The following is a 72,089-nucleotide window of genomic DNA, read 5'->3' on the forward strand; positions in this document are numbered from 1 at the left end:
TGTGTTACGGAACGAGTAAAGTGACTTGCCGGTAACGAGATTGAACAAGGTATTGGATACCGACGATCGAATCTCGGGCAAGTAAAATACCGCTAGACAAAGGGAATTGAATACGGGATCGATTGAGTCCTTGACATCGTGGTTCATCCGATGAGATCATCGTGGAACATGTGGGAGCCAACATGGGTATCCAGATCCCGCTGTTGGTTATTGACCGGAGAACGTCTCGGTCATGTCTGCATGTCTCCCGAACCCGTAGGGTCTACACACTTAAGGTTCGATGACGCTAGGGTTATAAAGGAAGCTTGTATGTGGTTACCGAATGTTGTTCGGAGTCCCGGATGAGATCCCGGACGTCACGAGGAGTTCCGGAATGGTCCGGAGGTAAAGATTTATATATAGGAAGTCCTGTTTCGGCCATCGGGACAAGTTTCGGGGTCATCGGTATTGTACCGGGACCACCGGAAGGGTCCCGGGGGCCCACCGGGTGGGGCCACCTGCCCCGGGGGGCCACATGGGCTGTAGGGGGTGCGCCTTGGCCTACATGGGCCAAGGGCACCAGCCCCAAGAGGCCCATGCGCCTAGGGAACCCTAGAGGGAAGAGTCCTCAAGGGGGAAGGCACCTCCGAGGTGCCTTGGGGAGGATGGACTCCTTCCCCCCCTCTTGGCCGCACCCCTTTCTTGGAGTAAGGGGCAAGGCTGCGCCTCCCCCCTCTCCCTTGCCCCTATATATAGTGGAGGGGAGGGAGGGCATCCATACCTGAGCCCTTGGCGCCTCCCTCCCTCCCGTGATACCTCCTCCTCTCCCGTAGGTGCTTGGCGAAGCCCTGCAGGATTGCCACGCTCCTCCATCACCACCACGCCATTGTGCTGCTGCTGGATGGAGTCTTCCTCAACCTCTCCCTCTCTCCTTGCTGGATCAAGGCGTGGGAGACGTCACCGGGCTGTACGTGTGTTGAACACGGAGGTGCCGTGCGTTCGGCACTTGATCATCGGTGATCTGAATCACGACGAGTACGACTCCATCAACCCCGTTCACTTGAACGCTTCCGCTTAGCGATCTACAAGGGTATGTAGATGCACTCTCCTTTCTACTCGTTGCTGGTTTCTCCATAGATAGATCTTGGTGACACGTAGGAAAATTTTGAATTTCTGCTACGTTCCCCAACAGGTAGTACTCCTTTCATTTACTTATACAAGGTCGCTATGGGATATACTTTTTGCATCTATACATGGTCATCAACAGTAATCAAGGCAAAAAATTAATGATGTTTTCTCGCACTAGCAACTTGTTTAATACTTGCATGCATGCGGCCATAATGACCCTTATTTACTTCTCCCATTCAGTTTTTTTGCATGCATGCGATGTATTAATGATCTCAGTAAATGAGAAAAGGTTAGGTTATAAAACATGTATTATATTTTACCTTGGTAACTATAATTTAAGTTTTGTTGCCTTGTAAAAATGGAGGGGTAAAAAATTAGTTTATAAAACATGTATTAAATTTTACCTTGGTAATTGTAATTTAAGTTTGTTGCCTTGTAAAAATGGAGGGGTATCAAGGTGAGTACTCCATATGTTCTGCGCAAAAAAAAAGAGTACTCCATATGTATAGATAACTAGAAGAACGCCCGTGCGTTGCAACGGGGCCACATTAATTTTAAGAGTTCAATATTAATATTCTCATACATATCAAGTGACATTGGCGACTTTTTTACCATCATATCGTCACACACACACTTTCTCCCTCCCTCTTCCTTACTCTCTCTCTCTCCCTCTCTCTCTCTCTCTCTCTAACACACACACACACACACATATCTATCTTATTGGGTACGGAACCATAATCCATCTATTTCACACACACACACGCTAGTGCATAACAATATGGACTAGAAGAACGCCCGTGCGTTGCAACGGGGCCACATTAACTTTTAAGAGTTCAATACTAATATTCTCATACATATCAAGTGACATTGACGACCTTTTTTACCATCAAATCCTCACACACACCCTCTCTGCCTCCCTTTTCCTCACTCTCTCTCCCCCCCTCTCTCTCTCTAACACACACACACATATCCATATTATTGGGTACGGGACCATAATCAATCTATTTCACACACACGCTAGTGCATAACAATATGGATTATGTGTATTATATTTGCCACCACAACTAAGGGAATTAATTTCATGTAAATCGGCTAGCCACATCTCCAAGAATACGCGGAGGATGTGGCCCGCTTCCAAGTGCGTCTGCGCGCCGGCCACCCACGTCGGGTCCTTCAAGTGCCGCTTCCACCGCACCAACTCCCAGGGCCAGGGAAGCCGCCCTTCTTCGCCCCCTTCACCGGCCGTGGCCAACGCGGTGCCGCGGCACCCGGCCTCGCCGTTCTCGTCCTCCGGCACCGTCACGACCCAGTGACGTAGCCCAAGCATGGACCTCGAGAATCAAGAATGCTCGACAACGGAGAGGGAAGGGAAGATCATATACATGTCATAAGAAAGGGAGTTTATTTACCGCTCCCTCGATGTATTGTTTCCTTTGTTTGGAGATTGATTACCATCCATGAGTTAAGGTAAGGTTAATGTGATTGAGCGATTTTGTCTGAAAATCAATTATTTGTTTTCTAATTAATGTGATTGAGCGATTTAAGGTAAGGTTAATTAATTTAGATTTGACCTTTAGAGATTGTTCGTGATTGATTCTACATTACTAAATAACTTGCGCCAGTATGGAAAGTTCTGATCTGTTCAGATTTCTTTCGTTGTGTGAGAGGGTGACGCGAAAATAAACCGATGAAGTGGGGGGAGGGGACGAAAAAAATCTATGAAAAAACCCAGTGAAGGTGGGAGGAGGTACCAAAAAAAACCATGGGAGGTGGGACGAAAAAAAACCTCCCATACTTTATGCAGGAAGAGCACACATTCATAAGCTAACGGCTTCACAATGTGTTCTTCTGATAGTAATTGAACCAAATGAAACGATGGACAAGCAGATTGATTAAGGAACTCTAGGTAATACTTCATGCGGCATTGGCTCAAAAAGTTAATTTGTAAGTAACAAAAAAAGGCCTAGAAGAATAGTTCTACCTAAATAAAGTTTACTACTGCACATGAACAGATCCACACGAAGCAGAGGGGAGGTGGAGCAGGCTGGTAACCAGGGGAAGGAGCAGACTGGGAGAAGATTTACACCGCCATCTCCACTGGATATGATGTCTCCGCCGCATCTGTGGAGGCGCCGCGGCTCCGCCTCGGATGGTGCTCGTGGCTATGGTGAAGAGGAGGGGCGACGCATGGGCAAAGAGGCAGGCGGTACTCGTGGCCAAAATAGTGGGTCGTTCGAGCTGCGGGAGGGAGGAGGGGATCGCCGGGAGGCGGCGAGATCGGTGGGCGGCGGCGGCGGCGTCCAGGTAGGGAAGTCGAGGTAGGGCGCTGTGTTTTTTAGGGGAATTGCTTGTGAAAATAACGTGCCACAACGATGTAGCGAGCGGATCCCCTTAAAAAAGACGTAGCGAGTGGATTCCCTTAAAACTGGTAGGAATGGACACGATTGATGACGTTGATAAATAGTGGTGAATGTTGGCCTAATTTACTATCATCATGCATGGAAACGAATCATCAAGAAAAAGAATACTTCCTATTACTACGCTCATAGGAAGCTTCCTAATCTCTGCTACCAAACAGTTTCTGCCCAAACAAGAAAGGAAAGTTATGGACCTGATTCGGAAGGAAACAAACGTTATGAAGATTAATTAATTTAGATTTGATCTTTAGAGATTGATTGTGATTGATTCTTTTACATAAAGACATTACTAAATAATTTGTGTTAGTATGGAAAGTTCTGATCCGTTCAGTTTTTTTCGATGTGTGAGAGGGTGAAGAAAAAATAAACCGATGAAGTGGGGGGAGGGGACGAAAAAAAATCTACGAAAAAAACCAGCGAAGGTGGGAGGAGGTATCAAAAAAAACCATGGTAGGTGGGACGAAAAAAAACCTGGAAGCGAGACTACCAACTGCTCCATTAGGAGTAGAGATTATGTGTATTATATTTGCCACCACAACTGAGGGAATTAATTTCATGTAAATCGGTCAGCCACAGCTCCAAGAATACACGGAGGAGGTGGCCCGGGTCGGCGTCGGCGCCGTCCGACGCGGGCCACAGGCCCGCTTCCAAGTGCGTCTGCGCGCGGGCCACCCACGCCGGGTCCTTCAAGTGTCGCTTTCACCGCACCAACTCCCAGGGCCAGGGAAGCCGCCCTTCTTCGCCCCCTTCACCGGCCGCGACCAACGCGGTGCCGCGGCACCCGGCCTCTCCGTCCTCATACTCCGGCACCATCGCGACGCAGTGACACAGCCCAAGCATCGGCCTCGAAAATCAAGAACGCTCGACAACGGAGAGTGAAGGGAAGATCATATACATGTCATAAGAAAGGGAGTGTATTTACTGCTCCCTCGATGTATTGTTTCATTTGTTTGGAGACTGATTACCATCCGTGAGTTAAGGTAAGGTTAATGTGATTGAGCGATTTTTCTAAAAGTCAATTATTTGTTTTCTAATTAATTTTATTGAGTGATTTAAGGTGAGGTTAATTAATTTAGATTTGATCTTTAGAGATTGTTCATGATTGATTCTACATTACTAAATAACTTGCGCCAGTATGGAAAGTTCTGATCTGTTCAGATTTCTTTCATTGTGTGAGAGGGTGACGCGAAAATAAACCGATGAAGTGGGGGGAGGGGATGAAAAAAATCTACGAAAAAACCAAGGAAGGTGGGAGGAGGTACCAAAAAAATCATGGGAGGTGGGATGAAAAAAACCCTGAAAGTAAGACTACCAACTGGTCCATTAGAAATAGAGATGCAGTGCAAATAACTTGACTGCAATTTTCATTCAAGTATTCATTTGTAATTCTCCCTTTTTATTGCTATATGTTAATCCTTTCATCATTGAAACTTCGGCAAAGCTAATAATACACGAGAACATGGCATGCGTGCCATCAGCACAAGCAGGATGTTGTCTTAGTAAGCATACATTTGTACATATAGTGTGCTGAAAATTGAAACCAGATTTTCACGCAAAATAAGTTTCCAAGGCATTCCTTTAATACTTTTAGTTCCTTATTTTGTTGCCCCTTGTTTCCATCTCTTTCAAATACAAAGATAGCAAGGAAGCCAATGCAAAACTGGGCCAGAGCATGAAAAGTGATGCCACATCTGGCATCGCAGTCTGATGAGCCTCTGTTAGCACTTGATAAAATCAATTAGCAATAGCAACAATAACAGTGCACATGTATTAGCACTTAATATATAATCCCAACAAGAGGATCTGTTGTTGTAGAAGATGCAATGCACATTTGTCCAGCTTGAAATATTTCTAAAATCAAATCACCAAAGAAGTACTTGTTTGTCTCACTTTATATTCTCAGAAGCTGAGACGGCTGGCTAGGATCAAGCAGCAGCAATGCAAGTGTCCCTCGCAGGTCATGTTTAACACTGAAGCAAAACAAATTTGCATTGGTGTAAAACTACAACTATTAGCTCTTTCAGTTTGTCAGACAGTCCCTTCAATCCAAGAATATACAACATCTAGAAGAAATAAAACCAATGACATAATTAGTAAACAATTTCAGCGACAAAGGATAAACAAATTGGATTTTTAAAACAAAACCTGCACATGCACAAGTATATGTTATATTAACAAAAGTGCAGATCCCGTCCCACTCTTCACTTTTTGACAAAAAACTTCCGAGTAGCAATCTTGGTGAGTGATCTCGACCGGGTTCGATCGGCATGGCGTGTCGTTCCTCCAGGAGTGGGTGCTGAGAGGAAGGATGGCAAACCTCCATTGTCAATCGGCCGGAGCTGCATCGTCATTTGGATCAGAGCATGGACGAAATCGAGATGGTAGAGGTTGAGGAATTTATAGGACGTGAGGGTTTAGGGTGGGCATCACGAGAACTCACCCATATCTTGGGAGACGGCAGACCCGAGGTGCAGTCGTGTTCGTGCTTCAGGGGCTGCCACGTGCTGTCCTCGCCGCCATCGCCTGTCGATGCCACTTCAGCGCCACGAGCATGGGACTGAGGGACGAAGGGAAGAGAAGGGAAGGAAGCGAGCTAATGACGTACCTATGTTTGGTATGTAATACCCTCCATTAAGAGTAGATATTTTCTTAAAATCGGTTATTTTATTTCCTAATTAATGTGATTGAGCAATTTAAGGTAAGGTTAATCAATTTACATTTGATATTTAGAGATTGATCGTGATTGATTCTTTCACATAAAGACATTACTAAAAATAACTTGCACCGGCATGGAAAGTTATGATCCGTTAAGATTTTTTTCGTTGTATGAGAGGGTGACGCAAAACTAAACCGATGGGGTGGGGGAGGGACGAAAAAAAACAGTGAAATAAAACGGTTGAAAATAGTGGGACGAAAATAAACCGTACGAGGCTACCAACTGCTCCATTAGGAGTAGAGATAACGATGGGAGTTTGGGCGTGTGCGGGACTCGATCGCGGGGTTTTTCTTGGTTTTTCACGGCTGAGGGGGAGGTGGGAGGAAGTACCAAAGAAGTACCAAAAAAGACCGGGTGAGGTGGGACGAAAATAAAACCCGAAACGCGACCTACCAACTGAGACATTAGGAGTAGAGATTAAATATCAATCCAAAATATTGGTGACAGAAGTAAAAAAGCTTGGCAATCGTACGTTAGCCTTAAATGTGGTGTACGTGCGCATACTACAATGACCTCACGGCACATGCATGCTATTCATGTGGTCCTGCTTTAAAATGAGTTGCTGGTGGAGGGTGAGCATGCATGACTTTGGGGTTTGAAGAACACTAACTTGGCACATGGAGCTTTTAAGTTGAAGCTAACTACCAACCATGCCACAACACTTGGTCCGCGTTATTACAGCGGAGAAAAGTTGAAGAGGCAAATCAGATCCGACAGTCTTGCACATACTCTTTCTGTTCAAGTATATATATTTTTATTTTTGAAACTGTTCAACTATATATTTGGATGGAGTACAACAACGACTTTTTTTGTTAGATTTGGATTTGATGATCTAAATCTGATCAACCAAATTAGGTAGTCCACAAATGCGTTGTGTCCATTAAGTTGTTGTCTCAAATTGCAGGCAGTACATTCGCACGTGCCGCTTTGATTAAATTGACCGGCTCTTCGGTACCTTTGCACCTGAAAAATGAAAGGAAAGGAAAATTTGAGGAACGAAAGATGGAAAATAGGACTGCTTTTTTTACAAGGGCGACTAATATAGTGTAATTATCCAGTTTCACGGATGTGAGAGCCTGCCATCCGATCCACTGTTCGGTATCCCTTTCCATCGGACGCAGTCACGAAGCTAATGGGGGCGAGGAGGCATGGCCCTCTTCCATGATTGAGAAAAATTTGTATATACCCTTCAAAAAACCAACAATTAGACCCCTCCCCCCTAATGCTTGGCAATTAGTGCCCCTCCCCCTCCATTCATTCCTAGCTCTGTCCTTGATCAGACGGCCTACTGCATTAGAAACTGGACTATCAAGCACGGCGATAGCTGGTGCTGCGGGATCGAGCTTTCTAGCTAAACTCTGCCTGATTGTTGAACACCCACACCCTATTCGCTCCTAACTCTAAACCTTATAGCTCTTGTATGGCCTTCATCCTCAACTCTGCCTCATCCCCAACGTGGTCCTTATAATAGCCAGATTGAGGTGACAACGAATTGGTTCGTGCACGAAACTCCTTTAGAGCACAGTAGTTTGTATCTTTTTGTGAGGAGCAAGGAACTCATCTAACACACCCCTTTTTCATTGTGACGCTACAAGTTTTCACAAGCCTCCTCATCTGTCTAGGCCACACCCGGCAGCTGTTTTGTTGCCATGTTTGCAGCACCGCAACAACTACTTGGAACGATCTAACCTTCATGGGTTAGGTCGAGTGATGTTGGATTTTCCTTATGCCGAGGCGAAGACTTCTGCCGACTTGTTTGCTGGATTTCGATAACGAAAACGCTTGCGCGGCATCTCCTTCCGGAAGAAGTTGTCCTGCGACTATTGCACCTTTTTGAAGACGTTGTTTTGATACATCCCACTGCAACATAGTAGGATTACTGAATGAGACGTAGCGCGATTGTTGCATCTTTCTGAAAGTTGTTTTGGTGTCCAACTGCAACATCGGATGATTAATGGGGGTGCTGCTGTAAGATTTGCGGTCGCCATGATGATGCGCCGGCCAATTAATGAGGAAACACGCTGGCCAGCTAACCGGTGCCATCCCATCTTACCGTCATAGACCGATTTAATACCCAAACTACAAACACACCGATCGAACAACAACTTTATGTCCAAAAAGACGGTTAGGTCATCTCTATTCTCCAACGTCGCCCCTCTAAAGGCCCTCGCGTCGCTCCCTCCCCAGGGGCGACACGGGCGGCGACCAAATCGCCAAGGCCTCCGGCCACCACACCCAATCCCACCCCTCGCCGTCGCCGGCGCCTCCTGCGGGCAAAGCTCTCATGGAGCAGGCGGCGGCGGGGCTCCTTTTCTCGCGGCGGGCGGCTCCTCTCACGAGCGGGGGATCTCTGAGCGGGGCGACGTCGGGCGGAGGGCGGCGGCCGGAGCGGCGTCGTGCCTCTTGCAGGCGGCGAGTGGGGCGCCGGGGCGGCGGCCTCGGTCCGGGCTCCTGATGTGGCCGGGGTGTGGACGGCGCGCGCTCGCGCAGCGGCGGCTCGGATCCGGCTGTGCGCGTGGGGCGCGGTGACTGGCAGGGCGCGGTGGTTGCAGGCGTGCGTCGGGCGCGGTGACCAGCTGGCGTGGCGGGTGTGCTCCTTTGGAGTGCGAGGTGTGCTGCGGAGGGAGATCCTGCTCGTCTTCTCTGCTGCTTCGCCTGTGCAGCTCTGATTGGATCTGGTGCAAGGTGCATCGATCTGGGTGCTGCGCTTCGCGATGCGGCGTGGGTTGCTGCGGTGGAGGTGGCTACGGTGGTGCTGCGGTGGTGGACGGCGGCTTCGGCCAGGGGGTGGTGCGTGTCTGGTCGCGGTGGATCGTGGGATCCCGTGGCAAGAATGAGGTCGGCCTCAGCAGGTGGTGGCTGGTGGGTGGCGGTCGGTGGTGGTAGGTGGTCGGCGCATCTTCGGGAGAAATCTTTGCTTCGGCCTTCTTCGGAGCCGGCGACGGCGGTGCCCGCGGGTGCCGTGATCTTTCTTGGAAGCGTCGCCGTGGAGGTGTGCTCCTTCTCCCCACGGCTTTGGCTCCGGAGGGAAACCTCAGATTCGCTGGGTCGAGCGATGGAGGCGTCTTCGCGTCTTTCTCCTCCTTGGGGGCATCGTCTCGGAGCCGGCTACAACTGGGAGACTGGTGGATTGCGGCATCTTCGTCGTGGATGGCGGCATATTCGCCGTGTAGTTTGCTGAGGCGGGGCGCTGGTTTCTGTTTGGCAACGATGATGTCGTCGAGAGGAGCTCGGGTCGCGGCGTGGACTTCGGTAGTCGGCTCTTCCCGGCGTGTCCGAGGTGCTTTGAGGGCACGGTCGGCGCAAGTCCTGCATATTTCCCTGGTGAGGCTCGTCGTCAAAGTCGGAGCTATCGGCTGCTTGCGCGTGTGGCCATCTGGTGGCATGTGCCGTCGTGGCTCCTATGCGGCTGTTTGCGGGTTGGCTTCGCGGTTGGAGCTCAATGGTGAAGTCGGAGTCGCTCATTCGAGGCAACCGGTGATGACGATGACGCTTGCGACTCCTCGACGAATGCTTTTCTTCTTTGCAGCTTTGTGTCCCATGTCGGTGGCCAAGTTGGCCGGTGGTGCCCATGTCACGTGGGTTGAGTTGTATCGGTTTTAGCTCGGTTTTCCGTTAATTAACCGTGCAATTCTCTTCTTCTTAATCAATGAAAATGGCAAATCTTTTGCCCCGTTTCAAAAAAAACTTTATGTCCAATGCATTATTATTATTTTAGGTTAAGATTATTGTATTGTTTTTCCCCATCAAGAGAGTAGACGTTTTTCCTCCTATATTTTCAAAACAACAGCAAAAGACCCATAAAAACTCGGACGAGGCTCCTCTGACGTACTGCAGGGTGCAGTTGGGCCACTGACAGGTGGGCCCGAAAGCAAGTTGGCCCACCTGTCAGCGACCCAACTGCACCCTGCAGAGTACGTCAGGGGTGGCGAGTCCTAAAAACTCTGGTCATCGAGAGAGTACAATGCACAGTGCATGACGAGCATCCAGGAGAGTACAAATGCACAGTGCATCAGCCATGCCGAGTGCTATTAATTCACGCCCGGCCATGTAGCTAGCCACTGCTCCATGTACCAGCTCCGATCGATTGGGCCTCCGATCCGAGCCAAGAAGCTATCAGCTATACGTCGTGCGTCATGGCTGTCTCGTCGCCGCTGCCGCGGTGGGCGCCAACGCCGAGCCCGTCACGGCCGCTCTGGCGCTGGGGCGGCGGCACGCCCGACGCGCAAACCGGCTCCGGCGGGGGCAGCGCGGGCTGGTCGCTGGGCAGGATATTCCCGTGGGCGAGCGCCTGGCAGCGCCGTGCTCCCGCGGGCGTCGACGGTCGCGGGCCGGCGGGTTTTGACGGCGTGGAAGCAGCGCCGTCCACGAGGGCGGCGGTCGCGCCTGCGCCGGCCCGGTGGGCAGGCACGGACGAGGACCCCGGGGTGTTCCTGACGTGGGAGGACGTGTGCGTCACGGTGGCCGGCGGCACCTACGGGGCCCAGCCGGTGAGCATCCTGAGCGGGATCACCGGGCACGCGGGGCCGGGGGAGGTGCTCGCCATCATGGGGCCGTCCGGCTGCGGCAAGACCACGCTTCTCGATACTCTCGCAGGTTCGTCGTCTCCAGTTCACCACCCATGCATGCAAATGCAACGAAATCCTTCTTCTTTTGCTACGTTGTTTTTGCCAAACATGTGGGTGATGTTTCGTCCTTGCATGAGATGTGAACTATTGCATGGGCCACAGAGTGTAGACCGGAGAGGAACTAGAGGCAGCACGTCCATATGGAAGTAAAGGAAGAAATAGATCCTAAAAAAAAATAACTAGTAAATCCCAATTTCAGGACTCCTCCGCGGTGCTTTATGGTGGGCATTATCTAATCAATTTTGCAGATCTTATAGACTGATTTATTTTTTCTTTGTGCAAGTAGATTATCCTTCATCTTCCTCCTCTGGTCATCTTCCTTCTCCAACATGCATCTTCTTCCTCCCCAGTCCCCACCGGCGGCGACGCCTCGTCGTCCCCGCCTCCGACGAGGGCTAATCTCTAATCCGAGCAGCGTCTAAATAAAAGGGGCTCCCATTTACACCAGTCGACCTTCTTCCCAACTATCAAAGGTCAACTTGCACCCATAAAAGTTTCAGGAACTTATGAGTAGCCCACTCGTTGAAATATACCCCTTCCACATTTGCACGCTTTCTTTCAGAAGATTCAAAACCATGCTTGAAAAATAAAAATAAAATCTAGAAGCAATCTGGTCCGTAGATATTAGAGTTGTGGACGAAGACTTCTTTTTTAAGAGCCGACAACACAGTTATGATCTTCGTGAAACTTTTTTTTAGAGAGGAAGTGCCTCCCCAGACTTAGAACAAGTACAATAAGGTGACATAAGCATTCTATAAGGACTAGAATATTATATCTATAGTTAGAGAAGAGAGAACAAAAGCGGGCTCTTGGTCAGTACCGGGCTCTAATACAAGCTCCAAGACGCTTTGTGAGGTTGTAAGGTGGGTCAACTACTAATAAAATAGTACACATATAAAATTTATTATTGTACATGTCGGCTATAAATGACATGACAACTTCTTATAACTGATTGTTGGCCATATTATTAACTATACTCTTAAAAATGATTCCCTTACAAAGTTAAACATGAGTCACGAGGAAACTTAGAATCTAGATACGAGTATTGGTGTATCGTGACTAGAATCTAGATTAGAGGTCGGGCTTAGAGCAACTTGAACAGCTCCTTTAAAATTCTCCCTGTTAAAATGTTTATTTTGTCCTTGCCCTAAAATTTAGGAAAGTTTTTCGAAAGCAACTTTTTTCAGTTCTCCTACTTCTTTCCCTAAATGCATTTTTATTTTATTTTTAATTAAATAAAAAAGATAGTTACTAGGAACCGCCTGTCTGTGACACTCATGGGCGGTGCGTTGGATGTCGGCGAGGACGTGGCGGCTGCGGGCAGCACGGCTGGCGCGAGCGACGACGGCATCCCGGCGGCACGGGCGTAGTGGCGGCTGGCGCAAGCGGCTGCGGCATCCCAGCTGTGCGGGCGTGGGGGCGGCGGGATTGAGCGGCGGCTGCGGATACGAGGGATGGCACGGGCATGATGGGGAGACGGTGTTCCAATGCGGGCGGCGGCGGTGCGGACACAGGTGGAAGTTTCGGGCAGTTACAATCTGCAAAAATGATACTAGAAGGCCATCTTCTCGTAAATTAGCGGGAGAAAAGACCTCTTTTACGGGATCCTATAAGATAAAGCCAATTTACGGATGGGGGAACTGTTGAAGTTGCTCTTAGCCCTTAACGGGCGCCTACAATGGGGCTGCTAAGGGTTAAATTCCAGGATAGTTACGTGTTATTTCCATCTGAATCTAAGATTCCGGCTGGTGTGGATGCAAAAAGAGTCCCCGTGCGCCTCAGCTTTTTCGCTCACATGCTATCTAATCTTTTCTCATTTTTTCAACTCCGTGTAACGCCTCCAGCATTGGAAGGAGGGACTCTAACACGGACGCTGCGTTAAACTTCGCATATTTATTTTCAGCTAAGCGCCTATGCAAGCGTTGTCGGTGGCCTAAGTGTGTGCCATATACTCCCTCCATTTCATAATATAATTTGCATTTGATTTAAAAAATGTTTATATGCTTGATCAATCATCCACAATACAAAGTAAATAAAATATATTTCAAGATAATTATAATGACACTAGTGTAAAAAAACGTTCTTATATTATGGGATGGGGGGAGTACTAATTTAGTATTGTAGATATTGATAACTTTATGTGAACTTGGATCAAACAAAGATAAATTTGACTTTTAAAATAAACTAAGCCACCTTATATATATTGTTTTTGTCCATTACATTACATTCTATTACTAATGTAAATACAGACTGCAGTGCCATTGAATTATACCTTGGTGACAGAGAGATTTCTGTCTGAGCACCTACATCACGGCAGATCTTTTTTGTCGAAATAAAAGCACCATACAATAAAATAATGGATGAAGACTCAACGTCAAATTTAATGATGACACCAACTCAGCGAGCAGACCGTCCTGCGCATAAGAGACGGCCGTACTGTAGCCCCATGCTGCCTGATCCATTCCTTCCCTGATGCTCACTGTGCCTGTCGTCTGCCGCATGAATGAAACGGGCCTACACGAAGGTTCGAGAGGTGTGGATGGACGGGACTGGGAGCGGCTCGATCGGGTCACGCCACGTCAAAGCTTTCTTTCCGAGATACGTGCTTTATTGCTCTGTCGGTTTGTTTTTCTTCTTTGTCTACGGAGACATAATAAAAGCATCATTCAGCCAAAGGAGTTAGCGCAACCAACAAACGACTCAGACGTGGTAATGGTACTAGATAAAAATTCAGACGTGGTACTAGTACATGCGCATGTGCAGCACTGCAGAATGTTTGATTCAGAGTGTTAACTTCCTGAGCTACCAGTCTACCACAGGTACCTGGTTTTAACCACCGAAGCTGATTTTCTTTTCCTTCCGTCGCAGGAAGGTTGGGGCCCGGGATCACCGAGACCGGGTCGATCCTGATCAATGGCCGCCGGGAGAAGCTCGCCTTCGGAACCTCGGTACGTGAGACTAGAGAAAAATGGCTTTGGTGCTCTCTCGTAGTTTTTTTTTTGGGGCAAAAGAGGGGCTTCCCCTTCCGATTTCCATTAAAAGAAACCACGGTTCGACACAAACCACAACTGGAGAAATAAAAACAACCTGATCTGAAGCAAAGGGAAATCTGGAAAAGAAAAGATTAGGAGGGTGCTTGATCCAATGGACTTATTTTGTCTGACTAAAAATAGTCTTTTTAAGAGGCTAAAGTTTCAAGCACCCCTGACTAAAGAGGGACTAAAACTAGTCTTGAGACTAATTTTTTTTAGTCAAGGGTACCCCTACTAAAATGTGGATTAGTCCTCTCTCTCCTCATTTAACTCTCCTCCTTTAACACATGCGAGTTCTCGATTGGAGGCCTTGAAGGATAATAAATGCTCATTAACTTGATTTTAATCTCTTTAGTATTTAGATCCAAACATGGATGATGCTAACAAGTTTTAGTCCCACTACTTTTAGTCATGGAACTAAAACGTATCCAAACACCCTCTAGATCAGTAGTGCGAATTACAGCCGTGTCTTTTTATTCAACCCGGAGGGAGCGTTTCGCACAAACAAGGGTGGATTCAACATGTAATAGCTTCTGGCCAGGAAGAAACCAAAGGCAGCATCAGCCACTTGGAAGCGGAATGGACTGACAACTGTGCAAAGGGGCCATTGGTCCTCTTTGTCATTAAAACATACATCATTTCCGCGTCTCCAAACAGCCTAAAAACACAGATGTGATTCCAACAGTAACTAAGAATGTATGCTTCTTTGAAAAGCTCCTTGGCCAAGCTCCAAAGCAAATGGTTCAGATCAACAGGGGCAGGAGTAAGATTCAAAGCGCACTGCCATAAACTCAAGATGAAGTCCAGCAACAGAGCAACTAAAGAAAAGAAAAAAATGATCTACACTTTTATCTTGACCACAAAATGTGCAAGCCTTACTACCTATCCATACCCTCCTCAGCAGGCCATCTTTGGTCGGAATACACCTTTTTAGTCATCGGCCAAATGAAAACCTTGATTTTTGGGAGGGGCCTCAACTTTCCACATGAATTGTTGCGGGAAGTTAAAGAGTTGTTCAATATCATTTTCTGATGAAGAGAATTGGCTGCGGGTTTACCATTAGTGGTAAGCGTCCACCTCGCAGTGTACCTTTGATCATTTGAAACAACATCCTCACAATCATCTTTTATACTTTCCCAAAGCACCGAAGAATCACCCACAAAGAGCTCTCCTAAAATTGACACCATCCCAGCAGCAGAAGAGATGTTCTTACCAAAACAGGTATTGTATAACCTTCATTGAGACTGGCACAAAAGGTTTAGAACCTATCCACCAATACTCCCAAAACCTGGTATTTATACCATTCCCCATAATCTTCTTGCAATTTGTATAGAACAAATGTTTAACACTTCTCAGGCTGGACCAGATAGGGAACGCCTAACTGTGTGATGAACTGCAGACACATGCATTCTTGGCATACTTGTCAAGTAGAACAGTTTGCCACAGACATGCATTCCAAGTTAAATTAAGAACACCAGGGCCTCCTTGCTTTTTAGATCTACAAACAGTCGCCCAATTAACTAAGTGGTATTTCTTTTTATTATCATCTGTCTTGCTATATACTCCCTCCGTCCGGAAATACTTGTCGAAAAAATGCATAAAAATGGATGTATATAGAACCAAAATACGTCTAGATACATCCATCCCTCCGACAAGTATTTCCGGACGGAGGGAGTACTGTTCTAGCTCTAAGGAAGCTACATCTCTTCCTAACACCCACAGGAATGGGGTAGAAGGACATCACGTACAGTGGCATGTTACTAAGACATGCTTGTACCAAGGTGAATCTACCCTACCAGTAACATTATGCATTTTGCCCTGCCAGCAAGCACATCTGCTTTCTATCTTGTTTCATGCTTCCAATGCTTGTTTTCAATATTAGCAATTTGTTGAGTAGTGGTAGCGTACGATACGATCAATGTGTAGTCCAAGCTAACGACTGGATGCTGTGAACTGAACTTGAAGGCCTACGTGACCCAAGACAACGTGCTGATGTCGACGATGTCGGTGCGGGAGGCCATCTACTACTCAGCGCAGCTGCAGCTGCCGGGGAGCATGTCAGCGGAGGAGAAGCGGGCGCACGCGGACGCCGTGATCCGGGAGATGGGGCTGGGGGACGCCATGGACACGCGCATCGGCGGGCGGATGACCAAGGGCATCAGCGGCGGGCAACGGAAGCGGGTCACCATCTGCGTCGAGATGCTCACCCGCCCGCGGCTGCTCTTCCTCGACGAGCCCACCAGCGGGCTCGACAGCGCCGCCTCCTACCACGTCATGAGCCACATCGCCAGGGTCGCTGCGAGGGAGGGCATGACCGTCGTCGCCGCCGTGCACCAGCCCTGCGGCGACGTCTTCGACCTCTTCCACCGCCTCTGCCTCCTCGCCTACGGCCGGACCGTCTTCTTCGGACCAGCCTCCGACGCCACCCAGGTGAGGATACTGCATTTTACAAATGACAAATCCCTCTTTTCTCCATGGAAATGTTGGGTTTACAGGTTGTTTTGGTGTTCATTTCCTGTACCAGTTCTTCACTGAAAGTGGCTTCCCATGCCCACACCTGAGGAACCCTTCTGACCACTTCCTGAGGACAATCAACAAAGATTTTGACGAGGTAGTACCTATTTTTCCTCGTCATTTCTTTGTATGACAGTCTGAACATAAAGTACAGTATGTTATACTTTAGCTACGTGATCCCATATCCATGCAGGAAATTGTTGAGAGCTCCAAAGCTAGGAGAAAACCGGCAGCCGAAGCAATAGAGATCCTGACAGATGCTTACCAGTCCCCCGCTTATTCAGAGAAAACAATGGACCGGATAGCTGAGATGAAAGGGATAGTAAGTTGCTTACAGGCCCCATTTAGATTATTTTTTCTCAGGAATAAAGATTGTATTGTTTTGGCCAAAATTGTCAAGATGTGTGGTTACAAAAAAGAGATCACCCAAATGTGGACTAACCTGTATATAGTAACTGTAAATTGATTATTAGGATAAATTCAGTCAGTGAAATGCTCCCTCTAGTTCAGCAAAAAGTGGCGTTTAGACATTTTCACGGCCTTCAAAATGTAACTTTGGCCACTTGTGTCTGTTGTAGTATAATATGTACTCCCTCCGATACAAAATAAATTTGAACTAAAACCACGACACTTATTTGGATCGGAGGGAGTATATAATACCTAGTAAAGTTATAGCATGTTGGAAATATTTTTCAACAAATGCATATGATATCCAATCTGAATATTCAAAACATACTGGTGGTCAATGTTTTCAAAGTTCAGCTGAAGGGAGTAACATATTAATTCAGAACCTGTATAAGATCATGTCAATTTTCATTTCAATGAACCGGCAACAAACTTCTTGCCATGGAGTATATGGTGCTGACCTAGCGATGTTTACACATTCAAGATCAAATTCTTGTTCTAATATTTGAGCTATATTCCAGGGTGGAGCTCCATTTAGGAAGAGGGAACAAGCCAGCTTCTCAACAAAGCTCTTTGTGCTCACCAGAAGGTCATTTGTGAATATGCACAGGGACATAGGATACTACTGGATGCGTTTGGGTGTTTACCTGGGCATTGGCATTTGTCTTGGCACTATATTCTACCAAGTTGGCCACAGTTACAGTTCCATCCAGGTGAATTCTGTAAGACATGATTCATTAGGCAACATAAAATATTTTATATATCAACAAAACTGATTTGTTCCCCTGATTTTTCAGTCTAGATGTGAAGTCATAATGTATACGACAGCACTTATTACTTTCATGGCTATTGGAGGATTCCCTTCTTTTGTAGAGGATGTAAAGGTTGCTTTCTCTCTGCCATCAGACTAACATTTTCATAAGAGCACTTATATGTCCACACATTCACTCTATACTGAAAGTCTGAAATAAATAAATAAAGCCTGGCTGCACACTTTATTTCTAGGTATTCAGAAGGGAGAGGCTAAGCGGCCATTACGGCGTGGCGGAGTTTGTGATCTCAAACACGCTGTCGGCCACTCCATACCTAGCCGTCATCGCCGTGATCCCCGGCGCAATGCTGTATTACCTCACCGGGCTAATGAAAGGTCCTGACCGCTTCGCCTACTTCGTCATCAACCTGTGCATGTGCACACTGCTGGTGGAGAGCATGATGATGATCATCGCTGTCATTGTCCCAGACTTCCTGATGGGGATCATTGTTGGGGCCGGGGTGCAAGGGGTGATGATGCTCAATGGCGGTTTCTTCCGCCTCCCCAACGAACTCCCGAAGCCAGTGTGGAAGTACCCTTGCTACTACATCTCCTTCCACAAGTACGCGGTGCAGGGGTTCTACAAGAACGAGTTCATAGGGCAGACGTTCCCAAGCGACCAGCTGGTCGAGAAGAATGTCACCATCAGTGGCCTTTGGGTGCTGCAAGAGAAGCTGCAGGTGGAGATGGGGTACTCCAAGTGGGTCAACATTGCCATCCTTTGTGGGATGATGGTAGTGTACAGGGTCCTGTTCTTCGCAATTGTCAAGATAGCGGAGGAAGTCAGGCCAAAACTAAGGGGGATGAGATGCAAATTGTGTAAATAGATGATGGTGGAGATCTCATTTCTCTTCTTTTATTAAACTGTCATTGTGTATAAGAACACAGTATAGTCTATAGCTTGCTTTATGGGTTTACATAGACATACGAGAGGCTATGGCCCTGTTTGTATGGACTGTAGCTTCCTGGCAAAGAGCTGGAGGCATGAGGAAGATACGCTAAGAATTCAACATGCATGTATGCAAGTGGAGAACGAATACGGTTCATAGTACTAGTCTGCAGGTAGGAATGTTGCATGTGTTAGTCACACTTTCTTGACTGGATTCTCTTGAGGTGCATGTCTGATAGTTCTTAGTCAGGAATATAACACGCATGCTCTTTATTTGGAAAATAATGTGCCAATTTATATATCCAATAACCAGATGATAGCTTACAGTCTGCTACTGACAATGTCCGACAAATTAGACGGAGACAAAAAAAAACTAGATTTTGCAATTTCTTTCTCTAGAAGTCTTCCTTTTTCAAAAAAATTGTGCTAACAAAATAGAGATTAAAAACACATGATATTATATTACAGGCAAACCTTGCAAGTGAACAGGATAGAAATAAATGGTCAATGGTCTCATCCTGACAAAAATCTGACGATGCATATCAACCTTCCATCCTATTCTTAAAAGGGGGGATGTGATCATATGTCCTGTTTTGCTTTAGCTATTGATCATATGCCCTACTTATAAAGATGGCATCCCACCCTTCATTTATCACTTCAAAAACAGAAATGTCGAGACTAAGACAGATATCATATAGCATATGAAAGGAGAGATGAGGTTAGTAGTTCTTTCCAGAATATGGTGGTTCCATCCCCGACAATTCTTATGCTTATAGAATGAATCTTTCATGTCAGGGAAACCTGACCAAAATTGAGAATCTCCATTTATTTGTTTAATACCAGTAATGCAATGGTTTTGCCGTATTTCTCTTTTCTGCCAGAGGTGATCCTAGGTCTCAAGTTCGCAGAGCCATTGCTAGTAAGACCTTATTCATCATTTGAAGATCCAAAACCCCCAAGTCAACTTGTTCATTGGGTCTACAAATATAGGCCAGCCTACTAAATGATACTTCCTCTGTCCCTTATTACTTGACGCTCAAACGGATATATCTAGATGGATACATCCGTTTGAGCATCAAGTAATAAGGGACGGAGGGAGTATTTCCTAATATGTTGGTCTTCGTACCATAGGAACTATGCTCTGAAAAAATCTGTTCCCTTTCTGACCCCTAGATGTAAAAGAGCATGTTGCTAAGGCATGATTTAACCAGAGCAAGTCAACCACGAATTGTCAATATCATCCTTTGTCTCCAGCTAACCTATTTTCTGCCCTATTTTTAGTGGGTTTCAAAACCGAATTTCTTATTTTAATCTTATCAACAGGAGTTCAAAATGTAAACTATTTCATGGGAAGAATCCCAAATTGGAAGTGAATATTGTATTCAAGTAGATGGATAGGTATCTCATTTCAAAAATAAGGTGAATGAGAGGGAAAACAAAACAATGGAGTGATTGGGAGAAAATAAAAAGGCCAAGTGGAACCTCTTACAGGCATTTACATATGAAGAGTCTAAATTCTGTCCAACGGACAACACAACATAGGTATAGGATAGAAATTACAACGCTACAGATAAAAGGTGGAATCTCGGTCTCAAAGGAGGTGGAATGCCATATGTTCAAAAATGCAGGCAGTCATATAGAGCCATAGACTTGTGCTGAATGGCACAGTGGAAAGTGAAGGGACTTTAACATTTGCAAACAAATAAATCGGCATATTGCCGAGCCTGCGCTACTACTAAACTTAGTACTGCTGGACCTTGGGCATGATAAAGAAAATAAGTATCAAATGAAAAATAAAAACATAAGCAAGCATTTGGCGAATGCTACAAAATATAGATACTCCAATTTACCCGTGTCACAAACAAAAACAACCTTTTTTTTATCGTCACCTCGAACATATCATTACTACAATACCATCTAGTGGCCAAACGAAGGAAATGTCAGGATACCTTGTCCGCATTTTGTCAAGCACCTTCAAGTTGAGGGTTCACCTTGTTGTCTATCAAAGAAGGAGGCCATGCCATGATGTAGGGGTGGACATGGCCGTCGAATCTCCTCCGAAAGAGCGTGCCCAGCTCTCCTGTCTCCATGCATAGAGACAGGAACCAACAAGGATCATTTGCGTCAACCAACATATCCATGGTACAGAAGTACACAAATCCACCAATAATGGCCAAAACCTTCAGTTCAGAATGCTCGTCAAGTGTACCGTCGGTGACCTCGACAATCGTCTCCAACGGAATCCTCTTGTGGAATTTCCATTTCTCAATTCCATCATGACCGGCTCGCCAGACCCAGACAAAAAGATGAAAATCAACTGGGCAGACAATGCAAGGCTTTCCATCCTTGGTCTCGCCAACCTTAAACATTAAATCATGACCCACCAAAACTCGCGGCACATCCACCTGGGAGAATTGCAGTGTCGCGGTGTTCAGCACGAGAATGTAGGCTAGATTTTTGTGTATCCAGTAGACGAACCCATTCACCATTGTGCCAAGTTGAAGCCAGTGTTCGTCCTCAGGCAGTGGCGTCACAGGCTCGGACCACGGGAGCATCTGCCACTCCCTGCTTTCTGATGAGAAGACGGCGGCACGCGCCCGCGACTCATCGTAACAGGTGTAGACCAGGCGCAGCGCTTCGCCGCCCTCTTCGGAGGAGAGGATGTAGCACCCAAGAGAGGAGGCGACGCCGTGCCCGTCGTCGAAGATCTCGTCGGGCGGCTGGGGGATGAGATCCAGGGCCCGTGTGAGGGGGTTGTAGACGGCGTACTGCTCCAGGCTTCCGTGTTCGAGGAGGACGTAGCCGTCGCGGCAGTCTTGTATGACCCACTCCGGTAAGGCGTCGTCGTCGTCGTCGTCGTCGTCGGGGAGGCGGGTGAGGAAGAAATCGGCGCCGCGGACGACGGCGGCGAGGTCAGGGTCGGAGCGGCGGCGGAGGGGTGCGAAGGCGGGGATGGAGGGGCCGTCGGGGTCGAAGAAGAGGCCGAGGAGAGGTGGTGGACGGGCCTCCCGGAAGCTGCGGCGGAAGGCGGGGGACGACCGGACGGCGTGGAAAAAGGTGCGGCAGCTGAGGGCCGCACAGACAAGGGTCGGTAGGGAGGGGAGGCGGAGGAAGATCTCGCGGAGGAGATCATCGTCGAGAGCGGTTACGGTGGTGGGAGCGGGTGGTCGCTGTGACTTCGCCGCCGGCGGCGGCGGTGACTGCTGCGAGGTCATGGCTTACGCTCAACAGAGTGGAAAGGACGCTCTTATTTAGGAGATAATCTTACATGAGGCGAAATAGAGAATGGAGAGCTTTATTTTTTAACTTTTCTAGAAATTGAGAGCTTTATTTAAAACAATAATAATTTTGCGTGGGAAATTGAGAGCTTTATAACGTAAGGCTGGTCATAGTGGGAGTAACATAGGTAGTAACATAGATGCCACATAAGCAAAATTGGTGATGTGGCAAGTAGTTAATGAGAAGAGAGGCAAATAGAGTAACATAATATGTTACCATCACATAGCGGTTTCCAATGCATAATGAGTCTACAAAGTAATAAATGAAGGCAACTATGTTACCACACCTATGACACTACCCACTATGAAGGTAGTAACATAGACTAGTAACATATGTATGTTACTAGTCTAAGTTACTCTCCACTATGACCAGCCTAATGGGAGCACGGTCTAGCCGTGCTCACCGTTAGATTTTGATGATTTTTTTGGTGAGAATCAGATTTTGATGATTAATGACAAGACAAATACAATTAAAATGACGAACTTAGACATGTTTTTGAGTTGAAACATCATTGGTGATACCATCCTTTTTTAGCATGGATATAGGTCATAACCAGGCGCACAACACACAACACCACATGCACGCACCCACCCCACTAAACACACCTGCTATGTGTCTACCAAGATCTATAATCTATACACATGCGACACGTCTTAAGAAACTTCCGAAGTCATCCAACTCCGTGAATAGCTCGTAGATGTGTGATGTACCTGCAAGGGGAAAATACCCCAAGTGAGACACCCACGTCGATCCTAGGGATCGATCTTGGGCGGGCAGGGTGGCCACTGCCAACCCCAACCATCGAGCCACGTCTCGTCCTTCAAGCTGATAGTTTGTATTGTTATATTCTTATGGTGAATTCACAATTCACATTGTAGAACAATCATATTATCAAAAACATAATATGCAAGTTAATTAGGAATGAACTATATCTCAAAATCTTAAACCAAATCCTCAAGTTTTCCACTCAAATTCCTGGGGTTTTAGCTTTTCTGATACTTTCAAGTATTATTTCTACTCGATACTACTAGTTGTATGTGGAATGAATGTTTTTTATGTTTTCCAAGTTTGCTTCGGAACTGCCAAGAAATTCTCTTGCATACCAACGGACTCCTTTTCAATTGACACCATCTCTATTAGGTCTTGTACCTCTGAGCATAACATTTTCTAGCAGCAAGCCATGATGGAATATGCATTTTATTAACTGTTTGTGGGTGATGCCAACGAGGCATTTATGCGTCTTAGGATTCGTGTTCGAACCTCCACCAAAGAGTAGGAAAAAAATCACAATGTCAATTGTGTTTGCAATCTTGCAATCCCTTTTCTTCTGTTTGTGGGTGATGCCAACGAGGCATTTATGCATCTTAGGATTCGTGTTCGAACCTCCACCAAAGAGTAGGGAAAAAATCATAATGTCAATTGTGTTTGCAATCCCTTTTCTTTACCCCACTACTCTCTTGCAAGTTTCGCTTCTGCATTCATATGTTGTTGTAGAGTTGCACGTGTAGGTGTTCCTAAGATTCCAAGTACAAATAGCTAACTTTGCCAACTAAATTTTGGAGTAATTTTTTTGTTAGGACCATTCACCCCCACCCCAACCCCCTCTAGTCCATAGAAGTCGATCCATTGTTTTGTTGGTTTCACTTTTTTGCTTACTTCTGCTTAGTGATTGACATCTATAATTATTCGACTAACCATCATGGGATGCTGGAGTATTTGGACTCAACAGAAGATAAACATATTCAGAAATGTTGTTCAAGATATCAATGGTTGGAGACATTATCTTGAAAAATGTCCCAAGATCACTGTGTTATGAAATAACAAAAGGCAGAACTATTAAACAATTGGTACACAGTTAACTTGTGAACCATACAGTTTACGGTTCCCTTCAATTTTTCCATGTGGCCTAGAAAAGGAATTGGATAGCTTTTCTTTATTTTAATTTTCACTTTACATATATTTTGTAAATTATTATTAATATGAAACATTGGTCTACGGTTCCTGGGTCAAAAGAAAATTTCTTTGACTAACCGACCAACCTTTCTTAAAGTGATAAATCAAGAGTTTCAAGCTTTGCAGCTTTTTAAGATTAGGAGGGTCCATTGCCAACACTACAAATTAGTTAGCCTAATGACCAATGTGGTATTTTACTTCTTGGGTATTTTTGCCCCCTTTCCTTCCTCTTTTGTCAATAACTGTCATTCGAGGTTTTGTTTGATGACCAACATATATATGTGCGAGTGATCTTGGCTTTGTATCCCGGTTTCAATTCTCTTTCCATCCATGTTCATTTTTTCCAAGAATTTAGCTTATATTCCCTTTCCATTTGTGTTGATTCAAAACTTTCTAATAATTGTCATTCCGTGTGACCGTTGTCTGGATCACATAATATGCAAAATGTATCAAAACCGTGGAATACGAGAATAGGCTGTGCAACACGCAATGCATTAATCGGTGCACCAGACACGTATATATGAGTACAGAAGGGGCCACAACCTCGACTATATAGAGGAAACAAGAGGTGGGCCCAATACACAATATACACGTACACAATATACTCAACACCCCCCGCAGTCGAAGCGGCGCCAGTGACGCACATACTGGAACCAAACTCCTCGAAGGTGGAAGTCGGCAGGCCCTTCGTCATCACATCGGCGAACTGTTGTGCAGCCGGAACATGGAGAACCCGAATACGTCCAAGGGCCACCTGCTCGCGCACAAAGTGAATGTCCATCTCAATCTGCTTCGTCCGGCGATGATGAACGGGGTGGGCGGAGAGGTACACCGCAGAGACGTTGTCATAGTAGACAACCTAGCCTGGGAGACATCGTGATGCAACTGTTGGAAATATGCCCTAGATGCAATAATAAAATGGTTATTATTGTATTTCATTGTTCATGGTAATTGTCTATTGTTCATGCTATAATTGTATTAACTGGAAACCGTAATACATGTGTGAATACATAGACCACAACATGTCCCTAGTGAGCCTCTAGTTGACTAGCTCGTTGATCAATAGATGGTTATGGTCTCCTGACCATGGACATTGGATGTCATTGATAACTGGATCACATCATTAGAAGAATGATGTGATGGACAAGACTCAAACCCTAAGAATAGCACAAGATCGTGTAGTTCATTTGCTAAAAGCTTTTCTAATGTCAAGTATCATTTCCTTAGACCATGAGATTGCGCAACTCCCGGATACCGTAGGAATACTTTGGGTGTACCAAACGTCACAATGTAACTAGGTGGCTATAAAGGTACACTACAGGTATCTCCGAAAGTGTCTGTTGGGTTGGCATGAATCGAGACTGGGATTTGTCACTCCGTATGACGGAGAGGTATATCTGGGCCCACTCGGTAATGCATCATCATACTGAGCTCAATGTGACTAAGTAGTTAGTCACGGGATCATGCATTATAGAACGAGTAAAGTGACTTTCCGGTAACGAGATTGAACGAGGTATTGGGATACCGATAACCGAATCGCGGGCAAGTAATGTACCGATTGACAAAGGGAATTGTATACGGGATTGCTTGAATCCCCGGCATCGTTGCTCATCTGATGAGATCATCGTGGAACATGTGGGAGCCAACATGGGTATCCAGATCCCGCTATTGGTTATTGACCAGAGAGATGTCTCGGTCATGTCTACATGCCTCTCGAACCGTAGGGTCTACACACTTAAGGTTCGATGATGCTAGGGTTATAGGGAAAGTTTGTATGTGGTTACCGAATGTTGTTCGGAGTCCCGGATGAGATCTCGGACATCACGAGGAGTTCCGGAATGGTCCGGAGGTAAAGAATAATATATAGGAAGTGAGGTTTTGGACACCAGAGTATTTCAAGCGTCACCGGAAGGGTTCCGGGGGTCCAACGGGAGGGGCCACTAGCCCCGGAGGCTTGCATGGGCCAAGAGTGGGAAGGGACTGTTGGAAATATGCCCTAGAGGCAATAATAAATGGATTATTATTATATTTCCTTGTTCATGATAATTGTCTTTTATTCATGCTATAATTGTATTATCCGGAAATCGTAATACACGTGTGAATACATAGACCACAATACGTCCCTAGTAAGCCTCTAGTTGACTAGCTCGTTGGTCAACAGATAGTCATGGTTTCCTGACTAACATTAGATGTCGTTGACAACGGGATCACATCATTAGGAGAATGATGTGATGGACAAGACTCATTCCTAAGCATAGCACAAGATCGTGTAGTTCGTTTTGCTAGAGCTTTTCCAATGTCAAGTATCTCTTCCTTAGACCATGAGATCGTGTAACTCCTGGATACCGTAGGAGTGCTTTGGGTGTACCAAATGTCACAACGTAACTGGGTGACTATAAAGGTGCACTACAGGTATCTCCGAAAGTGTCTGTTGGGTTAACACGGATCGAGACTAGGATTTGTCACTCCGTGTTACGGAGAGGTATCACTGGGCCCACTCGGTAGTGCATCATCATAATGAGCTCAAAGTGACCAAGTGTCTGGTCACGGGATCATGCATTATGGTACGAGTAAAGTGACTTGCCGGTAACGAGACTGAACGAGGTATTGGGATACCGACGATCGAGTCTCGGGCAAGTAACATACCGTCTGACAAAGGGAATAGTATATGGGGTTACTTGAACCCTCGACATCATGGTTCATCCGATGAGATCATCGAGGAGTATGTGGGAGCCAACATGGGTATCCAGATCCCGCTGTTGGTTATTGACTGGAGAGCCGTCTCGGTCATGTCTACATGTCTCCCGAACCCGTAGGGTCTACACACTTAAGGTTCGGTGACGCTAGGGTTGTATGAATATGAGTATGCAGCAAACCGAATGTTGTTCGGAGTCCCGAATGAGATCCCGGACATCACGAGGAGTTCCGGAATGGTCCGGAGGTAAAGTAAACTATATAGGAAGTGCTGTTTCGGCCATCGGGAAAGTTTCGGGGTCACCCGGTATTGTACCGGGACCACCGGAAGGGTCCCGGGGGTCCACCGGGTGGGGCCACCTATCCCAGAGGGCCCCGTGGGCTGAAGTGGGAGGGGAACCAGCCCCTAGTGGGCTGGTGCACCCCCCTTGGCCCCCCCTCGCCTAGGGTTGGAAACCCTAGGTGGAGGGGGCGCACCACTTGCCTTGGGGGGCACTCCACCCCCCTTGGCTGCCGCCCCCCTTGGGAGATTGATCTCCCAGGGCCGGCACCCCCCCTGGGGGCCTATATAAAGGAGGGCAGGGGGGAGGGCAGCCACACCCAAGTCTTGGCGCCTCCCTCCCCCTGCTACACCTCGTCCTCCTCCCGCAGCAGCTTGGCGAAGCCCTGCCGGAGTTCTGCTGCATCCACCACCATGCCGTCGTGCTGCTGGATCATCATCAACCTCTCCTTTCCCCTTGCTGGATCAAGACGGAGGAGACATCACGCTGACCGTACGTGTGTTGAACGCGGAGGTGCCGTCCGTTCGGCGCTAGGATCTCCGGTGATAGGATCACGACGAGAACGACTACCTCAACCCCGTTCTTTTGAACGCTTCCGCTCGCGATCTACAAAGTGGTACGTAGATGCATCTCTCCCATGACTCGTTTCTTAGATGAACTCATAGATGGATCTTGGTGAAACCATAGGAATTTTTTTATTTTCTGCAACGTTCTCCAACAGTGGCATCATGAGCTAGGTCTATGCGTAGTTCTCTATTGCACGAGTAGAACACAATTTTGTTGTGGGCGTAGATCTTGTCAACTTGCTTACCGCTACTAGTCTTTTCTTGCTTCAGTGGTATTGTGGGATGAAGCGGCCCGGACCGACCTTACACGTACGCTTACGTGAGACAGGTTCCACCGACTGACATGCACTAGTTGCATAAGCTGGCTAGCGGGTGTCTGTCTCTCCTACTTTAGTTGGAGCGGATTAGATGAAAACGGTCCTTATGAAGGGTAAATAGAAGTTGACAAAATCACGTTGTGGTTATTCGTAGGTAAGAAAACGTTCTTGCTAGAACCCAATTGCAGCCACGTAAAAGATGCAACAACAATTAGAGGACGTCTAACTTGTTTTTGCAGCAATTGTCATGTGATGTGATATGGCCAGAAGTTGTGATGAATGATGAATGATATATTGTGATGTATGAGATCATGTTCTTGTAATAGGAATCACGACTTGCATGTCGATGAGTATGACAACCGGCAGGAGCCATAGGAGTTGTCTTTATTTTTTGTATGACCTGCGTGTCATTGAAGAACGCCATGTAAATTACTTTACTTTATTGCTAAACGCGTTAGCCATAGAAGTAGAAGTAGTCGTTGGCGTGACAACTTCATGAAGACACAATGATGGAGATCATGGTGTCATGCCGGTGACGAAGATGATCATGGAGCCCCGAAGATGGAGATCAAAGGAGCTATATGATATTGGCCATATCATGTCACTATTATATAATTGCATGTGATGTTTATTATGTTTATGCATCTTGTTTACTTAGAACGGCGGTAGTAAATAAGATGAGCCCTTATAATAATTTCAAGAAAGTGTTCCCCCTAACTGTGCACCGTTGCTAAAGTTCGTCGTTTCGAAGCACCACGTGATGATCGGGTGTGATAGATCCTTACGTTCACATACAACGGGTGTAAGACAGATTTACACATGCAGAACACTTAGGGTTAACTTGACGAGCCTAGCACGTACAGACATGGTCTCAGAACACAGAGACCGGAAGGTCAAACATGAGTCGTATGGAAGATACGATCAACATGGAGATGTTCACCGATGATGACTAGTCCGTCTCACGTGATGATCGAACACGGCCTAGTCGACTCGGATTGTGTAACACTTAGATGACTAGAGGGTTGTCTAATCTGAGTGGGAGTTCATTAAATAATTTGATTAGATGAACTTAATTATCATGAACTTAGTCTAAAACTTTTGCAAAATATGTCTTGTAGATCAAATGGCCAACGCTCATGTCAACATGAACTTCAACGCGTTCCTAGAGAAAACCAAGCTGAAAGATGATGGCAGAAACTATTCGGACTGGGTCCGGAACCTGAGGATCATCCTCATAGCAGCCAAGAAAGATTATGTCCTAGATGCACCGCTAGGTGAAGCACCCATCCCAGAGAACCAAGACGTTATGAACACTTGGCAATCACGTGTTGATGATTACTCCCTCGTTCAGTGCGGCATGCTTTATAGCTTAGAACCGGGGCTCCAAAAGCGTTTTGAGAAACACGGAGCATATGAGATGTTCGAGGAGCTGAAAATGGTTTTCCAAGCTCATGCCCGGGTCGAGAGATATGAAGTCTCCGACAAGTTCTATAGTTGTAAGATGGAGGAAAACAGTTCTGTCAGTGAGCACATACTCAAAATGTCTGGGTTGCACAACCGCCTGTCCCAGTTGGAGATCAACCTCCCGGATGAGGCGGTCATTGACAGAATCCTTCAGTCGCTCCCACCGAGTTACAAGAGCTTTGTGTTGAACTACAATATGCAGGGGATGGTGAAGACCATTCATGAAGTATTTTCAATGCTAAAGTCAGCAGAGGTTGAAATCAAGAAAGAACATCAAGTGTTGATGGTCAATAAGACCACTAAGTTCAAGAAGGGCAAGGGTAAGAAGAACTTCAAGAAGGACGGCAAAGATGTTACCGCGCCCGGTAAGCCAGTTGCCGGGAAGAAGTCAAAGAATGGACCCAAGCCTGAGACTGAGTGCTTTTATTGCAAAGGGAAGGGTCACTGGAAGCGGAACTGCCCCAAATACTTAGCGGACAAGAAGGCCAGCAACACTAAAGGTATATTTGATATACATGTAATTGATGTGTACCTTACCAGTACTCGTAGTAACTCCTGGGTATTTGATACCGGTGCCGTTGCTCACATTTGTAACTCACAGCAGGAGGTGCGGAATAAGCGGAGACTGGCGAAGGACGAGGTGACGATGCGCGTCGGGAATGGTCCCAAGGTCGATGTGATCGCCGTCGGCACGCTACCTCTACATTTACCTACGGGATTAGTTTTAAACCTCAATAATTGTTATTTAGTGCCAAGTTTGAGGATGAACATTGTATCTGGATCTCGTTTGATACGAGATGGCTACTCATTTAAATCCGAGAATAATGGTTGTTTTGTTTATATGAGAGATATGTTTTATGGTCATGCCCCGATGGTCAATGGTTTATTCTTAATGAATCTCGAACGTAATGTTACACATATTCATAATGTGAATACCAAAAGATGTAAAGTTGATAACGATAGTCCCACATACTTGTGGCACTGCCGCCTTGGTCACATTGGTGTCAAGCGCCTGAAGAAGCTCCATGCTGATGGACTTTTAGAGTCTCTAGATTATGAATCATTTGACACATGCAAACCATGCCTCATGGGCAAAATGACCAAGACTCCGTTCTCCGGAACAATGGAGCGAGCAACCAACTTATTGGAAATCATACATACTGATGTGTGTGGTCCAATGAGCGTTGAGGCTCGCGGAGGATATCATTATGTTCTCACTCTCACTGATGACTTGAGTAGATATGGGTATGTCTACTTGATGAAACACAAGCCTGAGACCTTTGAAAAGTTCAAGGAATTTCAGAATGAAGTAGAGAATCAACGTGACCGAAAGATAAAATTCTTACGATCGGATCGTGGAGGAGAATATTTAAGTCATGAATTTGGTACACACTTAAGAAAATGTGAAATCGTTTCACAACTCACGCCGCCTGGAACACCACAGCGTAACGGTGTGTCCGAACATCGTAATCGCACTCTATTGGATATGGTGCGATCTATGATGTCTCTTACCGATTTACCGCTATCATTTTGGGGATACGCTCTAGAGATAGCTACATTCACTTTAAATAGGGCACCGTCTAAATCCGTTGAGACGATGCCGTATGAATTATGGTTTGGGAAGAAACCTAAGCTGTCGTTTCTAGAAGTTTGGGGATGCGATGCTTATGTCAAGAAACTTCAACCTGAAAAGCTCGAACCCAAGTCGGAAAAATGCGTCTTCATAGGATACCCTAAGGAAACCATTGGGTATACCTTCTACTTAAGATCCGAGGGCAAGACCTTTGTTGCCAAGAACGGATCCTTTCTGGAAAAAGAGTTTCTCTCGAAAGGAGTAAGTGGGAGGAAAGTAGAACTCGATGAAGTACTACCTCTTGAACCGGAAAGTAGTGCAGCTCAGGAAAATGTTCATGTGGTGCCTACACCGACTGGAGAGGAAATTAATGATGATGATCAAGGTACTTCTGATCAAGTTGCTACTGAACTTCGTAGGTCCACAAGGACACGTTCCACACCAGATTGGTATGGCAACCCTGTCTTGGAAATCATGTTGTTAGACAACGGTGAACCTTCGAACTATGAAGAAGCGATGGCGGGCCCAGATTCCAACAAATGGCTTGAAGCCATGCAATCCGAGATAGAATCCATGTATGAAAACAAAGTATGGACTTTGACTGACTTGCCCGATGATCGGCGAGCGATAGAAAACAAATGGATCTTTAAGAAGAAGACATACGCGGATGGTAATGTAACCATCTGTAAAGCTCGACTTGTCGCTAAGGGTTATCGACAAGTTCAAGGGATTGACTACGATGAGACTTTCTCTCCAGTAGCGAAGCTTAAGTCCGTCTGAATCATGTTAGCAATTGTCGCATACTATGATTATGAGATATGGCAGATAGACGTCAGAACGGCATTCCTTAACGGGCATCTTAAGGAAGAACTATATATGATGCAGCCAGAGGGTTTTGTCGATCCTAAGAATGTTAACAAAGTATGCAAGCTCCAGCGATCTATTTATGGGCTGGTGCAAGCATCTCGGAGTTGGAACATTCGCTTTGATGAGATGATCAAAGCGTTTGGGTTTATGCAGACTTATGGAGAAGCCTGCGTTTACAAGAAAGTGAGTGGGAGCTCTGTAGCATTTCTCATATTATATGTAGATGGCATACTTTTGATGGGAAATGATATAGAATTCTTGGACAACATTAAGGCCTACTTGAATAAGTGTTTTTCAATGAAGGACCTTGGAGAAGCTGCTTACATATTAGGCATCAAGATCTATAGGGATAGATCAAGACGCCTCATAGGTCTTTCACAAAGCACATACCTTGATAAGATTTTGAAGAAGTTCAAAATGGATCAGTCCAAGAAAGGGTTCTTGCCTGTACTGCAAGGTGTGAGATTGAGCTCGGCTCAATGCCCGACCACAGCAAAAGATAAAGAAGAGATGAGCATCATCCCCTATGCCTCAGCCATAGGATCTATTATGTATGCCATGCTGTGTACCAGACCTGATGTAAACCTTGCCATAAGTTTGGTAGGAAGGTACCAAAGTAATCCCGGCAAGGAACACTGGACAGCGGTCAAGAATATCCTGAAGTACCTGAAAAGGACAAAGGACATGTTTCTCGTTTATGGAGGTGACGAAGAGCTCGTCATAAAGGGTTACGTCAACGCTAGCTTCGACACAGATCTGGATGACTCTAAGTCACAAACCGGATACGTGTATATGTTGAATGGTGGAGCAGTAAGCTGGTGCAGCTGCAAGCAGAGCGTCGTGGAGGGATCTACATGTGAAGCGGAGTACATGGCAGCCTCGGAGGCAGCGCATGAAGCAATTTGGGTGAAGGAGTTCATCACCGACCTAGGAGTCATACCCAATGCGTCGGGGCCGATCAAACTCTTCTGTGACAACACTGGAGCTATTGCCCTTGCCAAGGAGCCCAGGTTTCACAAGAAGACCAGGCACATCAAGCGTCGCTTCAACTCCATCCGTGAAAATGTTTAAGATGGAGACATAGATATTTGCAAAGTACATACAAATCTGAATGTTGCAGATCCGTTGACTAAACCTCTCTCGCGAGCAAAACATGATCAACACCAAAACTCTATGGGTGTTCGATTCATCACAATGTAACTAGATTATTGACTCTAGTGCAAGTGGGAGACTGTTGGAAATATGCCCTAGAGGCAATAATAAATGGATTATTATTATATTTCCTTGTTCATGATAATTGTCTTTTATTCATGCTATAATTGTATTATCCACAAATCGTAATACACGTGTGAATACATAGACCACAATACATCCCTAGTAAGCCTCTAGTTGACTAGCTCGTTGGTCAACAGATAGTCATGGTTTCCTGACTATGGACATTAGATGTCGTTGACAACGGGATCACATCATTAGGAGAATGATGTGATGGACAAGACCCATTCTTAAGCATAGCACAAGATCGTGTAGTTCGTTTTGCTAGAGCTTTTCCAATGTCAAGTATCTCTTCCTTAGACCATGAGATCGTGTAACTCCCGGATACCATAGGAGTGCTTTGGGTGTACCAAACGTCACAACGTAACTGGGTGACTATAAAGGTGCACTACAGGTATCTCCGAAAGTGTCTGTTGGGTTGACACGGATCGAGACTGGTATTTGTCACTCCGTGTTACGGAGAGGTATCACTGGGCCCACTCGGTAGTGCATCATCATAATGAGCTCAAAGTGACCAAGTGTCTGGTCACGGGATCATGCATTACAGTACGAGTAAAGTGACTTGCCGGTAGCGAGACTGAACGAGGTATTGGGATACCGACGATCGAGTCTCGGGCAAGTAACATACCGTCTGACAAAGGGAATAGTATACGGGGTTGCTTGAACCCTCGACATCGTGGTTCATCCGATGAGATCATCGAGGAGTATGTGGTAGCCAACATGGGTATCCAGATCCCGCTGTTGGTTATTGACCGGAGAGCCGTCTCGGTCATGTCTACATGTCTCCGAAACCCGTAGGGTCTACACACTTAAGGTTCGGTGACGCTAGGGTTGTATGAATATGAGTATGCAGCAAACCGAATGTTGTCCGGAGTCTCGGATGAGATCCCGGACATCATGAGGAGTTCCGGAATGGTCCGGAGGTAAAGAAAAGTATATAGGAAGTGCTGTTTCGGCCATCGGGAAAGTTTCAGCGTCACCCGGTATTGTACCGGGACCACCGGAAAGGTCCCGGGGGTCCACCGGGTGGGGCCACCTATCCCGGAGGGCCCCGTGGGCTGAAGTGGGAGGGGAACCAGCCCCTAGTGGGCTGGTGCGCCCCCCCTTGGGCCCCCCTGCGCCTAGGGTTGGAAACCCTAGGTGGGGGGGCGCACCACTTGCCTTGGGGGGCACTCCACCCCCCTTGGCCGCCGCCCCCCCTTGGGAGATTGATCTCCCAGGGCCGGTGCCCCCCTGGGGGCCTATATAAAGGAGGGCAGGGGGGAGGGCAGCCGCACCCAAGTCTTGGCGCCTCCCTCCCCCTGCTACACCTCGTCCTCCTCCCGCAGCAGCTTGGCGAAGCCCTGGCGGAGTTCTGCTGCATCCACCACCACGCCGTCGTGCTGCTGGATCATCATCAACCTTTCCTTTCCCCTTGCTGGATCAAGACGGAGGAGACATCACACCGCCCGTACATGTGTTGAACGCGGAGGTGCCGTCCGTTCGGCGCTAGGATCTCTGGTGATAGGATCACGACGAGAACGACTACCTCAACCCCGTTCTTTTGAACGCTTCCGCTCGCGATCTACAAAGTGGTATGTAGATGCATCTCTCCCATGACTTGTTGCTTAGATGAACTCATAGATGGATCTTGGTGAAACCGTAGGAAATTTTTTATTTTCTGCAACGTTCTCCAACAGGGACTAGCCCCTGAGTGAGCCGGTGTGCCTCCCACCAAGGCGCGGGGTGCATCTATGTGGAGAGAGGGGAAACCCTAGGCGCAGATGGGCCCAAAGGCCCACCCTAGGGCGCGCCCCCCTCTCTCTCCCTCCTGACCGCCCCCTCCAGTCCCATCTAGGGCTGTCGCACCCCCTAGGGTGGGAACCCTAGAGGGGGCGCAACCACCTCCCCTCCTATATATAGTGGGGGTTTGGGGGATGCCAAAGACACGAGTCTCTCTCTCTCTCTCTCTCTCTCTCTCGGCGCAGCCCTACCTCTCCACATCCTCGTCCTTCGTAGTGCTTGCCGAAGCCCTGCTGGAAACCACGCTGCTCCACCACCACCACGCTGTTGTGCTGCTGCTGGAGTTGTCTTCCCCAACCTCTCCCTCCTCCTTGCTGGATCAAGGCATGGGAGACGTCACCGGGCTGCACGTGTGTTGAACGCGGAGGCGCCGTTGTTCGACGCTTAGATCGGAATCGACTACGATCTGAATTGCTGCGTGTACGACTCCTCCAACCGCGTTCTTGTAACGCTTCCGCATCGCGATCTTAAAGGGTATGAAGATGCACTCCCCTCTCGTTGCTAGAATCTCCATAGATTGATCTTGGTGATGCGTAGAAAATTTTGAATTTCTGCTACGTTCCCCGACAGTAGCATCATGAGCTTGGTCTATTGCGTAGATTCTATGCATGAGTAGAACACAAGTAGTTGTGGGCATTGTTTTGTTCAATTTGCTTACCGTTACTAGTCCTATCTTTGTTTCGGCGGTATTGTGGGATGAAGCGGCCCAGACCGACCTTACACGTATGCTTACGTGAGACAGGTTCCACCGACTGACATGCACTTGTTGCATAAAGGTGGCTAGCGGGTGCCAGTCTCTCCCACTTTAGTCGGATCAGATTCGATGAAAAGGGTCCTTATGAAGGGTAAATAGCAATTGGCATATCACCGTTGTGGCTTTTGCGTAGGTAAGAAATGTTCTTGCTAGAAACCCATAGCAGCCACGTAAAACATGCAACAACAATTAGAGGACGTCTAACTTGTTTTTGCAGGGTATGCTATGTGATGTGATATGGCCAAAAAGAATGTGATGAATGATATGTGATGTATGAGATTGATCATGTTCTTGTAATAGGAACCACGACTTGCATGTCGATGAGTATGACAACCGGCAGGAGCCATAGGAGTTGTCTTAATTTATTGTATGACCTGCGTGTCATTGAATAATGCCATGTAATTACTTTACTTTATTGCTAAACCATTATCCATAGTAGTAGAAGTAATAGTTGGCGAGACAACTTCATGAAGACACGATGATGGAGATCATGATGATGGAGATCATGGTGTCATGCCGGTGATGAAGGTGATCATGTCGTGCCTCAAGATGGAGATCAAAGGCGCAAGATGATATTGGCCATATCATGTCACTTTATGATTTGCATGTGATGTTTGTCATGTTTACATCTTATTTGCGATGGTAGCATAAATAAGATGATCCCTCATTAAAATCTCAAGAAAGTGTTCCCCCTAACTGTGCACCATTGCGAAAGTTTGTTGTTTCGAAGCACCATGTGATGATCAGGTGTGATAGATTCTAACGTTCGCATACAATGGGTGTAAGCCAGATTTACACATGCAAAACACTTAGGTTGACTTGACGAGCCTAGCATGTACAGACATGGCCTCGGAACACAAGAGACCGAAAGGTCGAACATGAGTCGTATAGTAGATACGATCAACATGAAGATGTTCACCGATGATGACTAGTCCGTCTCACGTGACGATCGGACACGGCCTAGTTGACTCGGATCATGTATCACTTAGATGACTAGAGGGATGTCTATCTGAGTGGGAGTTCATTAAATAATTTGATTAGATGAACTTAATTATCATGAACATAGTCAAAAGGTCTTTGCAAATTATGTTGTAGCTCACGCTTTGGTTCTACTGTTTAAGATATGTTCCTAGAGAAAATTTAGTTGAAAGTTGATAGTAGCAATTATGCGGACTGGGTCCGTAAACTGAGGATTATCCTCATTGCTGCGCAGGAGGCTTATGTCCTTAATGCACCACTCGGTGTGCTGAACCTCAAGCATCGTCTGTGGATGTTGCGAACATCTGACATACATGTTTTGATGACTACATGATAGTTCAGTGTGTAATGCTAACGGTTTAGAATTGAGGCACCGAAGACATTTTGAAACATCGCAGAACATATGAGATGTTCCAAGAGCTGAAATTGGGATTTCAGGCTCGTGCCCACGTCAAGTGGTGTGAGACCTCTGATTCTTAAGCCTGCAAACTAAGGGAGAAAAGCTCAATCGTTGAGCATGAGCTTAGATTGTCTGAGTACTACAATCGCTTGAATCGAGTGGGAGTTATCTTCCAGATGAGATAGTGATGGTTCTCCAAAGTCACTGCCACCAAGCTACTAGAGCTTCGTGATGAACTATAACATATCAGGGATAGATATGATGATCCTTGAGCTATTCGCGATGTTTGACACTGCGAAAGTAGAAATCAAGTAGGAGCATCAATTGTTGATGGTTAGTAAAACCACTAGTTTCAAGAAGGGTAAGGGCAAGAAGGGATACTTCATGAAACGGCAAATCAGTTGCTGCTCTAGTGAAGAAACCCAAGGTTGAACCCAAACCCAAGACTAAGTGCTTCTGAAATGAGAGGAATAGTCACTGAAGCAGAACTACCCTAGATACTTGGTAGATGAGAAGGCTGGCAAGGTCGACAGAAGTATATTGGATATAAATTATATTAATGTGTACTTTATTAGTACTCCTAGTAGCACCAGGGTATTAGATACCAATTCGGTTGATAAATGTTAGTAACTCAAAATAAAAGCTGCAGAATAAACGGAGACTTGCTAAAGGTGAGATGACGATATGTGTTGGAAGTGTTTCCAAGGTTGATGTGATCAAGCATCGCATGCTCCATCTACCATCGAGATTGGTTAAACCTAAATAATTGTTATTTGGTGTTTGCGTTGAGCATAGACATGATTGGATTATGTTTATCGCAATACAGTTATTCATTTAAGGAGAATAATGGTTACTCTATTTATTTGAATAATACCTTCAATGGTCTTGCACCTAAAATGAATGGTTTATTGAATCTCGATCGTAGTGATACACATGTTCATGCCAAAAGATATAAGATAGTAATGATGGTACCACATACTTGTGGCACTGCCATTTGAGTCATATTGGTATAAAACGCATGAAGAAGCTCCATGTTGATGGATCTTTGGACTCACTCATTTTTGAAAAGATTGAGACATGCGAACCATGTCTATTGGTATATATGCATGAAGAAACTCCATACAGATGGATCATTTGGACTAACTTGATTTTGAATCACTTGAGACATGCAAATCATACCACATGGGCAAGATGACTGAAAGGCCTCGTTTTCAGTAAGATGGAACAAGAAAGCAACTTGTTGGAAGTAATATATTTTGATGTGTGCAGTCCAATGAGTGCTGAGGCACGCAGTGGATATCGTTATGTTCTTACTTCACAGATGATTTGAGTAGATGCTAAGTATATTTACTTGATGAAATACAAGTCTGAATTATTGAAAGGTTCAAGTACTTTCAGAGTGAAGTTGAAGATCATCGTGACAAGAGGATAAAATGTCTATGATATGATCATAGAGATGAATATCTGAGTTACGAGTTTGGCACACAATTAAGACATTGTGGAAATTGTTTCACAACTAATACCGCCTGGAACACCATACTGTGATGGTGTGTCCGAACATCATAGCTGCACCCTATTGGATATGGTGCATACCATGATGTCTCTTATCAAATTACCACTATCGTTTATGGGTTAGGCATTAGAGACAACCGCATTCACGTATGAACTATGGTTTAGAGAAACCTAAGCTGTCATTTCTCAAAAGTTTGGGGCTGCGTCGCTTATGTGGAAAAGTTTTAGCCCAATAATTTCGAACCCAAAGCGGATAAATGCATCTTCATAGGACACCCAAAATAGTTGGGTATACCTCCTATTTCAGATCAAGGCGCGGGAGACGTCATTGAGCTGCACCTGTGTTGAACGCAGAGGCGCTGTTGTTCGGTGCTTAGATCGGAATCGATCGCGATCTGAATCGCTGCATGTACGACTCCTCTAACCGCGTTCTTGTAACGCTTCCGCATCGCAATCTTCAAGGGTATGACGATGCACTCTCCTTGTCGGTGTCAAAACCAGCAGATCTCGGTAGGGGGTCCCGAACTGTTCGTCTAAGGCTAATGGTAACAGGAGGCAGGGGACATGATGTTTTACCCAGGTTCGGGCCCTCTTGATGGAGGTAATACCCTACTTCCTGCTTGATTGATCTTGATGATATGTGTATTACAAGAGTTGATCTACCACGAGATCGTAGAGGCTAAACCCTAGAAGCTAGCCTATGATTATGATTGTCGTTGTCCTACGGACTAAACCCTCCGGTTTATATAGACACCGGAGGGGCTAGGATTACACAGAGTCGGTTACAGAGAAGGAGATCTACATATCCGAATTGCCAAGCTTGCCTTCCATGCAAAGGAGAGTCCCATCCGGATACGGGACGAAGTCTTCAATCTTGTATCTTCATAGTCCAACAGTCCGGCCAAAGTATATAGTCCGGCTGTCCGGATACCCCCTAATCTAGGACTCCCTCAGTAGCCCCTGAACCAGGCTTCATTATCGATGAGTCCGGCACGCAGATTGTCTTCGGCATTGCAAGGCGGGTTCTTCTCCAAGTTCTCCAAAGTATTATAGTAGAGAGCAGTGTCCGGCTCCTCATCAATGTCGCGCTCCTTGGCTTCTATGCTTTAATAATGGCCGTCTCCATGTGTCGAGCGAATGCAAGAAGTCGAGGTGTTTTTTACATTTGCCACCCCGACCATGCAAGTAAATCGTCTATTTAAAGAGACGAGGATCCTCAGATCCAAATCACACCATCTCCTCCCAGCGAGTATTCATCAAAGTGCGCCCGGAAAAATCCATACCACCATGGCCAGTCGTCGCGGTTCCTCCTCCCACTCCCGTAGCACTAGGCCAGGCGATTGGGAGAAATGTTCTGTCCCCCACAGCCAACTACTAGAGTTGCAGACCAAGGGGTTTCTCCCACCTGCGTACATGGTCCCCGTCCGAGCTGGACTAGCCACTTATAATGGCGGGGAGCAAGCGGAGAGCTCTCCAAACCCATCCAAGGGAGAGCGGGTATGCTTCGTCCCCTATTTGCTGAGGGGACTCGGATTTCTAATCCATCCTTTCCTCTGCGGGCTCCTGGAGTTCTACGGCCTCTAGCTGCATAACTTTACCCCAGCCTCCATATTGCATACCATAGGCTACATTGCCTTCTGCGAACTATTTCTGGGTTGCGAAGCCCATTTCGAGCTGTGGAAGAGGCTATTCTGCCTCGTACCCCGCACTCAAGAGGGATCGGTATATCAAGTGGGCGGGGCCGAAATATGGCGCATCGCCGGGACTGGATACTTATCTGGTACCCCGAAGAAGACATCCGAAGACTGGCCTTCGGAGTGGTTCTACATGGAGGTTGTCCCTCTTACGGACCCTATTCGGAAAGGCCTTCCCGAGTTCGTGAATGCCCTATTGAAGAAATGCCACAACTGGCGCCCCAGGAGCCCCCAGGAGGAAGATAACAGAGAGATCCTTTTTCTGATGAACATGATAAATACGCTGGCCAAATCAGGACTAACAATAATTGAAGTCATGTCCATATGTATAATGCGGGGAGTGCAGCCACTTCAATATCGGGGAAAACCCATGTGGCACTTCAATGGAGAAGACGATGCCACCCGCTGCGGCCGTAAAGGTCCGGACTCTCCCGCCGCACTGGCAAAGATATTGTCCGATTTGTACAAAGGAGAAGAGGAGGAGTTCATCCATATCAAGCCACGGGATGGATTCTCCATGTACAACCCCCCAAGCTGGGTGAGTCGCTATCTTTTATTCCAGTCTTTCCCATATTTTTAGCACAAATGTTTACTTTCTCAATTCATAGCAGGAACTACGAAGAGCTATGAAGGATGTTCGTATCCCATCTCCTCAGCTAGAGGACCTCAATCGGGCTCTCGACCCCGGACTCAAAGAAGATCCGGACACATTTGTGGAGCTTGTTGACAGGACATTTTATCAGTTAAGCTGCGATGGTGTGATGGTGGCCATCATAGCTGATTATCCTGGCCTACTCCCTGTATCCCAGGTAAGTAAAGCCAGAGCCCCAACTTCCAAAAAGGATTCCTTCTTTACACTTCACCCACCGCACATGTATTGCGCCTTACAGGAAGGCCATCGGGGCGCCAAGCCGAACCTGCAATGACTTGCCAACAAGGGGCACCGAAGTCGGGTAGGCTTAAAAGGAAGGCGGTTAGGACCAAGACACCGTTGCAAAGGTATTTTTAAAGACCTGCCACAAAATTATCATCGTTAAAATATAACAATGTCCACTGTCTTCTGACAGAAAAAGCGCTCGCCGGACTATATCCGGAGAGCCTGCCGGTCATGCCTCCACCAGCCGGACTCCAAGGCCGGACTCAAGGGTGGAGGTCAACGCGGACGATCCTCCAACAGAGGATGCGGATAGATTTTCTGCTACAAACTCCAAAGTGGAGAGCGCCATGAATCATAGGCGCGGACAGGCCGCACTACGCGACCCTACTTTCTCTGAAGAGGCGTTCAATGCCTTCAACTCAGGGGACGCGTACATCCGGGCTGCTCAAGGTGGCCTCGCCAGGGCCACAGACCAGTACGTAAAGGATATACAGGTAAGAAAATTTGGTAAGTATGTATATCAGTAGCCCCTGAGACTTGAAATAGTTGGCACAACTGATTTAAGGATCGTCTTGTGCATAGGTTCTCACAGAGAAGAATACCCAGCTGTCTAAAGAGCTAGAGGAGTGCAAAGCCCAACTGCGGGCCGCACTTGCCGTAATGGAGGAGTCTGCGAAGGCCCCATCTGGTAATATTTGCTTTGAACGAAAATAATGTCATGGCATGTACCAGTTTTAGTATTCGGCATGAATGCAGTTCTAGCAATAGACTCTGCAGACAATCCCGGAGGCAATCCGGAGATCGTACCAGAGGATGAGCAACATGTTCGGCAACAGCTGAAGGCTAGCGAGCATGTGCTTACTAAGGTTATAAAGGAGAAAAATACTCTCCAAGATGCGAACATTCGACTGGACATCGAATTAATGGATGTTTGGTCCCAGCTTGCGGACTCCGTAAAGGAGAATATGAGGCTTCGGCACGGCATATTCAGTAAGTGCTCTAATGAACCATTATAACATTCGGTGAAGAAGCTTGCTAACAAAATTATGTCTGTAGTGTTAACAGGTCGTTGAGGGATTCCTGGATAAGGGGGTATCCGGACAGCCGGACTATGTACTTTGGCCGGACTGTTGGAGATACAAGATTGAAGAATTCGTCCCATGTCCGGATGGGACTCTCCTTTGCGTGGAAGGCAAGCTTGGCGATTCGGATGATAGATCTCCTTTTCTGTAACCGACTCTGTGTAACCCTAGCCCCCTCCGGTGTCTATATAAACCAGAGGGTTTAGTCCATAGGACAACAACAATCATACCATAGGCTACCTTCTAGGGTTTAGCCTCTACGATCTCATGGTAGATCAACTCTTGTAATACTCATATCATCAAGATCAATCAAGCAGGAAGTAGGGTATTACCTCCATCAGAGGGCCCGAACCTGGGTAAAACATCGTGTCCCCAGTCTCCTGTTACCATTAGCCTTAGACGCACAGTTCGGGACCCCCTACCCGAAATCCGCCGGTTTTGACACCGATATTGGTGCTTTCATTAAGAGTTCCTCTGTGTTGTCGCTGTAAGGCTCGATGGCTCCCCCAACCTTCAACAACGCAGTCTAGGGCGAGACTTTTCTCCCCGGACAAATCTTCATGTTCGGCGGCTTCGCACTGCGGGCCAACTCGCTTGGCCATCTGGAGCAGATCGACAGCTACGCCCCTGACCATCAGGTCAGGTTTGGGAACTTGAATTAATGGCTGATATCTGCGGAGACTTGATCTTCGACGGATTCGGGCCTGCATCGGGAGTGTCGAACAGTCATGACGAGCATGACTTAAATCTGCTATCGAACAGTATTCGGGATATCGCCCCTGCAGCCGCTCCTGATCTAAAGCCGGGGCAGATCGCGTCGACCGAGGACGGGTGGATGGACCCTGCCACGAAGGCCGCATACTCTTTGGCGGTAGAGCCGAACACAGACTCTGCCGTTAAGGGGATCTGCGTCATCGGACCCCCGAACCTGTGTCCGGACGTGGGTTCCGAACCGCGCGCGCCCGGGCCCATCAAGTCCGACTGGGCTCCAATAATGGAGTTCACCGCCGCGGACATCTTTCAGCACTCCCCGTTTGGCGATTTGCTAAATTCATTAAGGTCTCTCTCCCTGTCAGGAGATTCCTGGCCAAACTATGTCCGGCTCGAGTGGGAAGCAGGCGACGAAGAAATTCGTTATCCACCCACCACCCAATTCATAGCCACGGTCAATGATTTGACCGACGTGCTTAACTTTAACTCCGAATACATCGACGACATAGATGACGATGCAGGAGAAGAACAGGAACCACTGCCCACAGGGCGCTGGACTGCCACCTCTTCATATGATATATATATGGTGGATACCCCCAAAGAAAACAATGGCGATGAGGCAACAGAAGATAACCCCTCAGGGAAGAAATCAAAGCATGGGCGTCATCGGCGCCGCTCTAAGCCCCGCCACAGCAACACCGGAACTGGAGAAGAAAACAATCCAGATGGCGCCGAAGAGGAAAACAATCCTGATCAGCCTACCTTCGAGCAGGCCGAACAAGAACACGGGAAGGTCAGGCTAGATGAACAGGCGACGAACGGATACTTGGAGGACGACAACTATATGCCTCCCTCCGAAGACGAGGTGAGCCTCAGTGACGACGAATTCGGCGTACCGGAGGATCCCATAGAGTAGGAGCGCTTTAAGCGCCGGCTTATAGCCACTGCAAGAAGCCTGAGAAAGGAGCAACAGCAGCTCCAAGCTGATCAAGATCTGCTCGCAGACAGATGGACTGAGGTCCTGGCGATCGAGGAATACGGACTCGAGCCCCCCACCAAGGGTTACTCAAAACATAAGTTGCTACCTCGGCTAGGGGAAGAGGCCGTAGAGCCTGCACTACAAGCACAAGACGAGGCTGACCGACCACCTCGTGGCCAAGATAAAATGATGTACTAGCGCGCACCCCCACGCCAGTTCACTACGGTCCGGGGCAATACGCAAGACCTGCGAGACATATTGGAAAACAACGCAGGACAACTGTCGGTGTCAAAACCGGCGGATCTTGGGTAGGGGGTCTCGATCTGTGCGTCTTAGGCTGATGGTAACAGGAAGCAAGGGGCACAATGTTTACCCAGGTTCGGGCCCTCTCGATGGAGGTAAAACCCTACTTCCTGCTTGATTAATATTGAAGATATGAGTAGTACAAGAGTAGATCTACCACGAGATCATAGAGGCTAAACCCTAAGAGCTAGCCTATGATGGTATGATTGTAATTGTGATCGGCCTTCTAAGGACCATGCTCTCCAGTTTATATAGACACCGGAGAGCTAGGGTTTACATGGAGTCGGTTACAAGGAAGGAAATATAATATACGGATCGCCAAGCTTGTCTTCCACGCAAAGGAGAGTCCCATCCGGACACGGGCCGAAGTCTTGAGTCTTGTATCTTGACGCTTCTATAGTCCAGACGATGTATATAGTCCGGCAGTCCGGATACCCCCTAATCCAGGACTCCCTCAGTAGCCCCTGAACTAGGCTTCAATGACGATGAGTCTAGCGCGCAGTCTTGTTTTCGGCATTGCAAGGCGGGTTCCTCCTCCGAATACTCCAAGGTTATTATCGAACACGTAGGCCGTGTCCGGATCTACAAAATGATCTTCACATACCACCGTAGAGAGAATGATACTTCAGCTGACAACTTTTAGACGACGTGACATGCCATTACATCCAGGTCATTATTCGAACCGTTTTTTGACAACCAGCCACAGCGCGCATTGCGAGGCGGTTTCCTTGACACGTCTTGTCAAAGCAGAGATCTTGTCCCCTTATCACGGGATTCTCATTAATACGGGTATGGGTAATCCCCCCCGTGCCATCAATCGTGGTGCTTGGGAAGTAAGCGATTCTCAATAGGCTAGTGGGGAGGCGCACCGCTTTCGTCGCCTCTATAAAGGGATAAGAGTTCCCTATTCTTACCCACGCCTTCTTCCTCCTCTGCCCACTCTTGCCTCCCCGAGCTCCAACGCCCTAGTCCAAGTCTCCTACGCACAGCTAAACATGTCCGGAGCAGGAGGCAAATGGGTGGCTTCCACCGTGAAGGAGAAGAACATCGCAAGTCTTTGGGCGGCCGGATACTTGGCCGCAGACATAGCGCACCGGCTACCAGACGGTGGGCAGGCCATCCCAACTCCAGGACCCCACGAGAGGGTCATGTTCCTCGCCCACTTCGTCCGTGGACTGGGGTTTCCACTCCACCCCTTCGTCCGCGGGCTCATGTTCTACTACGGGCTAGATTTCCATGATCTAGCCCCGAACTTCGTCCTCAACATCTCGGTGTTCATCGTTGTGTGCGAGGCTTTCCTCCGCATCAAGCCTCATTTCGGATTGTGGCTCCAAACCTTCTGCGTGAAGCCGAAGATCGTAAGCGGCCAGCAAGCGGAGTGCGGAGGAGCCATGGTGGGCAAAATGCCTAACGTCACCTGGCTTGACGACTCCTTTGCAGAAACCGTGAAGGGGTGGCAATCGGGGTGGTTCTACATCACCGAGCCACGCGATGCCAACTGGGCGGCGGCCCCCGAGTTCCGATCTGGAACCCCAATGCGGCTCACCTCCTGGGAATAGAAGGACCTATTATGGGGCGAATCTACAGAGCTGACCGGACTCATCAACTGCATCAAGGGCATGAAGGACAAGAACATCAAGCTTGTCAACGTGATCCAGGTCATGCTCGTTCGCCGGATTCTGCCATGCCAAAGGCGGGCATTCAATCTGTGGGAGTTCGTCCCGGCCGAACACCAGACGCTCCAGAGGCTTTATGGCATGAAGCACAAGAACGCGTGGAAGGCGTTGTTCAAGGCCACCGAAGTACCTCCTCTCATAATCGAGGACCGTGGGCTCCACGCCGCACGGCACCCTACCCAGGTGAGTTCTCAGGCTGCCACCGGGTTCGGTTTTTCCCAATGTATTCATGGAGAATTCCTAAGTGATTGTGTATATTGTTCAAGAGTATGTGGAGGTAGTGGAGCGAATTGATTGTCCGGCTCCGCTGTCAGAAAGCCCAGCTAATGATCTTCTGACGAAGATGTTGGTCCCGGCGCCCTATAAGGGGCCGGAGAAGAAGGCCGATAAGAAGGCCCCGGGGACCCGAAAGGGTCTCCGACGTAAGGTTACGCAAGCCTCGTCTAAAGACGACGAGGCGCACTCCTCCCCCGAAGGGGAAGAAGAGGAAGAAGAGGAGGCCGCCCTATCCGAAAAGGATGGGGGGCCAGAGGCGGCGGACCAAGGGACCAGGAGAGGCCCCCGGCACAAGGCCGTCATACCCTTGTCGTCTGATGATGATGAGGCAGATTCCTCCCGTGGAAGCGGGGGGAAACAAGAAGAAACCCCACCTCCCCGTACTGGGGGGGAGAAAAAGAGGAAGGCCACCCCGGTGGGGGAGGCTGGGACGTCCAAGAAGGGAAAGGTGTCCCTTCCGGACTACTCCGCCACGGCCGCCGACAGCGAGGAAGGGTGGTTGCCCAGGAAGAAGCCCCTAGTGCGATCATAAGTACCCGCACTCCATCATAATTTCGCTTCATAGTTTTGTTTGTAATGCTGAACTTGTACGCAGTCCGGCCAGGGCCCATCCCGAAGTGTCATCTTCGGACGGGTCCTTGAGTGAGTCAGCAATGAACTCACTTCCGACAGCCATGTCTCCTCGGCCTGCGGACGACACGGAGGTGTTGTCCCAAAGGCTCCCAGAGATGGGGGAGGTGGCCCTGGAGGAGCCTCAAGGCGGCGTCCCAGACGTCGGACTCGCGGGGTTCAAGATCCCCGCGGATCGTGTTGATGAGAGCTACGGTAAGCCGGGCTCTCAGCCGAACACTATTCCGGAGCCTTCAGTGGTTCTGGACTTAGGCGGGCAACCCCTCGTTAGGGAGGGAGGGCCATCTATATCAAGGACTTCCGTTGCGCCCGAGGCATCGGATTGTCTGCTGGAAGCGCTTCGAGGCGCTTCCATAAATGAAGAGCACCGTACTCTAATGAGTGCGGTGATTCAGAAGGTTTCATCCGCCAAGAGCGAACTAACCGAAGCCTGCACCAGCCTACTAACAGGCTTTGAGGTAAGTAGTAAAAATGTGTGAAATTACCACCTGATAGGTAGTAGCCACTAATACTCTATTTGGTGTTCGGAAGGAAAAACCAAACGGGGGGTCAATTATAATCCACAGGAGTCTAATAGTGAGTTTGAATCTGAATAAACAGGCTGTGCTGCTGGCCGCTACCGCCCGTACGGCCAAAATCGCCGGCCTAAAGAAGGACTTGGAGAGGGCACAGGGAGAGCTCGGCCTCACGAGGAGGCAGCTCGAGGAGAGCAAAGGTGAATGATTCCCCTCTATCATATAGTAAAGTATAAATAAAATTTGATTATGCTAACGATGAAGCGTCGTGATTTGCTAGCAGAGGCCACCACCGAGGTTGCGTCTCTCAATAAGGCAATGTTCGAGGCCGAACACAAAGCGGCCTTGGAACACAAGGAGCGCCAAAATCAAGAAGCCCGAGTGGGCGAACTACAAGAAGAGCTCCAGGAGCTCGGCAAGAAGCTCGAGGCCGCGGAGCATGAGCTTAAAGCAAAAGAGGCCGAGCTTGTGAAGGCCCTTACAAATATAAAAGACACCAAGGCCGAAGCCGAGAGGGCACAACAAGAGATCCAGGAGGCCAAAAAGATAGCGGCGGGTAAGAAATTTTTTATGCAAAGCAAACATGTGGAGGAGGCGTTTCTTTTACTTACCCGAGTCCGGAGCTCTCTAGGGGCATTCGTAGATCTGCCACACAGCATATCAGATGCCACGGAGTTCTACCGTGCCCTGGAGGGGAGATCAATGGAGAAGTTGTTCTGGTCCCAGTATGCTGGGGCCGAACATTCAACGCCTCTGAGTGACCAACTGAAGCAGTTGGTCGAACTCCACAAGGCGGCCGAAGTGGCTATGAAGGATCTCATAGTCCGGATATGGCCTGGTGAGCTTCTGCCCACCAGTTACTTCGGCCTGATCAAGCGGATGGTGGATGCCTGTCCGCGACTAGAAGTCATTAAGCAATCCGTTTGCATTGAGGGTGCCCGCCGGGCCCTTGCCCGTGCAAAGGTGCATTGGGTCAAGCTGGATGCGGAGAAGCTGGTGAAGGACGGGCCACCAGAGGGCAAGCCGCATCGCGTCCCCGAGAAGTATTATGATGGCGTTATGAAGGGTGCTTGCCTCGTGGCCGATGAATGTACCAAAGACATAATTTTTGAATGAATTCACCTCTGTCATATTTGTAATTTAAAGGCGAAGTTATTTGCGCTATGTAGCGCTTTTGTTATTTAAAATATTACCTTCTGTGCGGTTGTTTATCAAATTTTGAAAGTAGGCCAGTCGTCGGCTTCTGCCCCCGTGTAACTAGTACTGGGGTGTTCGTGGAAAACCCGGACACTCTTTATCCAAATGTTTGGTCCCTTAAGGAGGTGTCCAGTGCAGCGAACGAGGCAATCGGACTATACGGCTTTATAACCTTCACTTAGCCATAGAAGTCTACAATTTTAAATTTCGGCGAAGCCCCTAGAATCTGGAAGGCCGAATTGGGGCGCTATACACGCCTATATCGGACAAAGCCGAATTATCGCCTAAAGCGGAAAAATCTTTAAGGATTTTAAGACCTCTCGAACAGTGACCAGCTCTTGCCACATCATGCCGGTCAGTTTTGTGCTTTCTCTACTAAGATGCTCATCTGGAAGAACCAGGGCACAATCGCAGTAGTTCTCCCTGCGCTACCTTAGCCGAATTAACGGAACGTAAGGCACCAAAAAAAGGGAGCCGGGCTATCCCAACTGTAGACCCAAGACATGATTCAGAGCTGATGCATATAATGCTATAAGTTTGGGGTGTCGCACTGTTGAAAGTGTTCGGACTTGTCTTGCCGTATTATGGGGCGTCATAAGAAGCCCCTGGCAAACTAAGCGTACCAATGTGTACGAATGCAAAATCAAATAGACATTTTGTTGGAAATATGCCCTAGAGGCAATAATAGAACAATTATTATTATATTTCCTTGTTCATGATAATTGTCTTTTATTCATGCTATAACTGTATTATCCGGAAATCGTAATACACGTGTGAATACATAGACCATAACATGTCCCTAGTGAGCCTCTAGTTGACTAGCTCGTTGGTCAACAGATAGTCATGGTTTCCTGACTATGGACATTAGATGTCATTGACAACGGGATCACATCATTAGGAGAATGATGTGATGGACAAGACCCAATCCTAAGCATAGCAATAGATCGTGTAGTTCGTTTTGCTAGAGCTTTTTCAATGTCAAGTATCTCTTCCTTAGACCATGAGATCGTGTAACTCCCGGATACCGTAAGAGTGCTTTGGGTGTACCAAACGTCACAACGTAACTGGGTGACTATAAAGGTGCACTACAGGTATCTCCAAAAGTGTCTGTTGGGTTGACACGGATCGAGACTGGGATTTGTCACTCTGTATGACAGAGAGGTATCTCTGGGCCCACTCGGTAATGCATCATCATAATGAGCTCAAAGTGACCAAGTGTTTGGTCGAGGGATCATGCATTACGGTACGAGTAAAGTGACTTGCTGGTAACGAGACTGAACGAGGTATTGGGATACCGACGATCGAGTCTCGGGCATGTAACGTACCGATTGACAAAGGGAATTGTATACGGGGTTGTTCAAATCCTCGACATCGTGGTTCATCCGATGAGATCATGGAGGAGCATGTGGGAGCCAACATGGGTATCCAGATCCGCTGTTGGTTATTGCCCGAGAGCCATCTCGGTCATGTCTACGTGTCTCCCGAACCCGTAGGGTCTACACACTTAAGGTTCGGTGACGCTAGGGTTGTATGAATATGAGTATGCAGCAAACCGAATGTTGTTCGGAGTCCCGGATGAGATCCCGGATGTCACGAGGAGTTCCGGAATGGTCTGGAGGTAAATAAAACTATATAGGAAGTGCTGTTTCGGCCATCGGGAAAGTTTCGGGGTCACCCGGTATTGTACCGGGACCACCGAAAGGGTCCCGGGGGTCCACCGGGTGGGGCCACCCTTCCCGGAGGGCCCCAAGGGCTGAAGTGGGGAGGGGAACCAGCCCATAGTGGGCTGGTGCACCCCCCTTGGCCCATCCCCTGTGCCTAGGGTTGAAACCCTAGGGTGGGGGGGGGGCGCCCCACTTGCCTTGGGGGATACTCCACCCCCTTGGCCACCGCCCCCTTGGGAGATTGGATCTCCCAGGGTCGGCGCCCCCCCTGGGGGCCTATATAAAGGGAGAGGGGAGGGGGCAGCCGCACCCTGAAGTTCTGGCGCCTCCCTCCCCCTGCTACACCTCTTCCTCCTCCGTCACGTGCTTGGCGAAGCCCTGCCGGAGTGCTGCTGTTCCACCACCACCACGCCGTTGTGCTGCTGCTGGAGCCATCATCATCAACCTCTCGTTTCCCCTTGCTGGATCAAGAAGGAGGAGACGTCATCCGCTCCGTACCTGTGTTGAACGCGGAGGTGCCATCCGTTCGGCGCTAGGATCTCCGGTGATAGGATCACGACGAGAACGACTACTTCAACCCCGTTCTTTTGAACGCTTTCGCTCGCGATCTACAAAGTGGTATGTAGATGCATCTCCCATGACTCGTTGCTTAGATGAACTCATAGATGGATCTTGGTGAAACCGTAGGAATTTTTTTAATTTTCTGCAACGTTCCCCAACAGTGGCATCATGAGCTAGGTCTATGCGTAGTTCTCTATTGCATGAGTAGAACACAATTTTTTTGTGGGCGTAGATCTTGTCAACTTGCTTGCCGCTACTAGTCTTATCTTGCTTCAGCGGTATTGTGGGATGAAGCGGCCCGGACCAACCTTACACGTACGCTTACATGAGACCGGTTCCACCGACTGACATGCACTAGTTGCATAAGGTGGCTGGCGGGTGTGTGTCTCTCCCACTTTAGTTGGAGCGGATTCGATGAAAAGGGTCCTTATGAAGGGTAAATAGAAGTTGACAAAATCATGTTGTGGTTATTCGTAGGTAAGAAAACATTCTTGATAGAACCCAATTGCAGCCACGTAAAAGATGCAACAACAATTAGAGGACGTCTAACTTGTTTTTGCAGCAATTGTCATGTGATGTGATATGGCCAGATGTTGTGATGAATGATGAATGATATATTGTGATGTATGAGATCATGTTCTTGTAATAGGAATCACGACTTGCATGTCGATGAGTATGACAACCGGCAGGAGCCATAGGAGTTGTCTTTATTTTTTGTATGACCTGCGTGTCATTGAAGAACCATGTGCTGATCCCTTATAATAATTTCAAGAAAGTGTTCCCCCTAACTGTGCACCGTTGCTAAAGTTCGTCGTTCGAAGCACCATGTGCTGATCGGGTGTGATAGATCCTTATGTTCACATACAACGGGTGTAAGACAGATTTACACATGCAGAACACTTAGGGTTAACTTGACGAGCCTAGCATGTACAGACATGGCCTCGGAACACAGAGACCGAAAGGTCGAACACGAGTCGTATGGAAGATACGATCAACATGGAGATGTTCACCGACGATGACTAGTCCGTCTCACGTGATGGTCGGACACGGCCTAGTCGACTCGGATCGTGTAACACTTAGATGACTAGAGGGATCTCTAATCTGAGTGGGAGTTCATTATAATAATTTGATAAGATGAACTTAATTATCATGAACTTAGTCTAAAACCTTTGCAAATATGTCTTGTAGATCAAATGGCCGCCGCTCATGTCAACATGAACTTCAACGCGTTCCTAGAGAAAACCAAGCTGAAAGATGATGGCAACAACTATACGGAATGGGTCCAGAACCTGAGGATCATCCTCATAGCTGCCAGGAAACAATATGTCCTAGAAGGACCGCTAGGTGATGCACCCGTCCCAGAGAACCAAGACATTATGAATGCTTGGCAGTCTCGCGCTGATGATTACTCCCTCGTTCAGTGCGGCATGCTTTACAGCTTAGAACCGGGGCTCCAAAAGCATTTTGAGCAACACGGAGCATATGAGATGTTCGAGGAGCTGAAACTAGTTTTCCAAGCTCATGCCCGGGTCGAGAGATATGAAGTCTCCGACAAGTTCTATAGTTGTAAGATGGAGGAAAATAGTTCTGTCAGTGAGCATATACTCAAAATGTCTGGGTTGCACAACCGCCTGTCCCAGCTGGACATTAACCTCCCGGATGAGGCGGTCATTGATAGAATCCTTCAGTCGCTCCCACCAAGCTACAAGAGGTTTGTGATGGACTACAATATGCAGGGGATGGTGAAGACCATTCCTGAAGTATTTTCAATGTTGAAGTCAGCAGAGGTTAAAATCAAGAAAGAACATCAAGTGTTGATGGTCAATAAGACCACTAAGTTCAAGAAGGGCAAGGGTAAGAAGAACTTCAAGAAGGACGGCAAAGATGTTGCCGCGCCCGGTAAGCCAGTTGCCGGGAAGAAGTCAAAGAATGGACCCAAGCCTGAAACTGAGTGCTTTTATTGCAAGGGGAAGGGTCACTGGAAGCGGAACTGCCCCAAATACTTAGCAGACAAGAAGGCCGGCAACACTAAAGGTATATTTGATATACATGTAACTGATGTGTACCTTACCAGTACTCATAGTAACTCCTGGGTATTTGATACCGGTGCCGTTGCTCACATTTGTAACTCACAGCAGGAGCTGCGGAATAAGCGGAGACTGGCGAAGGACGAGGTGACGATGCGCGTCGGGAATGGTTCCAAGGTCGATGTGATCGCCGTCGGCACGCTACCTCTACATTTACCTACGGGATTAGTTTTAAACCTCAATAATTGTTATTTAGTGCCAAGTTTGAGCATGAACATTGTATCTGGATCTCGTTTAATATGAGATGGCTACTCATTTAAATCCGAGAATAATGGTTGTTCTATTTATATGAGAGATATGTTTTATGGTCATGCCCCGATGGTCAATGGTTTATTTTTAATGAATCTCGAACGTAATGTTACACATATTCATAGCGTGAATACCAAAAGATGTAAAGTTGATAACGATAGTCCCACATACTTGTGGCACTGCCGCCTTGGTCACATTGGTGTCAAGCGCATGAAGAAGCTCCATGCTGATGGACTTTTAGAGTCTCTCGATTATGAATCATTTGACACATGCGAACCATGCCTCATGGGCAAAATGACCAAGACCCCGTCCTCCGGAACAATGGAGCAAGCAACCAACTTGTTGGAAATCATACATACCGATGTGTGCGGTCCAATGAGCGTTCAGGCTCGTGGAGGATATTGTTATGTTCTCACTCTCACTGATGACTTGAGTAGATATGGGTATGTCTACTTGATGAAACACAAGTCTGAGACCTTTGAAAAGTTCAAGGAATTTCAGAATGAAGTAGAGAATCAACGTGACCGAAAGATAAAATTCTTACGATCGGATCGTGGAGGAGAATATTTAAGTCACGAATTTTGTACACACTTAAGAAAATGTGGAATCATTTCACAACTCACGCCGCCTGGAACACCTCAGCGTAACGGTGTGTCCGAACGTTGTAATCGCACTCTATTGGATATGGTGCGATCAATGATGTCTCTTACCGATTTACCGCTATCATTTTGGGGATACGCTCTAGAGACAACTACATTCACTTTAAATAGGGCACCGTCTAAATCCGTTGAGACGACACCGTATGAATTATGGTTTGGGAAGAAACCTAAGCTGTCGTTTCTAAAAGTTTGGGGATGCGATGCTTATGTCAAGAAACTTCAACCTGAAAAGCTCGAACCCAAGTCGGAAAAATGCGTCTTCATAGGATACCCTAAAGAAACCATTGGGTATACCTTCTACTTAAGATCCGAGGGCAAGATCTTTGTTGCCAAGAACGGATCCTTTCTGGAAAAAGAGTTTCTCTCGAAAGAAGTAAGTGGGAGGAAAGTAGAACTCGATGAAGTACTACCTCTTGAACGGGATAGTAGTGCAGCTCAGGAAAATGTTCCTGTGATGCCTACACCAACTGAAGAGGAAAATAATGATGATGATGAAGGTACTTAGGATCAAGTTGCTACTGAACTTCATAGGTCCACAAGGACACGTTCCGCACCAGAGTGGTACGGCAACCCTGTCCTAGAAATCATGTTGTTGGACAACGGTGAACCTTCGAACTATGAAGAAGCAATGGCGGGCCCAGATTCCAACAAATGGCTAGAAGCCATGAAATCCGAGATAGAATCCTTCTATGAAAACAAAGTATGGACTTTGACTGACTTGCCCGATGATCGGCGAGCGATAGAAAACAAATGGATCTTTAAGAAGAAGACGGACGCGGATGGAAATGTCACCATCTATAAAGCTCGACTTGTCGCTAAGGGTTATCGGCAAGTTCAAGGGATTGACTACGATGAGACTTTCTCTCCCGTAGCGAAGCTTAAGTCCGTCCGAATCATGTTAGCAATTGCCGCATACTATGATTATGAGATATGGCAGATGGACATCAAAACGACATTCCTTAACGGGCATCTTAAGGAAGAACTGTATATGATGCAGCCGGAGGGTTTTGTCGATCCTAAGAATGCTAACAAAGTATGCAAGCTCCAGCAATCCATTTATGGGCTGGTGCAAGCATCTCGGAGTTGGAACATTCGCTTTGATGAGATGATCAAAGCGTTTGGGTTTATGCAGACTTATGGAGAAGCCTGCGTTTACAAGAAAGTGAGTGGGAGCTCTGTAGCATTTCTCATATTATATGTAGATGACATACTTTTGATGGGAAATGATATATAACTTTTGGACAGCATTAAGGCCTACTTGAATAAGTGTTTTTCAATGAAGGACCTTGGAGAAGCTGCTTATATATTAGGCATCAAGATCTATAGAGATAGATCGAGACGCCTCATAGGTCTTTCACAAAGCAAATACCTTGATAAGATTTTGAAGAAGTTCAAAATGGATCAGTCCAAGAAGGGGTTCTTGCCTGTATTGCAAGGTGTGAGATTGAGCTCGGCTCAATGCGCGACCACGGAAAAAGATAAAGAAGAGATGAGTGTCATCCCCTATGCTTCAGCCATAGGATCTATTATGTATGCCATGCTGTGTACCAGACCTGATGTAAACCTTGCCATAAGTTTGGTAGGTAGGTACCAAAGTAATCCCGGCAAGGAACACTGGACAGCGGTCAAGAATATCCTAAAGTACCTGAAAAGGACGAAGGACATGTTTCTCGTTTATGGAGGTGACGAAGAGCTCGTCGTAAAGGGTTACGTCGACGCTAGCTTCGACACAAATCTGGATGACTCTAAGTCACAAACCGGATACGTGTATATGTTGAATGGTGGAGCAGTAAGCTGGTGCAGCTACAAGCAAAGCGTCGTGGCGGGATCTACATGTGAAGCGGAGTACATGGCAGCCTCGAAGGCAGCGCATGAAGCAATTTGGGTGAAGGAGTTCATCACCGACCTAGGAGTCATACCCAATGCGCCGGGGCCGATCAAACTCTTTTGTGACAACACTGGAGCTATTGCCCTTGCCAAGGAGCCCAGGTTTCACAAGAAGACCAGGCACATCAAGCGTCGTTTCAACTCCATCCGTGAAAATGTTCAAGATGGAGACATAGATATTTGCAAAGTACATATGGATCTGAATGTCGCAGATCCGTTGACTAAACCTCTCTCGCGAGCAAAACATGATCAACACCAGAACTCTATGGGTGTTTGATTCATCACAATGTAACTAGATTATTGACTCTAGTGCAAGTGGGAGACTGTTGGAAATATGCCCTAGAGGCAATAATAAAAGGGTTATTATTATATTTCCTTGTTCATGATAATTGTCTTTTATTCATGCTATAACTGTATTACCCGGAAATCGTAATACACGTGTGAATACATAGACCATAACATGTCCCTAGTGAGCCTCTAGTTGACTAGCTCGTTGGTCAACAGATAGTCATGGTTTCTTGACTATGGACATTAGATGTCATTGACAACGGGATCACATCATTAGGAGAATGATGTGATGGACAAGACCCAATCCTAAGCATAGCACAAGATCGTGTAGTTCGTTTTGCTAGAGCTTTTTCAATGTCAAGTATCTCTTCCTTAGACCATGAGATCGTGTAACTCCCGGATACTGTAAGAGTGCTTTGGGTGTACCAAACGTCACAACGTAACTGGGTGACTATAAAGGTGCACTACATGTATCTCCAAAAGTGTCTATTGGGTTGACACAGATCGAGGCTGGGATTTGTCACTCCGTATGACGGAGAGGTATCTCTGGGCCCACTCGGTAATGCATCATCATAATGAGCTCAAAGTGACCAAGTGTTTGGTCATGGGATCATGCATTACGGTACGAGTAAAGTGACTTGCCGATAACGAGACTGAACGAGGTATTGGGATACGACGATCGAGTCTCGGGCATGTAACGTACCGATTGACAAAGGGAATTGTATACGGGGTTGTTCGAATCCTCGACATCGTGGTTCATCCAATGAGATCATTGAGGAGCATGTGGGAGCCAACATGGGTATCCAGATCCCGCTGTTGGTTATTGCCCGAGAGCCGTCTCGGTCATGTCTACGTGTCTCTCGAACCCGTAGGGTCTACACACTTAAGGTTCGGTGACGCTAGGGTTGTATGAATATGAGTATGCAGTATACCGAATGTTGTTCGGAGTCCCGGATGAGATCCCGGACGTCACAAGGAGTTCCAGAATGGTCCGAAGGTGAAGAATTATATATAGGAAGAGATATTTCGGCCATCGGGAAAGTTTCGGGGTCACCCGGTATTGTACCGGGACCACCGAAAGGGTCCCGGGGGTCCACCGGGTGGGGCCACCCTTCCCGGAGGGCCCCAAGGGCTGAAGTGGGGAGGGGAACTAGCCCATAGTGGGCTGGTGCGCCCCCCTTGGCCCACCCCCTGCGCCTAGGGTTGAAACCCTAGGGTGGGGGGGGGGGCGCCCCACTTGCCTTGGGGGGGTACTCTACCCCCTTGGCCGCCGCCCCCTTGGGAGATTGGATCTCCCAGGGCCGGTACCCCCCCTGGGGGCCTATATTAAGGAAGGGGGGAGGGGGAAGCCGCACCCTGAAGTTCTGGCGCCTCCCTCCCCCTGCTATACCTCTTCCTCCTCCGTCACGTGCTTGGCGAAGCCCTGCCGGAGTGGTGCTGTTCCACCACCACCACGCCGTTGTGCTGCTACTAGAGCCATCATCATCAACCTCTCCTTTCCCCTTGCTGGATCAAGAAGGAGGAGACGTCATCCGCTCCGTACGTGTGTTGAACGCGGAGGTGCCGTCCGTTCGGCGCTAGGATCTCCGGTGATAGGATCACGACGAGAACGACTACTTCAACCCTGTTCTTTTGAACGCTTCCGCTCGCGATCTACAAAGTGGTATGTAGATGCATCTCCTATGACTCGTTGCTTAGATGAACTCATAGATGGATCTTGGTGAAACCGTAGGTTTCTGCAACGTTCCCCAACACATTTGTGAAAAAATGCTCAAATAAGAATAATAAGCTGACGCTATATATGGTCTCCCATTGATGAATAATACGTTTAACCGTATGTTTACAATGAATGCATTAAGCAGAGATAAATAGGATTATTTGACATATCCTATCCGGGGGCAGGCTACGTACATGTAGATAAAGCAGGAACAACGATCGTGAATAGATTCCACCTGGGTGTTTCCTGCTGTGCCCGAAGCCTGTTGCCTCCTGGGTTTCCTCTCCTATGCAAGTCCGACAATCCGGCTCTTCTGGAGAAGCTGCACTAAAGCAATGTCCTTAAGGGTAAATGGAAAGGTTACGAAGCGATACATACTGTTGACTGAGCCACTGCTATGCCTCCGCCTGTGCCCATGGTATTTTGAGTGCGTAATTGTGTACGCATGGCACAGATGCAGCTTTGATGGGATTTGAGCGGAGGCCAGACTTCTAGTCGTGCTCTTGACGTGCCTGCTGATCCTATTGCAGGGTGTTCCGCCCTCGCTTGACGAAGCTTGAGGTTGTCATCGCCGGATTGGTGGTTTGCCGAAGGAGGCCGCATTGTACTTCGGCCGCAAGGGCTACCGTGTGCTCCTCTGTACGGAGAGAGCGGTCCATATTTCCGTTGACTGTTATGACCCTGTGCGGGCCTGGCATCTTGAGCTTGAGGTATGCATAGTGTGGTACCGCATTGAATCTAGCGAATGTGGTTCGTCCGAGCAGTGCGTGGTAACCACTTCGGAAAGGGACGATATCAAAGATTAGCTCTTCGCTTCAGAAGTTATCCGGAGATCCGAACACCACTTCCAGTGTTATAGAGCCTGTACAGCGGGCCTCTACTCCAAGAATGACACCTTTAAAGGTGGTTTTGGTGGGCTTAATCCTTGAAGGATCGATGCCCATTTTGTGCATTGTGTCCTGATAAAGTAGGTTCAGGCTGCTGCCTCCGTCCATAAGGACTCTTGTGAGGTGAAATCCCTCTATAATTGGGTCTAGAACCAATGCGGCTGAGCCGCCATGACGGATGCTAGTAGGATGATCCCTACGATCGAAGGTGATCGGACAAGCTGACCATGGGTTGAATTTGGGTACGACTGGCTCCATCGCGTAGACGTGCCGTAGTGCTCGCTTCCGTTCCCGCTTGGGGGTGTGGGTGGCGTAGATCATGTTGACCATTTTCACCTGGGGGGGGGGGAATTTCTTCTGTCCCCCCATGTTTGGACGCCGGGGCTCCTCGTCATCGTTGCTGTGCAGCCCCTTATCCTTGTTTTCGGCGTTTATTTTGCTGGCCTGTTTAAATACCCAGCAGTCTCTATTGGTGTGGTTGGCTGGCTTGTCCAGGGTGCCATGAATTTGGCACGAGCGCTCCAGTATACGGTCTAGACTGGACGGTCCCTGATTGTTGCGTTTGAATGGCTTCTTCCGCTAACCGGATTTGGATCCGCTGAATCCGGCATTGACCGCCATGTCTTTGGTGTTGTCGCCATTGTTTCGTCGCTTGTGTCTGTTGCGCTGTAGCTTGCCATTATTGTCATGGACGTCTGACGTGCCAGAATGTGGCATAGTGCTGCTGCAAGCCAACCAACTGTCCTTGCCCGTGCAAAAGCGGGTCATTAGTGTCGTGAGAGCTGCCATAGACTTGGGTTTCTCCTGGCCGAGGTGTCGGGCGAGCCACTCGTCACGGATATTATGCTTGAAGGCCGCCAGGGCTTCGGCGTCCACACAGTCGACTATTTGGTTCTTTTTAGTTAGGAACCAAGTCCAGAATTTCCTGGCTGATTCTCCGGGCTATTGAGTAATGTGGCTCAAGTCATTGGCATCCGGAGGTCGCACATATGTGCCTTGGAAGTTGTCAAGAAATGCATCTTCCAGGTTTTCCCAACTGCCAATGGAATTTGCGGGCAGGCTGTTTAGCTAGTGCTGGGCGGGTCCTTTGAGCTTAAGGGGAAGATACTTGATGGCATGTAGATCGTCTCCGCGGGCCATGTGAATGTGGAGAAGGAAATCTTTGATCCATACTGTGGGGTCTATTGTGCCATCATATGATTCGATGTTTACGGGTTTGAACCCTTCTAGGAATTCATGATCCATCACTTCATCGGTAAGAAGAGGGGGTGTGCGGAGCCTCTGTGCCGGGCTATGTCGCGACGCAGTCCAGCTGCGTCTGACTGGTTATATTTGGCCCGGCTGGATTTGCTGGTAGTGTATCCGGTATGACGGTCATCGTCATGTGCTGCGGTGCGCCCCCGTGATCCGTAGATCGATCTTGGTTGTCCTGCAGTGTTATCCAGTTTATCGCGCAGGTCCTGAGTATTGCCCCGGGCCGTGGTAAACCGGTGCGGGGGTGGGGGCTGGTATTCGGGCTGATATGCCGATTTGTCACGACCTCGAGGTGGCCGGTCAGCCATGTGGATCTCGAGTCCATATTCCTTGGCTGCCAGGACTTCTGTCCATCTATCTGTGAGCAGATCTTGATCAGCTTGAAGCTGCTGTTGCTTCTTCTTTAGGCTTCTCGCAGTGGCAATAAGCCGGCGCTTGAAGCGCTCCTGCTCTGCGGGGTCTTCGGGTACGCCGAACTCATCGTCGCTGAGGCTAATCTCGTCTTCGGAGAGGGGCATGTAATTGTCCTCCTCCGGATACCCGTCCGTCGCCTGTTCAAATGGGCTGTCATGCCCATCTTCCTGTTCGGCCTGCTCGAAGGCGGGCTGTTCGGGGTTGTATTCATCGTCGGCACCGTCCGGATTGTCTTCGTCTCCGGTGTTGGTATTGCCTTGGCGGGGCTTGGAGCAGCGCGGGCGACGCCCATGCTTTTCTTTCTTCTTGGAGGGGTTATCCTCCGTTGCCTCATCGCCATTGGTTTCTTTCGGAGTGTCCACCATGTATATATCGTATGAAGAGGTGGCTGTCCACCATCCTATGAGCGGTGGCTCATGTACGTCTTCTGCATCGTCGTCCATACCGTCGATGTCTTCAAAGTCGAAGTCGAGCACGTTGGTTAAATCATCGATCGTGGCGACAAAATGGGTGGTGGGTGGGCAGCGAATTCCTTCGTCGCCTGGTTCCCACTCAAGCCGGATATAGTTCGGCCCAGAGCCTCCTGACAAAGAGAGAGACTTTAATGAGTTCAGCATGTCACCAAAAGGCGAGTGCTGAAAGATGTCCACAGCGGTAAACTCCATTAACGGAGCCCAACCTGGCTCGACTGGCTCGAGAGTGTGCGGACGTGAGCCAACAACCGGATATGAATCCGGGGGCCCAAGGTTACAGGCCTCCAGCGAGATGTGACATGTGTTCGGCTCCACCGCCGGTGAGCGTGCGGCCTGCGGGGTGGGGTCCATTCCTCCGTCCTCGGGCAACGCAACCTGTTCCGTATTTAGATCCTGGGCTATTACAGGGATGATGTTTCGAGCATTGTCTGATAGCAGGTCTAGACCGTGCTCGTCATGACTGTCCGGTGCTCCTGGCACAGGGCCGAATCCGTCGAAGATCAAGTGTCCGTGAATATCCACCGTGTAGTTCAAGTTTCCAAACCTGATCTGATGGCCAGGGGCGTAGCTATCGATCTGCTCCAGATGACCAAGCGAATTGGCCCGCAGTGCGAAGCCGCCGAACACAAAGATCTGTTCGGGGAGAAAAGTCTCACCCTGGACTGTGTTGTTGACGATTGAAGACGCCATCAAGCCTTGAAGCGACGACACAGAGGAACTCTCAATGAAAGCACCAATGTCGGTGTCAAAACCAGCGGATCTCGGGTAGGGGGTCCCGATCTGTGCGTCTTAGGCTGATGGTAACAGGAAGCAAGGGACACAATGTTTACCCAGGTTTGGGCCCTCTCGATGGAGGTAAAACCCTACTTCCTGCTTGATTAATATTGAAGATATGAGTAGTACAAGAGTAGATCTACCACGAGATCGTAGAGGCTAAACCCCAAGAGCTAGCCTATGATGGTATGATTGTAATTGTGATCGGCCTTCTAAGGACCATGCTCTCCGGTTTATATAGACACCGGAGAGCTAGGGTTTACATGGAGTCGGTTACAAGGAAGGAAATATAATATCCGGATCGCCAAGCTTGTCTTCCACGCAAAGGAGTGTCCCATCTGGACACGGTCCAAAGTCTTGAGTCTTGTATCTTGACGCTTCTATAGTCCGGACGATGTATATAGTCCGACAGTCCGGATACCCCCTAATCCAGGACTCCCTCAACAACCAAGATCAATCTACGAATCACAGGGGCGCACCACAGCACATGCCGATGACCGTCATGCCGAATACACTAGTAATAAGTCCGGCCGGGCCAAACATAACCAACCAGATTTAGTCGGACTGCGTCGTGACATAGCCCGGCACAGAGGCGCCGCACACCCCCTCTGCTTCACTGATGAAGTAATGGATCACATATTCCCAGAAGGGTTTAAACCCATCAACATCGAATCATATGACGGCACAACAGAACCTGCGATACGGATTGAAGATTTCCTTCTCCACATTCACATGGCCCGCGGTGATGATCTACATGCCATCAAGTATCTCCCCCTTAAGCTTAAAGGACCAGCCAGACAGTGGCTGAATAGCCGGCCGGCGAACTCCATCGGCAGCTGGGAAAATCTTGAGGACGCATTCCTCGACAACTTCCAAGGTACTTATAGGCTACCACCGGATGCTGATGACTTAGGTGACATTACCCAACAGCCCGGAGAGTCCGCCAGGAGACTCTGGACCCGGTTCCTACTAAAAAAGAACCAAGTCGCCGACTGTCCGGACACCGAAGCCATAGCAGCCTTCAAACATAGTATCCAGGACGAGTGGCTCGCCCAACACCTCAGCCAAGAGAAACCAAAGTCCATGGCGGCCCTAACAACACTCATTACCGACTTCTGCGCGGGCGAAGATAGCTAGCTGGCTCACAGTAATAAAGCAAACACCCCTGGCACATTAGAGGCCAGATATAGCACCCATAAACATCGATGCAACAAACATAAGCATCCCAAGACTAATGATGATGCCCGCGAGACGGCAGTCAACGCCAGATTCCACGACTCCAGTCTGATCGGCGGAAAAAACCCACTTCAACAAAGCAATTCGGGCCCATCCGGCCTGGACCGCAACCGCGAGCGCCCATGCCAAATCCATGGTACACCAGGATCGGTAGCCAGTCATACAAATAGAGAATGCCGGGTCTTCAAACAAGCCGGCCGGTCATACACCGAAAACAATAAAGGGGTCTCAAAGAAATGTAATATAGAGCAAAAGAAACTCCTACGCAATCCAACACCGTGAGCGTTATAAACACAACCCTAGAGGTTGTCTCCGGATCACCGAATGATCACCATACCGGAGAGTCAGTCTTCGACACTATCCCCATATACAGTAACTATTACGTACTGCCGGGGCGAACCACGTTGGCTCGATTCAACGTGGTACCATACTAGGCCCACGTGACATGGTCACAATTACGGGCACGGCCGAACACCACTTCGGCGCCGAAAAGCATACAACCACTGAAGCAGTAAATTGTGCCACCTTGCTGAACCTCGATTCGGCAGCCAACCCCTCGGGCACCAATAAAGGAGTCTGAACTACTTCATGACAGGATAACTCAGCTCGACCAGATACCAGTCAAACACCCCGGTATAAGTTGGGAAGGGTCACGCCCTGCGGTTCAACCGCTCCGTGGTGCACATACGTCTCTGAGCATTTTCCTTGCAGGTTCTCTTCTGCGGATAATAGGACTGGCGCCAGGAAATCAGCCCGGACGTGCAAAGGGGGAATCTTTGAACATTTCCCCCGAAGACGATCCAGACATACTTCGGATTCATACACAGGGTATGCCGTCATACCTCCTTTTTACAACATGAACACTACCCATACGCATAAACGTATTACTTCAATACAACATGTAGAGATATATGACACTTATCCGCTATCATCTATCATTGACATTTTTAGTCATAAAAGGCATCCCAATATCGTGTTATGCCTTAAAACGCCAAGGGGCTTCATTATACCAGCACCATGGCAACAAAGTCCGACCACCTTCTCGGTCACTCGGCACCCCGAACTTATAGCATTATATGCATCAGCTCCGAATCATGTCTTGGGTCATTAGTTGGGTTTGCCCGGCTCCCATGTTTTGGTACCTTATGTTCCGCAATATCGGCTAAGGTAGCGCTGGGAGAACTACTGCGATTGTGTCCTGGTTCTTCCGGACGAGCACCTCAGTAGAGAAAGCCGAAAACTGACTGTCATGATAAGGCGAGAGCTGGTCAGCTGTTCGAGAGGTTGTAAAATCTTTAAGGATTTATTCCGCATAATGCCATCATAAATGCAGAGTGCGACGGATCAGTCTACCGATCAGGTGCTGTTAGAGTCCCTCGCACGGTCTTCCGAACACTAGGGGCTGCGCCTACCATACTCGAATTCCTATGGCTAAGTGAGAGTTATAAAGCCCTATAGTCTGATTACTTGGTTCGCTATGCTGAACACCTCCTTCATGGACCCAAGAATGGGGTAAAGAGTGTTCAAGTGTATCCCGAACACCCCCGTACTTCCTACGTGGGGGCAGAAGCCGACGACTGGCCAACTCTCAAGACTAACATATAAAACGGCCGCACAGGAGGAAAAACTTTCATATAATAGGCAAATACATAAATAAAGGTGACTTTGTTCCACCTTACAAAGGACAACATGATTGCCTTCATGGAAATACAATGTCTTTGGTACATTGCTCCACCACAAGGCGGGCTCCTTTCAGGACACCATCGTAATATAGTTCGGGTTTGCGGTGTTCCTTCCCCTCGGGTGGTCCCTCGGTCATCAGCTTCTCAACATCCAGCTTTCCCCAGTGCACTTTCACGTGGGCAAATGCCATTCGTGCACCTTCTATACAAACCGACCGCTAATGATGTCAAGCCGAGGACAGGCACTCACAATTCGCTTCACGAGCCCAAAGTAACTGCTCGGAATAGGCTCGGTGGGCCATAGCTGGACAATCAAATCCTTCATGGCTAGTTCGGCCGCCTGGTGTAGTTCGACTAGCTGCTTCAGCTGATCGACGAATGACACCAGATAATTCAGCGCCAAATACTGCGACCAGAAAAGCTTTTCCGCAGTCTTCTTCTCCTTAGCTCGATAGAATTGAGCAGCATCAGATATGCTGCGCGGAAGATCCGCAAACGCCCCTGGATAAATCAGAAGTCAACCGGTCACCTTGAATTTTTTTTTGCTACGGCATCAACAAATGCTCTAAATAGGAAAAGGCCTTACCAGCCGCAATCTTCCTTGCCTCCTGAATGTCCTTCAGAGCACTTTGGGCTTCCTCCCGAGCATCAGTTGCGGCTTGGAGAGCTTGGGTGAGTTCGGATTCTTTCAAAGACAGACTCTGCTCCAAAGTCTCACTTTTCTGCACGGCCTCCTGAAGCTCTCGTTCAGCTTCATTGACCCTGGCCTCGTGCTTCTCGCGAAGGGCCTGTTCCGCGGCTGCCTTCTTTTCGGCTAAGGCCACAACCTTCTTCAATGCCTCAATTTTGGCATTTTCCCCTAGAGCAGGCAATATACATACTTTTATTAGGCACACCTACTTTATTGTGATAAAATTAAACAAGGTTTCGACATACCTCGGTGGTCCTCCAACTGCTTCTTCACCAGGCCAAGTTCTTCTTCGGCCCGCTCCAGACTCTGCTTCAGTCCGGATACTTCCGCAGTATGAGAGGCGGCAGTAGCCACAGATGCCTGTTTTTAAAGGAAGAGATATATGTCATTGAGTCTCCTGTGGGAGGAAATTTGATCCCCTGTCCGGTTCCTTCTTTTACCGGATAGTGTATCAGGGGCTACTATCTATACTATGACAAATCTTCTAAAAAACTCCTAAAAACTTACCTCCAAGCCTTTTATAAGGCTGATGCAGGATTCATTCAGTCCACTTTTAGCGGCCTGAACCTTCTCAATTACCACGCCCATAAGGGCGCGATATTTATCAATGATGGAAGTGCTCTTTAGCACTGTCAATAAGCTGCCCGGCACCTCTGGTTGGGCAGAGGTCGCCGGCGGAGCAGGATCACCTCCTCTAGTCAACGGGAGCTGCCCGTCTGAACCCGGAGCCTCAAAGGTTTCTAGGACTGTGTCCGGCTGAGGGCCGAGTCCAAGATCGCCCCCGCCATCGACACCCAGTGGAGCCGGCACTCCTGTGTATCCGTCCCCTGAGGTACACCCCTCCTGGTTTTGCTCCTTTTGGGACGACACCTCGGTGTCATGCCCGAGCTTCCGGGAAAGGGCCCTTGGAGGTGTCTCGCTCTTAAGGGCATCTGAGCTCAACGAATTCTCCGATGAGGACTGTTCGGCGGGAGACCTGGCCTGGCTGCAAAAAGTATGGCACCAATTAATTTATTTGTGCCTTGGTAATCCTGGAAGCATAGACGTTGTCAGATTTCGGGTTCCGGCAGACCCTTGAGGTTCGAACTCTGGGGTGCGCGCGAAGATCTCTCTCCTACCAACTCATGTCTCGAAGCCTCATAAGGAATCTAAGCTAGAAAGATGAACAACACAAGGGACACAAGGTTTATACTAGTTCGGGCCACCGTTGTGGTGTAATACCCTACTCTAGTTTGTGGTGTGGTGGATGACCTCAGGGGCTGATGATGAATAGTACAAAGGGAGAATAGCCTCGTGAGGGGTGTTCTTGAGCTGGTGCGGTGAACTGCTTGGGTGAGTTCAGTCGCTTCTCGCTCTAGTCTACCCAAAAATCCGGATCCTTAGTCTATCCAAAAATCTCCCTCTCTGCCCTGTGGTGGCTAGCTCTATTTATAGAGGGAGGCCCTGGGCCTCTTCCCAAATAATAAGCGGGAAGGGCGCCAAAAATAGGCCATTTTGAAGGGGAACATCTAGTACAGTTATCCTGACCAAAGTTGGTCTTCAACTGCCAAAGACTCTAACGGTGACGCCGTCATGGGCTCCACGGTGACCTCCATCCTGCCGTCCGACCGGTCTTGGTCTTGTTGCACCGAAACGGTAACCTTTGCCTGTTGCCTTGGCCTGTGCTTGCCCCCTTTGCACCGAAGGGGAAACAAGGACACTGCGCAGGCCGGCGCCCGCCTGGTCTCGATCGTCATGGCTTGTGTCATGGGCACCTCGCGAGGTACCCTGCCTTGATCTCTCCGCCTCCTCGCGAGCCTGCCTGACAAGGCTGCTCCTGAGGAAGCTTCCTGTCGTCCGCCCCACTAGGCTTGTCCCTTCGCGAGGGTCTTGAGCCTGAGCTGATGAAGCTGGGCTGCACGAGGCCTCCGCTTGAGCCATGCCGCAGGCAGGCAAGTCTGGGGACCCCCATTCCCAGAACGCCGACAGTAGCCACCGGGCCCAAGGCGCGCCCGGACTTGGCTTAGCAGAGAAGCAAAGGGGCAAGTGCGAAGCGCTGCGGGCCCCAATAGCCTGTGGCCTTGGGTGCCACGTGGCGATTGATTGGGCGTGGGCGTCTCTGCTTCCCCATGATGCCTTGGCAACTGCACGACCTAACAAGCCCCTATATGAAAAAATGGGTCATGATTACGTGAGATAGTGGTGGACGACGGTTGGCCTCCTCCGGACTATAAGTATGGGAGGGCGAGAGCCCCCGCTGTTCATTCCTTCATGCTACTCCCTTTCTTCTTCTTCCTCGCCCTTGCTCCACCTTACGCCAATGGCGCCGATCCGCCGGTTTCTGCAGAAGAGAAGGGAAAGGCCCCCCGAGAGGGTCCCGACCCACTTCCGCCGAAGAAACGGCTAGCCCCTGCCACCGAGATGAGGGTGCTCGGCAGGAGCGTCGAGGCCTTGGTATGAGCGGCCACCACCGGGGTTTCTGCTGCCCTTGTACGCCCGGATCGAGGGCCCTAGAGAAGAATGCGCCAAGCGCCACCGTCGGTGCCGCCATCGACGCCGGTGAGTTATGGCGGTGCGCGTCGTCCCCCCTGGAGTCCATGCCAAGGGATCCTCTCGCGAGCTTGTGCTTCATGCCGCCATGCCTCCTCGATCTTGGATCTGCCTTCCTCCCTCCTTTGCCTTCGAGATACCGCCGAGGGGGCCTCGGGAGCTCTGGCTGCAGCACGCCGACTGCAGCACCCCCGCGACCGAGGCGGAGGTCGAGGTTGTCGCCCTGGGCAAGGTCTTCATGACCCGAGGCTAGGGCGAGATTGCCCGGGCTTGCCAGACAGGGGGTGCCCTCGTAATTCATCTCAAATACGATGGCGCCTCCTTGATGTTCTTCAAGGTCTTCGACGCGGAAGGACACCGGCTGGAGTGTTGCCCCAAGGAAGGCGGCCGGGGCATCGGAGTGGCGAGGACCGGGCCTGCCTACCGCTTCCCTAGCAGCTCCTCAGGCAGCAGCGGAGGAACCAGAGGGTCCAGCGACTCCGCCGAGCTTCACGCGACTCCGAAAACAAGCGATGATAGCTACGAGCCCCCGAGCTCGCGTCGTGCCCGGAGCAGGGCGGCTGCATCAGGCCGTCGGCGCAGCTGATCTGGATGGGGTCGGCGCCGGCGCTTGACGACCCACTGTTGATGATGGTGTCTCCTGGTGGGGCGCGCGTAGTTATCACTCCTTAGCACCTTTTGTTGCCTGTGAGGAATCAAAATGACACCCCCGCGGGGGTATGTAAGGCGCCTGCCATGTCTTTTGTGAATTGTACATCCTTATCATGAATTAATGCGAGAGGCGCGCTCTGCCCCGGCCCAGCTCCCCCTTTCTTTCCTCGCGAGGGCCTGGTGCTCTACGCTGACAGGTCCCGGTCCCCAGGCAAGCTTCAGCCGTCGCTGGTATGCCAGGTCGCGATGCCGTGGTCAAGGCCAGGAGGTGAGCGGCCCAAGGTCCAGTAAGAGCCCCCGAGGCGCGATGCTCGGGAGGTCCCCTTTAGCGCTCAAGCAGCCTCTGCTGGGCGAGAAAGGCAGGCAACGTTGCCGTGACAGAGCTGCAGTAGGCGAGGGTTTAGCGTTGAGTCGATTTAGCTTTTGCGTCACTTATCTCGTAGGTTTGGAGTAGTTCTTCGGCGAGGTGCCGGGCCTGCGTGGCGGCAACTGGGGTGTTGCTGGGTTAGGTCCTCACGAGCTTCTTCCCTCTTCCCCGCACTTTCCTTCATGCTCTACCTCCCGGCCCTCGAGCGAGCTCAGCCGCCGCTGGTATGACAGGTCGCGATACCGTGGGTCAAGGCCAGGGGGTGAGGGCTGGAGAGCCAGTAAGAGCCCATGAGTCGCGATGCTCAGGTGCCCCCCTTTTAACGCGCGAGCGGATCGTGTGGGAGAGAGGGAGAGAAAGCTCGCGACGCTCCCAACATTACTCCTGAAGCGGGTCCTGCATGCCAATAACGAGGGAAAATAGGGTCTGCCATTACGATTGCCAGCCAACCATTGGTTGCTCCGAGGGAGTGATTGGGGGCACTGAGGGCCTGGTGAGGTGGCGCTATGCGGGGCCGCCGCGGCCAGAGCTCAGCCACTCAGATTTGTCGGTGTTGCAGGGACGGACCCATGCGCAAGCGCCGTGCCAGAGCGACCGGCTCCAAGGTAGGTGTCAGTCGAGCAGGCGAATCTCTCAAGCAGGCCAATCCTGAAGGAGCAAATCCATTTAGATAGATGCGGAAAAAGCAAACGCCACTGGGTCAGGCCCGAGCGACTCGGGGATGATGCAGCCCGAGGGGCGCCCCCAACAAGGCAAGCAAAGAACATAAATAAAATGGATACATGCCACAGGGACGGACCCACCCGACCTGGGAATGATGCAGCCCTGTGGGCGCTCCCAGCTGAAGTGAAAACTAAAACAAAGTCACCTGATACTTTTGCAGAGCGAGGGGCGGAGTAGCTGACGATGTGGGGTGAAGGAGACGATCCTCACGAGCCTCGGGAAGCTCCGGGTGCACAGGCGGATTCTCGAGCACCATCCCCATCTCTGCCAGGACCGCGTGAAGCCTGACCTCCTGAGCCTCTAGAATGCTCCTCAGCAGGCGCTGATGAGCAGCGGCCGCGTTCGACAGGCCGAGAGGCATGCGAGCTGTGAGGTGGACCCTCGCAACGTCCCACACACGAGGGGCAGAGGCGCTCCTGAGATGCGGCTCGGTTGAGCCCTAGCACGTCGATGCAGACGCGCAGCCCACCATCCTCGCCTGGATGGGGGGCTACGGCGGGTAAGCGGCAGCTGCCGCACATGACTCTTGACTCCTGAAGCTCCTGAGTGTTCCTTGCGATGAACTCCTGAGGGTTGGGCCCTCCTTGCCTCATACCTTCCTGAGGGAAATGTGCTTTGAAGCACGCCTCCAAGTGGTGCCCGAGCTCCTCCCTCGTGACCTTGGCAAAGTCGGTGGCCCTCCAGGAGAGAGCCCCCGAGCCTTGCCCGAGGAGGGCGCCGGGCGCGCCTTCCTATGCGACAGAGGGTGGCACCCCTTGAACGAGCGCGGATCCTGACGCAACGCCTCTGGGGGTGCCTGCCTCCTGAGGCCTTGAACCAGGTGATGTCTTCTTCTTCTTGGGGGCTGCTCCTGGGAGGTTTCCACTCTTGGTGTCCGGGTCTTCGATCGACGCGGCCTGGAAGGCGCGCTCAAGGGAGCACACTGCATCTTTCTCTTCACAGGGGACCGTGATGACCCCACCGCTTCCTGGCATCTTGAGGATGTTGTAGCCGTGGTGAGTCACTGCCATGAACTTGGCCAGAGCTGGGTACCCGAGGATGGCATTGTACGGCAGGTGAATGTGGGCGACGTTGAAGTCAATGAGCTCAGTGCGGTAGTTGTTGCGCTGCCCAAAGGTGACAGGAAGGCGAACCTGCCCTATTGGAACGGTGGAACCATCAGTTACTCCTGAGAAAGGCTTGGTCGGCTGAAGCTGATCATATGGCACTTGGAGATTGTTGAACGTCTCGACGGATAGGACGTTGAGTTCTGCTCCGTCATTGATGAGGGTCCTGGTGACCTGCACATTGCTGATGACTGGGGAACAGAGCATTGGGAGGACCCCAGCTGTTGTTGCACACTTGAGCTGATCCGCCGAGCTGAACGTGATGGCACATGTGGACCACCTAAGAGGGCGCGTGGCCTCAAGCTTGGGGAGGGCAACATTCACCTCACGAGCAAACTGCTTGAAGATGCACTGAGTGGCTGGGGCTTGAGCTCCGCCCAGGATGCAAGCGATTGCGCGCGGCTCCTGGAAGCCCCCAGCCCCCTCGTATTGATGCGGTCTTCATTCCTCCTTGGTGGTGGTGGCAGAGGAGGGAGGCCTGTGTTGCCTTGCGGGCGATCCTCACGAGGCTGATCCCTCCAACCTCCCTCACGAGGCTGGTCCTGCCAGCGGTCCTCGCAAGGCCGGTCACGACACCCTTGGCGAGGGCCACGGTCTTCCCATTGTCCTCCACCTCTTCCTCCTCGACCATAGCCCCAATCGTTGCGCTCTGGGCGTCTGCCGATACGTCCATCTCGCACAGCCCTGAGCTCTTGGCATTCGTTGGTGTTGTGGGTGTGAAGGTCGTGGTATACGCAGTACTGGCTGCCCTTGGATGACTCTGGCTGATCTCTGCCTCGCTTGGTGTCTGACTCCGCTGCGAGCATAGCCGTTCCTTTGCGCTTCACGTCCTTGGCCTTGGGCTTCTTCTCTTCTGGATCAGCAGCTGGAAGCTCGAGGAGGGAGAGGCGCCCTTCCTCAGCCCTAGCGCACTTGGTCGCCAGGTTGAGCAGCCCCAGAGATGTGCACATGTCTTCATGGATCGCTAGTTCCTCCTTCATCTTGATGTCGCGGACGCCATCGGAGAAGGCTGAGATGATGGCTTCCTCAGTCACCCTGGGGATCTTGAGGCGAGAGTTGTTGAAGCGCTGGATGTACTTTTGCAGGGTCTCTCCTGGCTGTTGCTTGATGCGGCGCAAGTCACTGATAACCGGGGGCCGGTCGCGAGTGCCTTGGAAGTTGGCGATGAAGCAATTGCGCATCTCATCCCAGGAGGAGATCGTGCTGGGAGGCAGGTTTAGGAGCCAGGTGTGGGCGCCATCCTTGAGCGCCATGGGAAACCAGTTCGCCATGACCTTTTCGTCCCCGTTGGCCGCCTCGATGCCCAGCTCGTAGAGCTAGAGGAACTCCGCAGGGTCGGCAGTACCTGATACGTCTCCAATGTATCTATAACTTTTGATTGTTCCATGCTATTATATTACCCCTTTTGGATGTTTATGGGCTTTATTTTACACATTTGTATCATTTTTGGGACTAACCTACTAACCGGAGGCCCAGCCTATATGGCTGTTTTTTTGCCTATTTCAGTATTTCGAAGAAAAGGAATATCAAACGGAGTCCAAACGGAATGAAACCTACGGGAGCGTGATTTTTGGAACGAACAAGATCCGGAGAGCTTGGAGTGCAAGTCAAGAAGTTCCCGAGGACCCCACGAGATAGGGGGCCGCGCCCCCCTGTAGGGCGCGCCCCCTGTCTCGTCGGCCCCTCGGGCGGCCACCGACGTACTTCTTCCTCCTATCTATACCTACGTACCCCGAAAACATCCAGGAGCATCACGAAACACAATTTCCACCGCCGTAACCTTTTGTATCCGCGAGATCCCATCTTGGAGCCTTCGCCGACACTCTGCCGGAGGGGGAATCGACCATGGAGGGCTTCTACATCAACATCCTTGCCCCTCCTATGAGTTGTGAGTAGTTTACCACAGACCTATGGGTCCATAGTTATTAGCTAGATGGCTTCTTCTCTCTTTTTGGATCTCAATACAATGTTCTCCCCCTCTCTTGTGGAGATCTATTCGATGTAATCTCTTTTTGCGGTGTGTTTGTCGAGATCCAATG

At 48.8% G+C, this 72,089-nt stretch overlaps 2 protein-coding genes across 3 annotated transcripts; one reads left to right on the forward strand and one right to left on the reverse strand.

Moving 5' to 3' along the window:
* Nucleotides 1-10,226: 10,226 nt before the first annotated feature.
* On the forward strand, nt 10,227-18,684 carry LOC123136489 (ABC transporter G family member 1). Of its 2 annotated transcripts, XM_044555870.1 has the most exons (9): nt 10,227-10,836; nt 13,737-13,816; nt 15,866-16,330; nt 16,425-16,511; nt 16,608-16,736; nt 17,341-17,532; nt 17,617-17,703; nt 17,825-17,966; nt 18,060-18,684. In XM_044555870.1, exons 1-9 carry the CDS (start codon nt 10,377-10,379, stop codon nt 18,455-18,457), a joined length of 2,040 nt encoding a protein of 679 aa, XP_044411805.1. In that variant the 5' UTR covers nt 10,227-10,376; the 3' UTR covers nt 18,458-18,684. The 2 variants fall into 2 exon arrangements, with proteins under 2 accessions (XP_044411805.1, XP_044411804.1); XM_044555869.1 differs by having other exon boundaries at nt 10,228-10,836; nt 17,825-18,684.
* A 1,287-nt stretch (nt 18,685-19,971) lies between these two features.
* LOC123136490 (uncharacterized) lies at nt 19,972-21,781 on the reverse strand. Its single transcript, XM_044555871.1, has one exon. It carries the CDS (start codon nt 21,732-21,734, stop codon nt 20,484-20,486), a length of 1,251 nt encoding a protein of 416 aa, XP_044411806.1. The 5' UTR covers nt 21,735-21,781; the 3' UTR covers nt 19,972-20,483.
* Nucleotides 21,782-72,089: the final 50,308 nt, after the last annotated feature.

The sequence above is a fragment of the Triticum aestivum genome, chromosome 6B, assembly GCF_018294505.1.
Source record: "Triticum aestivum cultivar Chinese Spring chromosome 6B, IWGSC CS RefSeq v2.1, whole genome shotgun sequence".
NCBI classification, from domain to species: domain Eukaryota; kingdom Viridiplantae; phylum Streptophyta; class Magnoliopsida; order Poales; family Poaceae; genus Triticum; species Triticum aestivum.

Coding starts and splice junctions, on each gene's coding strand:
- LOC123136489 (XM_044555869.1), top strand. CDS start 10,377: ATGGCTGTCTCGTCGCCGCTGCCGCGGTGGGCGCCAACGCCGAGCCCG. Junction 13,817..15,865: donor AGCTCGCCTTCGGAACCTCG/GTACGTGAGACT, acceptor CTGAACTTGAAG/GCCTACGTGACCCAAGACAA. Junction 16,512..16,607: donor TCAACAAAGATTTTGACGAG/GTAGTACCTATT, acceptor ATATCCATGCAG/GAAATTGTTGAGAGCTCCAA.
- LOC123136490 (XM_044555871.1), bottom strand. CDS start 21,734: ATGACCTCGCAGCAGTCACCGCCGCCGCCGGCGGCGAAGTCACAGCGA.